We start from the raw sequence: 65,133 nt of genomic DNA, 5'->3' as shown, positions 1-65,133 counted from the left end.
AAAACCCGATTATTTGCTATTTTCTAATTAGGAGAGACATCTACAGAAGGAGTAAACAGGCGCGTATTGATATTTATTTTACTGAAGTTCAAAACGCTCATAGGTAAAGCATGCGTTATGCGATACTGATCTTATTTGTTCTGGGTCATTACGCAGTGGCCGCGATTGGCTACTGAAACCGGTCCGTCTGTCCCTGGTCCTTCGCGGTTCCCCGTTTTAGTGAGCACCTGCGCAATTATCTAAGAGTGGTCGCCGACATGCACGGTCTTTATGAGCGGTTCTGAAATGCATCATGGTGTATCCTTCTATGTTTACACGCCACCGAGTCAACACAATACACTGTCCAATACAATACAGACATCAGGTTATGGCGCCTATCGCGATCGGAATTCAGTATTAATACGTTCAGTAGAAACAAATAAAATAATCAACATTTGAATTGGAATGTTAAAATCCCTCACCGTGATGTCCATAACGACATTATTAGTCAGAATTTCGCATACACAAAACCAGATTATCACACCTTGTACCGTATAGTAGTAGACTTACCATTTTTGAGTCTTGGCCTTCATTTCTGTACGGAAGTGAAGGCCTGTCCTGTACGTTCTCGTAGAATCCACGCTGGTTGTAAAACGAGGGATTGTGAACCATGCTTTTGTATGATGAATTTGTAACACGTTCAATGTTAGGCTAGTGCCGTCGTGTGAATTGCTTGTTGTGGTAGAGGTGCACTAGGTGTGGTGTCTCGGGTCACTGGTGTATAAAAGTAAGTATGTTCCCAATTGTTATGTAAAGAAATGTACTCGAGCGCAGTTCAACAATATGTCTTAGTCCTTTCTCGTACAATTTTAATAAATACGTAATTTATTCTGCATGTTACAGTAAATTGGAATCTGCTAATGGGCCGGGAACGACCGACGGGTGTTGGTAATTGGAATTAACTAACTGCATCCACTTTGCTCACTGAATGTTAAAGCTGCAATAGCTTCGATTTCAAGCATTTAAAAAAAATATATAATCAAATAAAGATGACCTAATCTCACCGAAATATTGTTTTAGACACAATCGGTATGGGAAAAGAACCCTGCACATGGCTAATATCACGTGAAATGCGATGTGAAAACTAAGGGTTGAGTAAATAAGCTTATTTTTACTGCACGACACTCACAATTATGGGAAATAACACATAAAATCGTCTGTGGGAGGCCCTCAGAGAGAGAGAGACTTAGCTACTCAAGGTCGCGAAGTATTTGACATTTTGCCTAGGCCCCCCGGTAAAGTTGACATCTTGTACAGTAAAATTGGATTTCAATAGATCGCGCCCTCTGGAGACCCGGACACAACCTCGCGGCGGCCATGACCCAAATTTTTAAATCATCGACATTCTATCCGGATGCGCCCGAAGTTGAAGTCAAAGTTCAGCGTTCTTATGATGTAGTTGTTACCTTGACGGCTTTACAACAGTATCCGGCAATACGCGAAACAATAGTCAACCGGTGTTATGACGTTTTGAGAGGGCGATACCATTTCGAGTTCAAAAATGAAATCGCTTGAACATTGTAGCAGACTTTCGGCTTTTCACACGTCACTCGAGATCCCGCAGTGTGCGGAAAATCACCTATTCCACGTCTTCCGAGTGTAATCGGTCGCATAGTCACAACTGTTGGTCGATATTTTGTCGCCGTGAATTAAACATGTCTCATTGTTCGCGTTCAGCCGACCGACTCTTTAAAACTGCTGATCAACAAAGAACCGGCCGACTACAGACGGTCGTGTACTTTCACTTTAAAACTAGATTAAACACATACAATAACGAAACATATCTCACGGTACATCAGATAAGGTTGCCAAGGCGGTCTCGTGAACCCAAAAGTGAGCACCGATTGGACGTTGACCATCATGTCAAGACAATCGCTGACGAACCGCGAAAACATAATTTTCCGAAAATCGGCATTTCGCATATGCACACATGGCGTGCAACGTAAAACGAGGGGTTGTGAACCGTACTTCGGCATGAATTCATAACACGTTCGATGGTGGGCTGGTTCTGTGGTGTGAATTGCTTGTTGTTATAGAGGTCGACTTGAAAGTGCGCTTGGTGTGGTGTTTCGGCTCACTTGTTATGTAAAGAAATGTATTTTTCTAGCGCAGTTGAACAGCATAAGATGTTGTTCTTTGTCGTACTATTTCAATAAATACGTGATTTATTATACGTGCTACAGTAATTTAAAATGGAACCTACTAATGGGCTGGGGAACGACCGACGGGTGTTGGTAATTACAATTAACTAACGGAATCCATGTCACATTAGTGATTGTTAAAATAATTAACCTACAGCCACAGCTGTCACGAGTTATTGAAACAACAACCATGATAGACATTGTATACTAAAACTTTCTCGATTACAATTAAATCTTGACACAACGCATACACGAACGAAACACATCTTAAATCTGGTAAGGTTGCCAAGGCGACTACGTCACCCAACAGGGACCACTGTTCGAAAGTTGGGAATTACGTCAAGACAATAGTTTCCTGGGATAAGTTTTCAGAACTCGAAAATATGGCATTTCTCATACGTGTGCATATCTGGATATGGGGTGCAACGTAAACATGCACACCTGGTGGTCGCTTTGAGAAATAAAGACTGTTGAGAAATGTTGGAATTTGTATAATCGATAAATTGAGTGATTCACACTGCTGAAACACGGTTACTAAAAAAAGTATCCGTGGCGGAAAACAGCATTCACTGTTTGTAGTTTGCAGTTTTTTTTCAGCAAACAATGTTTGTATGCTATTGGGTGATGTGAAACTTGTTATAATAGATAAAATAAAATATTGCATACTTCAAATATAAGAGTTGTTATTTTGTAAGAGAGCGGGTGTGAGTGGTGTATGGTAGATGTATTTGTGCATGGTGGATGTCTGTTCGATGTGATAAAATAAATAACACATGGTTATTCGGGCAATATCACGATTTGTTGTCTGCCCTCGGCTGTTGGCCATGACCATATCACGGTCATAACCACCATCCCTTGGACAGGCAATAACTCGCCATATTACCCCCATAAACATGTGTTATTATTTAATTAATGGTAATGTTACTCGCATTTACAAACTACCCACCATAAATATTCTACAGAAATCGGCCGTACTATATTTTCACACACTCGTGCTAAAAAACAAACGTACTTGTATCATATATTTCTAATAAGTAAATGAAAATCCCATTCTTTCATTGATAAAATGCGAAATAAATCATGGGAAAAGACAATTTGGTCACGTGTTTGCCAGTTCTAATCGCATACGCATCAATGTATATACATGTAGGATTTACATTCTTATTATTTCCTTGATCTTCTTTTTGAGCTTCGCAACGCAACGCAACGCAACGGAACGCAACGCTTCAGTTGCAATTTTCTATGTGATCGAATTACTAAAATACTAATAATAATATATCTTATCAAAAAAGCGCAATGCCACGAAATTGGGTGTAAAATGTTGCCGACTGACTCATGGCTACGCAATTGCGCCACCAACGGCAAACTTAGCCTAAATTCGGTAAATCGTACAGCCATCAATTCGTGCAATAGAATGTGTCACTATTTAAGTTTACGCCCTGCTTGGTGATGGCCATCTTTGTGTATATACTACAAGCATATTACTCTTACGCAACTTCGAAAAACCGATCGTTACAAGCGACGGCATTGGCGTTTTGTTCACAAAGTGCCAACCAACTTAACGGACTCGGTGATATCTGGAAACTGCAGTTGCTGTAGAATGATTCATAAAATCTAATAAATGGCAGTGAATATATTATTAACTTTAATATATGTTGCAGACTCATGTACCAATAACATTAAGTGATACATAAACATTAATGACACGTGGCCGATAATACATTACAATGAATAATAATTACAATATATTAGAATAAATTAAAGTTCATGTTTGTCGATGGTCTAAATATGTAAAACAACATTGCATAATTGATAGTTGATCATGTAGTCCAAGTATACATTCTCTAGGTCGGCCACTATTTTAAAACTCAATCTGCCACCTTTCGCGAGTCTGTATTCCATTCAGATGAGCTGAATAATCATATAACTAATCAACTACAGTGGGAAATCTTAGGGAGAGTTCTGGTTTTCAGAAAAAGAAATAATTATATTAAAAATACATTTTTGTGGACAGCGTTGTAATAAATTGGCTACACACAATTAAATAAGATTGTCATAGGTATACTTAATGCTTTTTTATTGCCATGTGAAGTTCATCTGAATTACAGTTAAGCTTTCTTTCTACTTTAGAACACTTTACGAATGACAATATGATTTGATAATAATGGCAACAAATCATTAATACATTTGAACTTTTATTATGTTAGTATGTGTACTCGCATGTACACATCCATCATCGAATAGTATGTAATATATTATCCGATTGGAAAACACATATATGTGTGTTCTCTTGGCATGAGATATTTTTTTAAAACTACTAGTGACAACACGTCACAGACGGAAATCCGATAAATTAAGATTTAAAATCTAACATGATAATCTAGAGACAAAAATTTATCTTTGGGTCCGTGATAAAAAATAAGCAACGTTGCCAAAACGTAAATAACCACATTGTATTTGGTATAATTATGATAGTTCAAACACATATTATATTGTAGGATAACAAGTAAGGTCATTTTTCTTCAACAGCAATGTACTGAAGTGAAACACGTACACATAAGCATTATCCAAATAATCCAACAATCAAAACACATTCTCGATTAAGGCCTTTAAATTTGCAAAGGGAAACAAAACAAAACGTGGATTAATAATGCTATAACCGCCGTATGATTACATAATGGAATGACGCAGCTACCAATCCAAGGTGGTTTCTTTTGAAATGGAGGCCACACTTCTGTCGGACAATTGAAACCAAATCAAAAAAGCTGACATATTATGAAAGACGATCACTATACTGTGATCATTGTCAAATTGATTACTGTGTAGATTACTGCGTAAATTACTGTGGATATTAAATGCCTGTCTTTCAAGAAGGTTATTACCAAGGACCACAGACTTTTGATATGTAAATTTTAGGTCAGTTTTTGTAAGTATCCCAACTACCCGGTTTTAATTTATTCAAGTTAGGTGCATGTCTTTGCACTTCTGACAGAAAAGTGTTGACGAATGACAATCGCATAGTGGGGTCAAAATATAACGTCACCATGGTACGTTTACCCCAAGGGGGCATCAACGTTCCGATGGTAACATGTCTGTTGTTATGGCCCGATATCTCGTACGGTGTTGCATCCCAACTCTTCATACAGGAAAGAATCTAAGAATCAATAAATAAACAAAATATAATATAAAGAAACTGAAATGTTTAAGGAAAGGCAAGTTGCAGACTTGCTATAGTAAATGGCGTTGTCACGTTTGTACGACATAATGTGCCTATCACAGCAAAACATATCCACTAGTTCACATTATGAGGGTATTAACGAATACAATATTGCAGTTAACTATGTATGAATGACTGCTAACTACCAACCTCACAGCAACACAAGCAATGTAGGCAGGGACACAGTGTATCACAACATTCACTGCAATCACCTTTACTGCCTTCGATAGTGGTCTTGGAAGTAACTCCCATCGACGAATGCAGTTCGACACTTTGGAAACCATCAATTGGGAGAGTGGTATAGTTCAGAACGTCACTGCAAAATGTCTCCAGAAAATACCTTTTAGGTTTTTTCTTAAGTTCTTCAGGCTTCGTGAGTATAGTACCTGTAACAAAGAGTAAGAGTGTTTTGCTATTAAATATTGATGTCTGTTAAATTATCAAACCAATTTGTGGAATGAGCATATATATTGAGTCGTTCTAAGCAAGTGCTAATTTAACACTAGCTTGGCGATTTCAATATCAACGAACGATTAATGAAGAAATGTTAAATTGAAAAAGATAGGTACATTATTCATATTATATCCACATGGCTTTTTGGATGAATGTTAATACATGTTATTATACATCTGTCGCCGTAACGCCATAAGTTACAGCGTGACGTAATTTTGCGGTATTGCACCGCGTATTTTCATCCTACCATATTAGGAAACGTGAATTCCAAATATGAAACGATTATGCGCGTAAGTGCCCTGCAATAATAAAAAGGAAACATGGCTGCACCCAGGGTTTAACCGGAACGTTTTGGATTTGGGCCTTGCTATGATGTATTCCTGGGAGGAAAAGATCTTTAATAATAAGGTTAATACGAGGATACTGCAATATATGCACGAAGACAGTACAGCGGGAGTATCGAACGATCCACAGCAGAGGGCGATGCGACGACGTACTGTCTGAATAATAACCTCATAGTATCACCTGCAGTGTCTTCAGCCGACAACAATAGCAGTCTTCGCGTAGTAAGAAATGCTCTTCCTTTAGTCATATCATTTTTTCCTGGGATCTCATTCCCGTCCTCATCGTGAAATGTAACATGCGTGTAATAAATGTATTCATTATTCACTAAAACTCTCTCGTTTTCGATAAGCAGACCTGTGAGTAATAGAATACAAATACAATTAACGACGACAAACTGTAATGAGTGCTTTACCATCACGTTCACACACTCCTTCTAATTACAATATTTATGTGAAGAGAACCCTGAACAAAAACGTAATCGATAGTTTATTAATAAAAGTTTAAAATACTTGTATGTCATATACCGCTCATAAATACTTCTGTGAATACAATGTTAAGGAGTGTAGTAGAGGTTACCAGGAAGTAAAATTTACACAAAATATTTCGTAAATTTTCTTTTAACCTTATCAAAATATATATTTCATTAACGCTCATAATTTACACTAATTAAAAATCGATGCATATGTTACGTTGGATGAAACTTGGTTATGTGACTGAATCAAATCCTTCATTGAAGATTCCAATGGTTACTGTGTATTTTGCTTAAATTTTTTGTATATTTTTTGTGTTTTCACCAAAATATGTACTACATTCTAAGAGCACTTTGTTGTTTTACTTTTATTATTTGCTTATCTTTGATTTTAACTTATATTGATCTTTTGGTTTATTAGGTACTGTTTACAATATTACTTTCTATGCGAAACTGGTCTGTAAGTTGGTAAGTTGCCAGAAGTACGTTGGTCGCTGGACTCGTTCACTGTGATGTTGGCTGGTTTGATGCGTAGTAAGGTGTATTTCTAAAATGTCAGAAGACATTTGTTGGTTTGTTGTGATGGTTCGATGCTTAGTAAGATGTACTGTGATTACAAACCAATATTCTGTCTATATCTCGTGACAATCGCATTCATACTCACTGTCGATTAGATCTTCGTAACTCAAGTTGTCATGCTGAGTTTGGTAATTGCGGAAAGCTCCTTTATACATCTCTTGTGCATTCTCTTTAACACACTCTTGTAACACCTTGTAACTTTTATGCTGCCTCATCACTGCTTGGATAACATTTTGTGACTTTGGATCAAGCATGCTGTCATCAAACTGGGATGGTATGGTAGCTAGAGCTCCTTTGGGTTGACTTGTAACAGCCGCCGCTGACGATTTCACTTTCTGATTCAAAGAACAATGGTGATGAAAATAAATCGATGTAAGAAACTCAAATTGTTGATGCTGATGTGATAGGGTCATCTCACCACACTAGTACACTAACCGAGGACGTATGCTAATGTGGATAATATGGAGTAGGAGGTCATTATTGAGAGGATAGAATGTAACTCGTTTTTTGTTTGTTGTACTTGTATATGAAGGTGGCACAGACACATAATGTGACATTTAGACATGAATATTGTAGACCTTGGTATGTTCTTCTTTCTTTACATCTCTGTCATAATATTCTAGAAGATCTTTAGGTTCTTCAACTATTATATCTTCTTTTGACGTCAACATCGACGTGTGCACCTAAGACAGAAACATGAATAATTGAATTATAACGCTCAATAATATGTGCTATTATGAACCATATACTTCTCCTTAAGACATTGCTTAGATTGCAGATATTTACATAGACCAGATATTTACCGGTGGCATTATCTAGTTACTCAATCACTGCAATGAATAAAACGAGTTGATTTCATCAATCACTAAACTTACTGGGGGCTCCGTTTTCATGTGTGTATAGCTGGTTTGCTGAGCAGACATCATTCTAGGAGTTACTCCATCATAACCATGTAACATATCTGTGTCTGCGTAGTGGATCTCTCCCTGAATAATACAAGCAAAAATCATGCCAGTCAACATCGCTCCTTTTGCCGTTGTTCGGATTTACTTCATTAGATATCCAATCTTATTGTTTTCTTTTCCGCCATTATTTTTGTGATCTTGTATGAGAAAACCGATGAATGTAAATGAATGTAATTGTTCTGTGATGTCAAGGAATAATATAGTGCCCGTGATTTTCAAATTGTTATTGGCACATGATTCGACGACCATATTACTGTAAAGCAAACCCGGAAGTAGTATATTCAACATACTTGGGGGGGGGGGGCATTATTGTCGTAGCATCATTGGTAATTGTAGTACATTTAGTATTAAAACAAATAACATAGCATATTTTAAAATATTAGTTTTTGAAATATCGCTTTGAAATTTTATTGCACCACTGATACATTTTACCAATAATATGAATAAAAAATAAAGTTTTGAAAAACGTTCAACACCTTATTAATTTCATAAAAACAATCCAGAAATGCTTAACTTAAATCATGGGTTAGAACAATCGAGACGAGTTAAAGAATGAGGTGACACGTCTAGCTTGAAAAAGTAGCTATTTTACTGCCATAGTAGTATGCCAACAAATCCAACATCAATAAATACATCTCTGGTCAATCACATTACTGTAATTTTATTTGAATGAAATAACTGCGAAACAATGTTCAAATTAGTAAAGTAAATATTATAATTACACGAGTTATTAGACTGCATTGTTTGAGACAATATTTTGCATTTCTCATTCACTTGAAATAAACCTAATTTTGATATATAAATACCAAGTTCAGAAATTTGTAATGGTATATACAAAGATGAGAAAAAAGTTGTCAAATACCTTTGTTTCGATTGCCCATTTCATAAATAAGAATGCACACCTGTTTTTCTTTAATCCCCCAACGCGTTGTCGGGCCTGGTTGACATTTTGCTCTTGTAATTCAAAGTTATGAAATTCTCACTCACATTTTGACAGTTGTTTGAACGCAAATTTTTGCCGTTTGGTGGGTTTTTAAATAGAGTGCAGATCAAGAAAATCGATGGTTACCTATTGTTTGTTAAGTAGTTCATGATTCAATATTTACATATGAACTGTCAATTGTGACTTCAACGGTGACCATGGGTGAAAAATATGTATTTGTATATAAAAGTGTTTGCATAGAAGGATCAGCCGGCAAATAGTTAATACCAGAGAATGGAACCAGCAGAGGTTGGGTTCGAACTAACACGCAACGTCACTGATATACACAGGGCGCCCTTAAGCTGCATCGCCTTGGTGACAGCTTTTAAAAATATACAAGTCAAACAATTTGTTGATTACTATGCAAACATGCCGACCAGCCACAAGTATCAGTCTCTGTTATAAACGTCAGCGTCTAGACAATTTATGCTATAAATTTATAACGTAGGATAGGCACTGTTATACAAAGAAACGCACATAAGCCGAGGTTATGAATTTATAGCGTAGGTCAAGCATTGTTATAAATTGCGACGCATAGATGGCTAAGGATGCACATATACAAAGTAATCCAAATTTTCTACAGAACCAGGGTAGCTGAAAATGTTTACTGTTTGATTTCATATAAGTCTCATTCATATAATTCTATATGAAAAGAAATAGGGTTGTGTTGTACAACAAATATCGACCATAAAATTAGTCCCTCAGATTAATTTATCGAAAAATGGCATAACATGATTTTTAAAAATCTTTAAAAACACTAACCACACTGATTTGAAATTTGATTTGTGCACATAAAAGAGCTTTAATTTTTGTGAATTGATTCAGGATTGGTCATGCTTTCATCATTGATTTAAGAACACTTGGAAGTAGTCTCTTTTACACTATTTCGATATTCTCAGCATTGAAATGCTTATTAAGATTATCACATACGCATGTATACATTTAAAACACCACATTGCTTTTGGTACAGTAATAATGTACTGAAAACATGAAATACAACGTTTTCTATAATTGAATTTAATTGTTTTTCTAGTTTCCCACAAACACGCATATAATCACTTCTGTGGGGTGGGCTATCGTACATCGGTAGCATCGTCGTGATCAACTTTGGATTATGCGAACTATCAATTTTGTGAAATTTAGTCAAGCTTTTGTGAAAAGTAACTGAGCTCGTTTTTAACACAACCATTACACCACATTTTGTCTGTGCAAACAAAAATATAGTTAATAAGTAATATGCACTTTGCACTCTACTAAATATATTAGTTGTTAAGCTAACTTTGCGAGTTTAGGATTATTGTGAGTAGACATAAAATTCGTAGAAGAATAAAAACGACCATTTTTGAAAACACCCTTCTTGTGTATTACCTATTCGTTCTTATGTTGACTGACTGTTTTCAACAGACAGTTTTTAAAGACAGTGTCCCAAACATGATATATTCATGAATTTCCTCAACTTTATTTACAACTTGTTCGTAAAACTATAATATTTGTGTAACCCAGTACGTCTTACTAACCCACTATTAGTGTCCCCATTTTATTGGTTTTATTATACCGAGGAAAGATTATATTTTTCACGTACTGTGTGAAACTGAACATCGCTAGCGAAAAACGCGATTGAGTGAAACCAAATACTTACCGATACGTCTCTCATTTCAAGATAGCTTGAATCCAAGATGGGGGGTAGGTTTGCCTTATTTACGTCCCTTTTCAAGCCAGTATAATAGTTCGAGACTCCAACATTTTCACCGACATCCAGATCGAATGATGAATTCTGCATTTTGTATAGATATATTGTGTCTTAGTTAGCTTCTGTTTGTGACCGACTCAGCAACGTTACAAGCAAATATATATTACTGCACACGGAAGTTATAAACTACGGATAAGGTGGCGTGTTAACGCGCTGCAATTGGTCAAATTTTGAAGTTAAAGCTTTCATTAATGTTCGCGTGACCACATATATACTTGAACTTTGACACGTTGATAGTGGTCGTTCGCAAAGATAAAGCTACACTTTCTGGTCGCCATTGTTAGTTCTGGTAGTTTATCACTTTATCGCCATTTTACAGTTTCGTGGATATGTATCACTCATAATGACTCAGAGGTAGGAATTGATGTTTATATTCCGTAAATTTGTCTCTGTTTCTTGTTGGTAAAGAATTTTCGGATATTTACCGAAACAGAGACAGCTGCTAGGTCGAAGTCATATATTTAAGAGATTGCGTTGCGCAGTAGCGAAATAAAGGCATTGTTTTACGGCCTTCGTGTCATCCATCTGGTTATAATAGTGTGTTGTCGCTAGAGGGCGCTATTTACAGGAAAGGGGTATTTCAAGTTATTTTTTAGAATTTTTGGGAATACACATTCATACCGTGAACATTCAAAAAACCAAACGTGGTGTAATCGTAATCAGATTAAAAGCATTGTGTGCAAGTTGAAATGACAAATATAACAATAAGACAATAAGTATTTCGCAATTCGCAGATGCACAAATAAAGATGAGTAAAACATCAGTCAGCACCGGTGCAACTACACGTTTTACGTAATACGTACTTACACCCGTGCTGTTAACCCGTCTTCCTTCAACAGGATTTCACATTTTAAACCCCTTCAACGTCGGCGTAACTTGTTCACATTTGTTCCTCTCAAAGAGACACAAAAACAGATATGAACGCACGCCCACCTATTCATAGGAATTAGTAAACGAATTAAAACTTGTCAAGTTCGTTTTTTTGTTCTCATCTTTATCTTTATTTTATGTGATTGGAAACAATCGTTATGAATAGTAAACGTATACTTGGGACTTTGTACTCTTGCTCAACCAATTTCTACGTCTCGGGACGACTGTTACAAATCTTGGCCACATTTGCTTAGTTTTAGAATTAAGGACTTGTTTTTTACAAAGCTAACGGGTATGTTTCAGTTCTGAAGGAAAACGAGGCTTATTTTCATTTAAACAATAAGTAATTCCCCATGGAACAGTGCTAAAAAGACGGCCATATTTAAAAACAAAATTGGGTTCAAATTTTATAATTTTGTTGAAATCTTTGAGCCAGCTTCGTCTCATTGTCTCCTTAATGGCGGACGTGAATATAATATTTACTTTAATATATGTTGTGGACCCATTATCCAATAAAATTAAGTGATAAATAAATGTTGATGACACGTGGCAGATATTACATTACAAGGAATAATAATTAGTGTACAATAGAATAAATTAAAGTTAAAGTTGGTCGATGATCGAAATATGGCAAACAATGATGCTAATGACATGTTAACTTGCTTGACCTGTGAACTCCCTGTTGTTGATCATGTAGTCAGGCACGGGCATAACTAGCTACATTACCAGAATGAAGTATGCATTCTCCAGCACGGCCACTATTTTAAAACTAAATCTGTTGCCTTTAGCGAGTGTGTATTCCATTCAGATGCGTGAGGGCGCTCAGTTGAATAATTACACAACCAATCAACTACAGCGGCGAATGTAAGGGGAGAGTTCTGGTGGTCAGGAAAAGGAAGTAATTAATTAAAAGTGCATTTTCGTGGACAGTGTTGTAATAAATTGGCTACACACAATTAAAAAAGCTTGTCATTGGTATACTTAATGTTTTTTAATGCCATGTGAAAAACATCAGAATTACAGTTAAGAATGTAGTAGAGGTTTTTTTCTTTGAAAATATCATTTTTTTTTTCAAATTCTCTTATAAGAATATACAACCCATGCACTCAACTAAAAAAACAAAACAATTGTATCCATGGTTTAAGAGTGTAATACATTTTGAGTAAATCTGAAATACAGTGTGTTTTATGTTTTTTGTGATTTTTCACGCTTAAGTAAACATCGGTATTTGTGGTTAGTCTGGAGAGTTGATCTCGACTCCCAGCTGCTCCACGACAGTGATTTTTGGCATAGGTATTCTCTAATAGCTAATGAAATCTGGCAAAGATAGTTTGTCAACCACTTTTACTTCAAAAAATACGACACAACTCTTCCCTTTGTTAACTCTGACAAGGGTTATCATATTTCAAAACAACGTTGACGATTATTTTAAAAATTGTTATGAGGTTAAAATCTAGGTCACGCAACAGTAGATGAACTGGCAAATTGAATTCAAACCTTTTATAGTATCTCTAAGTACCGTGAAATCCATTTCTGTTGCCTTATTTCGGCTTCTTCGAAGATAACACCTCTCTATTTGCACAGTGAACACGTGATTCATTTCATAATATTTGAGAAATAAGTTTTCTAAAAATACATAACTTGATGGGATTCAAAGAATATGATACTTCAGAAATGTGCTATGTAATTGCAATAACCTTTACTACATCCTTAAGTTTCTAGTTTAGGACAAATGCCCGTATGATTTGATAATAATGACAACAATTCCTTAATACATTTGAACTTTTATTATGTTAGTATGTGTACTCGCATGTACATACCCATCATCGAATAGTATGTAATATATTATCCGATTGGAAAACACATATATGTGTGTTCTCTTGGCATGAAACATTTGTTAAAAACTACTAGTCACTACACGTTACATTCGGAAATCCGATAAACTGAGATTTGAAATCGGACATGATCATTCAGAGACAACTATTTATCTTTGGGTCCGTGAGAAAAAATAAGCAACGTTGTCAAAACGTAAATAACCACATTGTACCATACAGATATTATTTTGTAGGTAACAAGGGAAGTAATTTTTCTTCAACAGAAAGTCGGACACATATGCATTACCCAAATTATTATCCAACAATCAAACCACATTTACGATTAAGGCCTTTAAAGTTGCAAAAGGAGACAAAACAAAACATGGATTAATAATGCTATAACTGTCAAATGGTTACATAATTGAATGATGCAGCTACCACCAGTTTTTTTTTTTAAATGGAGACCACACTGAATTGAAATCAAATTAAAATGCTGATATAATATGAAAGTTTTTTGTTAAAGTTCGTGTCTAGACGATCCCTATACTGTGATCACCGTACAATTTATTGCTGTGTACATTACTGCGTGTACATTAAATGCACGTTTCTCCAGTAGGTTATTACCAAAGGTCAACACGACTAACTAATTTTTGCGAATGTTTAAGTTAGTTTTTGTAAGTTTCCCAGCTACCCGGTTTTAATTTATTCAAGTTGGGTGCATGTCTTTGCACTTCTGACAAGAAAGTGTTGACGAATGACAATCGCATAGTGGGGTCGAAATATAACGTCACCATGGTACGTTTACCCCAAGGGGGCATCAACGTTCCAATGATAACATGTCTTTTGTTATGGCCAGATATCTCGTACGGTGTTGCATCCCAACTCTTCATACAGGAAAGAATCTAAGAATCAAAGAATAACAAAAATATAATTTATATAAACTGAAATGTTTAAGGAAAGGAAAATTGCAGACTAGCTATAGTAAATAGCGTTGTCACGTTTAAACGACATAACGTGCCTATCACAGCAAAAATATATCCACAAATCTATAATATGAGGGTATTAACGAATACAATATTGAGGTTAACTATGTATGAGTGACTGCTAACTACCAACCTCACAGCAACACAAGCAATGTAGGCAGGGACACAGTGTATCACAACATTCACTGCAATCACCTTTACTGCCTTCGATAATGGTCTTGGAAGTAACTCCCATCGACGAATGCAGTTCGACACTTTGGAAACCAACAATTGGGAGAGAGGTATAATTCAGTACGTCACTGCAAAATGTCTCCAGAAAATACCTATTAGGTTTCTTTTTCAGTTCTTCAGGCTTTGTGAGTATAGTACCTGTAAGAAAAAGCAAGAATCTTTTGCTATTGAATTTTGATCTATGTTAAATTATCGAACCAGTTTGTGCAATGTGCATATAATATATTGAGTTGTTCCCGGCACGACCAAATTGTACACAGACGACTGTATAATTTTGTTAATATCACGCATAGTACATCACAGACATATAACACAGACTTTTTACAGGATAACACTAATCAAATAAAATGATTTCCCAACGTAGTATCCTTTTCCATCGACATCATCAAAAACAACATCAGAGTTTGTGGTACATAAGATGTAGTGATTGACACTAGAAAGATTGATGAAGAAATGTTGAATTGAAAAAAATAGGTACATATTCTGATTATATCAACATGATTGTTGGATGTATGTTAATACATAGTATCACCTGCAGTGTCTTCAGCCGACAACAATAGCAGTCTTTGCGTAGTAAGGAATGCTCTTCCTTTAGTCATATCATTTTTTCCTGGGATCTCATTCCAGTCCTCATCGTGAAATGTAACATGCGTGTAATAAATATATTCGTTATTCACTAAAACTCTTTCGTTTTCGATAAGCAGACCTGTGAGTAATAGAAAACACACTTAACTACGACTAACTGTAACATGTATGTGCAATCCAATTGTGCTTTACCCCCACGTTTACATACGCCTTTCAATTTGTGATATTTTCCAGACCGTAAGCCGATGTATAACCAATTACAATGTTTATGTAAAGAAAAACAGATAAAACACGTGAACACGTGAAAGAAATCGATAGTTTACTAATATAAGAATGAAATACTAGTATATCATTTACAGCTCATAGATATACTATGAATACAATGTTAATGATTGTAGTAGAGGTTACCAGGAAGTAAAATTTACACAAACTATTTCATAGATTTTTTGAAACCTTATCAGTATATATTTTATGAAGCTTATAATTTATACTAATTAAAAATCGATGTTACGTAGGATGCAAACTTCGTCATGTGACTGCTTGTCAGCATCCTTTACTCGATGTTTTTGCCATATAACCTCAAACCCTGCAAATAGAAGTGTACATGGAATCATGGGACGAAACGGTGTGCATTGACGTGTGATAACTGTCATACAAGTGATTGACAGGTCATACTTGTTTAGAACTCTGGATGGACAATTGGAATCTACCAGGTGTGCTTGTGATTTACATAACAAAGGATGTTTACGATCTACTGACTTGCCTACTTGATACAGCTGTTAGCAAAAACACATTCTGATTGGCCAATGTGGAATTCCAGGTGGTGTCCCTGAATCCGGGCCATTTAGGCCTATTCATAGAGGAGAATAAGGGTCCATCATTCGTTACTGCTTACAAAATGTACTTTTTATGTGCAACCAGTCTGAAAGTTGGTATAATTTGGTTATGTTTAAAATGTCAGAATTAGGTTGGTCGCTTGGCTGGCTTGATGTGATGGTGGCTGGTTTGATGCTTAGTAAGATGTATTTTTGCTAAGTTGGTATAATTTGGTGTTGATTGAAATGTCAGAAATTAGTTGATCTCTGGACTAGTTTGTTGTGATGGTGGCTAGTATGTTGCTCAGTAAGATCTGTCTATATCTCGTGACAATCGCATTCATACTCACTGTCGATAAGATCTTCGTAAGTCAAGTTGTCATGCTGAGTTTGGTAATTGCGGAAGGCTCCTTTATACATCTCTCGTGCATTCTCCTTAACACACTCTTGTAACACATTGTAACTTTTATGCTGCCTCATCACTGCCTGGATAACATTTTGCGACTTTGGATCTAGCATGCTGTCATCAAACTTGGATGGTATGGTAGCTAGAGCTCCTTTGGGTTGACTTGTAACTGCTGCCGCTGACGATTTCACTTTCTGATTCAAAGACAATTATGACGAAAAATGTAAGAAACTGTAAATAGTAATATAGTTAATGATGATATGATGGGATCATCTCACCACACTATTATACTCACTGGGGATTTGTACAAATTGGTTGGTAATATGGAGTAGGATGTAATTATTGAAAGGATTGAATGCAATTTTTGAATTGTCTGTTGTACTTGTATATCAAGGTGGTAAAGACACATTTTGACATTAAATATTGTAGACCTTGGTATGTTCTTCTTTCTTTTCATCTCTGTCATAATATTCTAGAAGATCTTTAGGTTCTTCAACTATTAAATCTTCTTTTGACGTCAACATCAACGTGTGCACCTAAGACAGAAACATGAATAATTGAATTATAACGCTCAATAATATGTGCTATTATGAACCATATACTTCTTCTTAAGACATTGCTTAGATTGCAGATATTTACATAGACCAGATATTTACCGGTGACATTATCTAGTTATGCAACATTATGACCACTGCAATGAATAACAGGAGTTGATTTCATCAATTAATAAACTTACTGGTGGCTCCGTTTTCATGTGTGTATAGCTAGTTTGTTGAGCAGACTTCTTTCTAGGAGTTGCTCCATCATGACCATGTAACATATCTGTGCCTGGGATCTCTCCCTGAATAATACAAGCAACAATCATGTAAGAAGCAAGCCAACGGAACTAGGGTTCTTTTTGTCTTTGTTTTGATTTACTTCATTCGATATCCATGCCTATGTTTTCCTATTTTTTTTCTTTTCCTGCCGTTACTATCGCGATCTTGTAGTGAGAAACCGAGGAATGTAATTGTTTTCTGATGTAAAGGAATAATATAGAGCACCTGATTTTCAAAACTGTGATTGACACATGATTTGACGACCATATTGCTTTAAAGTAAACCCGGAAGTAGTCTATTCAACATACTTATTGTTGTAGCATCATTTGCAATTGTAGTGAATTTAATATTCAAAATGCCATAACATATTTTCAAATATTTATTTTTGAAATAACAGATCACAACACTTTGAAATGTAGTGTTTACAGGGTTTATGGATGTTTTAAAATTTGATCGCCTTTAGTCATATGATTCAGTGGCCATGCTGGATTTAAAAACAATGGCGTCTCAGCAATGTGAGATTTTTTATTGCAGCACTGATACGTTTTACCTATACCATGAATAAAAAATAAAGCATTGACAAACGTACACCACGTTATTATTTCACTTCATATGGAGACTTTGGAACCGAAAATAAAAACCATTTCAGCTACCCTGGTTCTAAAAGCATGCCATCATTATGTGTGTTTTGTTAATTATATTTTAAATATATTTAAATGTGTCTTTAAAATTAAATATATAATGTATAAAACCACTTAGCTTTCATTGTAAATTTGCAATCTTAGCCATCTCTATGTATTGTATAACAATGCTTGTCCTACGCTATAGTTATACAAAGGCAGGTGGACGACGCATGTTTGTACAGTGAATATTTCTGACCTAGTTCTATTCAAGTCCTCTGTAGCTTCATATGCATCGTGTCTGTACCACTGCTGGTTGTGCCAATCACTCGTGGCATTCTCGAATATTGCCTATTTGCGGACTGGTCCATCTGTACACAATTGTTCATGCTATCAGTTTTCAACAAACAATCAACAACAATGGTATACACATGGCTGCATTGAACACTGACTTGATGACAGCTTTTGGAAATACACATGTCATACAATTCATTTTTTGATTACTGTGCAAACATGCCGACCCGCCACAAGCTCCAGTCTCTGTTATACACGCCAGCACCTAAATGGCTTAGGCTATAAATTTATAACGTGGGCTAGACACTGTTATACAAAGAAACGCACATAAGCCGAGGTTATGAATTTATAGCGTAGGTCAAGAATTGCGACGCATAGATGGCTAAGGTTGCAAGCCATGTTCTCTTCAGAACCAGGGTAGCTGAACATGTTTACTGTTTTATTTCAAAGTCCATATAGTTCTATCTTAAATGAATTAATGATGCGTTGTACAAAAAATATTGCCAATAAAAAACTAGTCCACATGATGAAAGACATAACATGATTTTTCAAAAATCTTTAGAAACATTGACCACACTGATCTTGATTTGTGCACACAAATGTGTTTTAATATTTATGAATTGATTCAGGATTGGTCATGTTTTCATCGTTGATTTAGGAAAACTCGGAAGCACTCTCTTTCACACTATTTCGATTTTCTCAGCATTGAAATGCAGCCTATTAACAATATCACTCATATATACATTGAAAACATCACATTATTTTGAAACAGTAATTTACAGAAACAATGGAATACAACGTAATGTTGTCTATAGGTGCTCTGTTGAATTAAATTGAATTGTCTTTATACATTCCCATAGCCACTCATTAGTTATTGAAGACATTAATATAATCACTTCTGTAGGGTGGGCTACAGTGCATCGGTAGCATCGTTTGTGATCAACTTTGGATTTTGCGAACTATCAATTTTGTGAAATTTAGTCAAGCTTTTGTGAAAAGTAACTGAGCTCGTTTTTAACACAACCATTACACCACATTTTGCCTGTGCAAACAAAAATATAGTTAATAAGTAATACGCACTTTGCACTGAGATAAATATATCAGTTGTTAAGCTAACTTTGTGAGTTTAGGCTTATTGTGGGTAGACATAGAATAATGGGTTTTTCGTAGAGGAAATAAAACGATTATTTCCCGATTAACGCCCGTTTTATGATATTACCTATTCGTTCTTATGTCGGCTGACACTTTGCAACAGATTGTTTTTAAAGACAGTTTTCCAAACACGGTATATTCAGAAATGTGCTCACATTTATTTACAACTTGTTTGTTATAAGTAAAACTGCAATATTTGTGTCACCTTGTACGTCTCGCTAACCTAGTGTCCGTTGTTTTTGGTTTTTACTTCCGGGAGAACAGAATATATTTTTCACAATCTGCGTGTTTAACTGTACATCGCTATAATTGGTTTTAGAAGTTGCGATATAGTCTGTGGCAAAACTTATTTGAGTGAAACCAAATACTCACCGATACGTCTCTCATTTCAAGATAGCTTGAATCCAGAATGGGCGGTTGATTTGTCTTAACTATGTCTTTTCTGAATCCAGTATATAAATAGTTCGATTCTCCAACACCGAGATCGAATGATGAATTATACATTTTGTATAGATATAGTGTGTCCCAGGTGGCTTCTGGCTCCTCTGAACTTCTCGTAACCAGCAAGTATATAATACTGTACACGGAAGTTATAAGGTGGTGTTATCGCGCTGCAATTGGTCAAAAGATAAGACTTTTGTTGATATTCACGTGACCATAATGTTTGGCACATTGATAAAGATAAATGTTTATCATCCAGCAAGCGGGCATAGTCTCTGCTCTAGTTACGCGATATACTGAAACTAGGATTTAAAAATTTGGGGAGTGTGTGCTGCAACGGTAACGGACACTATTTTTATTATTTACCTACATGCCACCCGGTGGGAGTGGGGGTATGCGTTGCCCATATCAATAATAAGTAACATAAAGGGAATGAACGAGTTTGTTCACACCTTCGATGATATTTAATTGCTATAAATCTTCGCCAAAAAATCCTGGCCATAATATTTAAAAAAATCGAATTGTGGGAAAGTTTTGTTGGTTTAATTATTTTTATTATGGAAGGCGTTGTGAAGTAGCATTGTTTAACGGGCTTCGAGTCATCCATCTGGTTATAATAGCGCTTTATCGCTTGAGGGCGCGATTTACAGGAAAGTTGTATTTCAGGTATTTTTTTTTAATTTTGGGAATTCACACTAATATTTTCGTACTGTGATCATTAAAAACACAAATGTGATGTAGTTGTAATCAGGCGAAAAGTCCGGTGTTCAAGTTGAAATGCATCGTCCGAATCGCACAATTTCGCTAAAGCCGGCCATTCATAACCGGCCCACGAACCCGTGAGTGATCGTGTTAGGAAAAGCTGTATTTCACTGAAGCTAAATTGAGTCATTTGATTGAGCGCGCCAAGGAGCTGGCGCCACCAACCAGAGTTACTGTATGTGAAGATCGGCAGCTCATCCCAGATTAAAACAATTGCGGCGTGTAGGCTGTGTGCTGTTTCGCCCGGAGCCAAGAACAGAAGGTCTATATTCGTTGACACGTTTCCAAAATTTCTTATTCTAGAGTTGAAATTGTTTGTGGGCAAGTGAATGAGTACAGTGGAATGTCTAAATATTTGGGAAAACTCCATGGTTGTAGTAAACTGACAAAACTGTCGAAACTGATGACATATTGTTCGGTCTTCGTTGCAACACAGTCGAGGGACTGTGTTTGTAACAAACATGTCATTTCCTCAGATACAGCACTAAGCGCTTTCTTTTGATGATCAGTAAGCTCGTTCAGAGAAACACCTAGCAACACGTTTATTTTATTCCGCCATTTTAATTTTACCAAGTAATGTGTAGTTTTTTTCGTGAGTTCTGATTGGGTGATGCAAATGAGCCGAAGTCAATCATATAATCGTTTGAGGGCGTGCGACATACAGTAAATCGTGGTGAAATCTGCCAAGGGTTAATGTTGAGGCTTCGGCCGAATAAATGGTCCTTGGCTGGCGAAGATGGTTGAAATGAAAGAATATAACAATAAAGATGTGTAAATTATCAGTCAAATATGTATTATTACGTAATACATGTACTTACACCCGTGCTGTTAACCCATTCTCTATAATCCCCTTGACGTCGGCAAAACTTTCCCATGTTTAAAAGGTGGGCATATTATAGAAACAAAATTTGGTACAAATTAGAACTTTGAGGAGACTAAGGTTTGTTTTACATAACTTTGTTGAGATAACGTGTAACATATTTCTGAAAATCAAAGTCTGCTTTGTCTTATGCTTTCCTTAATGGGGGGGGGGGCGTGGCTGAGTAGTTAGTATTTAGTAGTTTGATTGGCTAAGAATACATGACGTCATTGTGATGTCAGGTAACTCGTAGCATTGCAGTAAGTTTCCGATCTTAAAGTTTTAGTCAGCGTACTCGGTTACATGTAAGTTTACAAATGAATTCCATGGCATCCTCTCATACTACAACCGAACGTTTTGATTCGACCAAAGTAGCTTAAAAGACTACAGACCCCGCTGCAGAAATCAGGTGTTTCAATTCCGTACAAAAATAGTTTCTACAACCTAATTATTATCGGTACTTTTCATTATTAAAAAAAACACTATTTGCTGCGTTATTTTGCGTATGCACGCGATAATTGGAATAGACTTATGATTCCGCCAAAGTCCTGATATATTATTTCCCTAACCAGAGAAAAAGAAACTTAACTTTGAGAATCAATATCGAAATCAATTAAATGGCCTAAAATAATTGTTTGCAATTACTTTTCCAATATTAATTAATGCGACATGTGTCCACTTTCATTTGCAGTGTTCTCTTCTGTGTGTAGACGTAGACATTAAATATTTCCGACATTGTTAACAAAATAATTTAAAATGGGCTACCTCAAAAAGTTGAGTGGTGCGACTTTCTTGTATCTTTCTCGTAATTTGCCGACCCACGTGGCAATGGGCGTTCGCGTTCAAATCAGGAGCAATATAAATTCTTTTATCTACATTTGTTTATACCATAAGTAATGCCACTGGTAATACTTGTACAAGTGCACACAACTTTTACCTTGAATAACTAGATGAAAAAATCGATTTCACGATAAGATGGTCAAAGGTCGCAAATTAATTTGAACCCGAACCAACGACCCAATAGCGTTCAAACGATCAGAGCCGAATCGGAGCCGTGTTTCAACCCCCATGATTTATCGGGTCGCACATTGTGAAATCGAATGCGTTCAGACGTGGAAATTTATTGGTGAAGGCTCGTCTGAAAACAGTAAATGTATATTTTACGCGGTGTATATACATCACATGTGTTCCACATTGGACACGACGCACTGACTGTGTCTACTTCGTGACAGTACCGAGTCGTTTCCTAGGAGTGCCGTTTATTCTTGACACGTTTCTTTTCTTTTTCAAAAACAAAAATGACTGTAATGGTGCGTCAATGCAATAGACTACTTTATATAAAAAAAAAACGTACAATGTGGTACACGGCAAGGAATTCTATTTCCAACTTATGTAACTAACGTAGGCCTTTTTATATTGTTTCTCCCACTGACGTACCCTGACATTTGCACTTACTGTAGGGTATTATTTGAAGGTAATCACTAATTACTAATTTTTTGAACCGCGGACTGCTGAGAGTCGGAACTTTGCCACCGCTTTTTGACGTTGACATGGCCTTTTTCATTTGAGGTGCGGTATGGTTCACCACCAGACTAAACGACATTCCAACAATTCCCGATTTCCGAATTGATAGCGTTCGGGCGTTTATCGTGTGTGCGCTTGGGTCTAAAGCGGGGGTGTCGTCACCTGCGCATGCGTCAGATGGCCATAGCGTGTCATTGTTTACAAACAAGCGTCTACCCATGAGCCTTTGCTTTTTTAGCGTGTGTTGTTATCATCGCTTGGGACTTAATTCCCGCGAGCGCAGGTGACGACCCTCCCGCTTTAATGGGCGACATGGCATGGAACAGATACATCGCTCGCCTGTGTTTTCAGCAGCGCATCGTAACAAATCAAATAAAAAGGCCACCATCTTTGCTACTAACCCGATTCAGCCTCTGAAAATTTGCACACTGGATATTTTGCGGGGGATATTTTTGGAGTTAAAAAATATCATATTTACTCAGCGAGACACACCATCTTTTTTTCCTTTCATTTTCTTTGAAAAAATAATCTTTTCAACTGGTAATCCACTTTCTCTGCAGTATTATATAGTTTTTCTAGCTGCCAATTTTATAACCAGCCTTGCTTACTACACTATCTTTTAAAACTGTTTTGAAGACGCCACTGACTTCTTCCGGAGTTGCATGTCTATTGTTCTTTTCTGCCCTACTCTCGCCCTTTGCGTGGTAGGTGACACATTTTGCAAATAGAATTACATCGCGTTTGTAGGTAATTCGGGAATTGGAAATTGCTGTAACTGTTTGACACTACCATAAGTCAACCTTGTTTGAAGGGTTTGTTACCATAATGAAATGGCGTACGTACATTTGTTTCACATGAGGTAGTGGAGTATTATTTAGGATCAAATAGACATATGATTATAAACATAAATGAAAGGAATTTTATAAATACAGTGTTTATTAATTGTATTTAGTAATCACGTGATTGTGCCAACAGCTGCAGCGACATGTTTACTTCGCTGGTTCCCGGCGTCCCTTGCGAATGACAAGTAGGACACAGGTAACCAGTAATCGCCATATTGTTCCACTGGGCCGCAATTCCGGCCGAAAGTCACGTGTCTGTGTGACGTATTTAAAAACTTTCTAATTTTCGTTTTCTGGAAATAAGTCTTCATTACGCCATGCCCATACATTCTGCCTGCTTAGACCTACATATTTGAGATGTTTCTGGCGTTTACCTCTGTTTCTGAGCAAAAAGAAACAGTTTTATATTCGCCCAAAAGGAAACACCTGCGTAGGGCCACGAGCGTAAGTGCTGACGTCAGGTAACCAAGGGAAATAGAGTAAGCAACGAGAAAGTGACGGACCAATCAGAATGCTGGAACCGTTACTTGTTACCGGCCTCTTGTGGCTTGATACGTCATGACATTTGAGGCGGAAACCAGCCAACATGTTTATCGAGACGCATGGAGCAGGGCGCAACAGCCACTGGTGGCGCTGTATACAATTAAAACCAATTTAGGTTTGCTTACGCTCACGCCGGCGTTTCATAATAAATGTATTCTATTAACAATTGCACTTTTAAATAATATTCATGAGATATGTCTACGTCATAACTTTACTACAGTTATTAGCATATTGTATAAGAAGTGCGCATGCTTCGGTCCCTTTTTCCGTATTCCACAACACAATCTAACAAGCCACTGCAGCCCGGCAACTGTTCAGATAGCAAAAGATTTGGACATACTCCCACCATGTCATACACTGTAATGTTCAATTACAATTATGGTTCCTTCATAATTCTGGATCTGCCACGTATTGCAGAGTTTGTAAGTTTTTGTAAGAGTAGCAGTGAAGGGTACAACGAAGGGGTCAACTCGCCACGCTGACTGTTTGGATGAATAAAGCTCGTACCTCCAAAGAGTCATCAGCCACGCTCGCTGAAGCTCTCTAACACACTACGCTAGTTCGTAACTGAATTCGCACACACTCAAATTGTGTTTCAGTTCCCAGTGGTTGAATCGTATCAACAATTCCTTGCAGTGGTCATGTCCATTCTAGTAGCCGCCACTGTCGACCGGGAATTTCTGCTTTTCATTTTGTGGCACATTGTTTCCAAACACAGTGAAGCTCTGAACCATAGCGTTTACGTGCCATAGAATGAAAATGCATGCTTTTATGACAAGTACTGTGTCAAATCCAGGGTTCCCGAGTACCGAAAAGGTCACCATTCACCACAGTCAACGTACTTGCTCCAGTGTACTCAGTAAGTCGATGCACGTTTACACTTATTGCATCGGTGATCAGTTTTCTTGTTGTCCCTTTGGTACACTGACCCGGCTCTGATCAGCCTTGAACCATACATCATTTAATGAAAGCATTGCCTTATTTGGTAGGATGCACCCTACTTATGGTGAAGGCTCACATTCATGCCTTAGATTTAGATTTTGGTGACTCCTTCAAATATTAGTTCCAATTTAGTCAAACGATCAGTTCTCGTTGCTTATCAACAGCCCCACGCACGTCACCCCGCCGTCAATATGGCTAGCAATGCCAGATAAGGATACGCTCTTTAGCATTTTTAGCGTGTTTTGTTTTTGTTCAGCCGCGATACTTTAGAGCCGGCTTCACGGTGTGTCGCAGCGTTCGTTTGTATCGACAACTAATTTACTGCATTATGTATTTTTTTCGACTGTAAAGGCCCGAGTATGTAAACAAACGTAGTTCGACACGGCATGAGCTCTTTGGTACGTGGAAATGTCCTACTAACACTAGACTCGATTCCATCCTACATTGCGACATTATCTACCTAGCTGTCTACTAATTATTGAACCGTAGGTCAATGATATCTTTGTATCCAGGTATATATCCATGTCAGACGGATAACCTGATTATTTTCTACTCGTACTGTACTGGACATCAAGTCAGATTTTCACAGCAACATCAACATGTCTTTAGCCACTACCGCTGCTGCCATTAATTCAAGATTTGTTGAGCTATACAAGGCTGGTGATATGAAAACCTTAGCGACGGAGCTGTACCATGAGGACTGTAAACTCCTGCTGAGCGGTGTTGAACCATTATTCGGTCGGAAAGGTGCGTACCGTTATCAGTAACAAACACATGACAAACTATGCACTTGTGGGCGAGTCAAACTTCAAATTCCAGCAGACAATATGCAACGGATTCATGCATATAGCATTTCGTTCCATTTTTATAGTAGGTCAATTAATGTACATGATGTAAAAAGTTGGTCGAGTTTTTGTCGTCCTCGTCGTTAAATGTGTGTTGTCGATGGGAGTTGCTAAAACAAGTGACAGCTTTACAGCGTATGTGCATATGTACGTGGTCAATAACAGGTAACACGTTCTATCACATGCAAATTCAATAATACACAACTTCAGCCTTATATTGGTTTATGACTGTTTTTACTAGCAAAATGGCAATCATTACTGACGGAATGACAGCATTTACTAACTGACGACTGTCCTTGCTAACAGAATTACATCCTTTACAACCGAACGAACGTTAATATGCTAGGTACAAATACAATTTGAATTTGGAAGAAACGAACAACAGCAAACAAACATCAATTTTAGCAGCAATCGTCATTTCGTTTTCCACAGCATTCACCGACTAGCTGAGATTGTTCCATATTTCCTTGCTGACGTGGTCTGGTAAATTCGGAATGCAGTCAAGACAAAACCAATCAAAAAATGTAAATGAAATCGTTATTTTTTGCGCGTGAAAATGAACGGACGGACGAAATCAAAACCACATTTTTCTATTTCGGTCACGTCCGATCAGGACAAACAGGGGCGTGGTTGTGTTTATATTGGCAAGAGCTAGAACACTTAAAAAGTATATATGTGTTATACGTTACGTAATATGTCTTATTTTCGATTCTTATATAATAACCGTTATTTCTTTTATGTAAAACTGCTCAATTACATAGTCAGGTGAACTATATGCACGATTTTTCAGCCAAATTGTTGGTGCAAAATTTGCATATATTGATGTACTTGGTGATAATATTGGAAAAAACACCGACTCAAGTTCCTAATCAAAATGTCGGGAAAATATACAATGCCAGTGATTAGTGTTTTCTGTTACGATTGTTGATATATGTATTTTATTGTGTGAATAATGAATGAGAATATCCGATGTGCAATATTAAACACCAATTATTGAAATTTGTATAATTTATTTGAAATCAAATTTGAAATTTAGAAACGAGAGCAGAAACTGATGGTTAAGTATGAGACGTGTTTTTTTTTAGCGTTTTTTCGATCTGGAATTCAAATATTACATATAATAACAAAATATACTGAAATATAATAACAAAACATCGTGAAAATTGAAATCCACTATAGTTTCTGTCCAGTTAATATAATTAAACTGAAATTCTAGTTTAAGCCTTATTTTTTATATTATTTTCTATGTGAGATTTCATTTTTGATGGTAGTTTTGTAGAGTTTTAGGAATCGCAAACACAAAATAACCAATATTTATGTAATAAAAAAATAACACACAATTTAAAAATAATACAACTAAATATTAAAGATGAAACACTAGTGTACAATACATATTTGATTGGTCTCAAGTGTTATCTTATGTGTATTTTAGTGTATAAATGGATCAAATATAAAAACAATGTTGCTATATGCCTCAAAAAAGGACACTAAATTGCAGAAGAACATCGCCAATAAACACTAAAATCAAAATAGATGATAGCAATGGTAGGCAGAGAAATCCATACTTCATGTGGCGTTGATGGCGGTGTTCCCTTCTTCTATATAAAACACCAGCGTTTATGACGGTAGTCGATCATTAACATGAATAGCTCCACCTCCAACTTTGTCTCGTCTGTATGTGATTTGTTACTTCTTTTTTATGGCTTTATTTGACTAATTGTGATAATTATTCTATTAATTTCAATTTTAATGTATTTGTTAAGCTTAAAAATACATTTATTCCGAAAATCACAATTGATGTTACTTCATTTACATTTGTAGGTGTGGAAGAAGGACTGAACGCACTGAAGAAATCGGGTGTAGCGGAAATAAAGATCGCTTCAGAAGAAATTGATGGGTTCGAGACTGACACAGCTTACGATCGTGGAAATTGCATTTTTTTTAACGATGATGGTATCCAGTTGGAAGTTGGCAAATATCTAGCGATCTATAAGAAAGTGCATGGGAAATATCTTATGTGTATCGATATCGCCAACAGCAACATTTGAGTGTTAATTGGAAATCAAGTCAAAGAGAGTGGCGTCTACTGAATTCACAGTAAAATAAACCTCCTTTAATTAAACTGCTTTGTGTTAATTTCAGTCCTTGATTCCAATGTACACGTAGGCAGTTTTCGTGGTTGCCTTCGTGTATTTGCATTCTTCCAGGATCAAAACTAGATTGGTCCTTATTCTTACCTGGTGGTTCAAGAGCAAATGAGATCGGCTCTTATTTCCTGCTGTCAGAAAAGAATTTTTATCATAATTTGGCTTGATGCATTAATCAATATTTTAATTACATGCAACACACAAGTGTATTAATGTAAGATTAGAAAAATATGAGGAGCACTTAGGGTTAAGGTTATTCCTGATGGGAGATATGTATAAGTTTGAAACATCGCAAAAAAAATAATTGTAAAAACTATTTAAAAAAAAAATCAACGCAGTATTGGTGACCCACATTTCAAACTGAATTATTTGAATCGTGATTTGTAATTCGTGATCTAACCCGTCGATAAACGAGCGATTATTCAAAGTCTAATTGCGATATAGGAGATTCAGGAAGGAAGAAGGACTGATACACATAACTAGCGGACAATTCGTATCGGCGGCCGGGGGGGGGATACATAGAATTTGCCTAACAGAGACGTGCCAATGAAATGGGTCTCGTTTTTAGGATTTTAGGTATAAGTATCAGTCTTATTTCTGGTCAAGATAGTTATAAATATCTATACTATTTTCCCGATCCCCAGTTTCTGATAGCGGACCCCAAGGAGATCAAAGAGAAAGCAAACTGTTCTTTCTCATTTAACAACCTACATAACCTGAACATGGTGTTAGTAATATGCTCTTATGTAAGTGACAGAAGTGCTTCTATGGTCAAAATACATATTTTAATAAATCAATATACAATGCAACTGTTGGCTTACATGTACTTCTATTAGAGATGCTCTTCTAATAGAGCAAATACAGTAACTTTTTAAACAGTAATGACAGAAATGATAATTTGGTATAAATATGGGTATATATTTTGCCACTATCCAGGTATAAAAATTGTCACACTTTTGAGCACTCTGGGGCACCTCCTTACAAAGCTATGTATCAACTGCCCCCGGGATCAGCGGTAGCAAGTGATTCAGCAAGACTGAACATTGCACAGATAAACGGAATGTATTCAGACAATCTGCATTTATGATGGGAACTGCAAACATTTTCTGTAAATATTTATTATTCCGAATTGTTGTGCTGGTTATTTAGCAATAGCAAATTTATCACAAGTTAAGATTTCTGCATTGTTTCCCTCTGTTTAAGATTACTGCGTAGATGTAAATACCCTTAAACAGTTGCTTCAAAATCAATACTCAACTTACCCATGTTTTTTTTATTTGGTTGTCTAACAACAATCAAATAACCACAGTAATTACTGGCTCACAAACTATCTCCTCTAAATATACCCTCAGTATAACTCTTCCCAAACGGTAGCATAATGTCGATAGATACATGCAACACAATTTCACGATTTTGAATTTTGTTTTACTTCTGAAATGACAAGTATTATATTTCTCAGATAACTTTAATTACACCCACCGGTTTCAACCAATACAATTAAAAGATAACAGTGGGTCATTTTACTAATCATCCTACCTCTGATCGTGTATGCATTTTATTTTCAACACACTCACCCATCTATATATGGTAGACGTGGTTTGCCGGTCGAAGCCAGGATAAAGCACATTACACATTCAAAAAAAATAATAAGAAAATGGTTTTAATATTACATATCCATATGACAATCCATATGCTAGCCCATAAAAAGAAAGACTTATCTGATCAGTTTAGAGAAAAGTGGTAATAAATAGTCAGTGTCAGTGATGATAACATGATGAAAGTCAAACCCATGGTGTATACACCATATTTCTCCCACACAATGGAGATGCTGAGAAGGCTAGCTGCGCACAGTTGAGTAAAGTTAATGTAGTAAATTCAAGTCTGGAGTTCAATGCGGTAGCAGACTACAAATAATCGAGCAGAGACACAAAGGTACTGGCATAGATAGGAATAGGTTGCCTACATAGAGTACGCTCCATCATTGGATACAGAGTAATTTGTAACACATATAATTTGTAGTCTTTCCAGCTATTGTTGACTGTATGTAGCAGTACATTGTACAGTGTCATCTTGCAGGAGCATTATACTTAAACTGTTGAAGGTTTTTCCGAAGACTGACTAAATATTATATTTAAAGCTGTTGGTCAATGTCTTTGGTAAAGATGGGCAGTATTTTTACTGTATAGGGGATTGCCCTTGAGAGCTCGTCATCAAGTTGTGATATAGACTTACAGTTGTTACCTAGATAGTTGACAGTTTCCACGGCTAAAGTTGGACCAAATCCTCAATAACAAGTTGTCTACAAGATCCATTGCGTGTTTCACATATCCATCTGGTGAAATATGTCCAAAACGAAATCATACTGTGCACAGGTACTTCTGTTGAACAGCACTGAACAGAGACAGAATTGATGGGAGAACGAGGGTGGGGGATATGCTATGAAATAATTGAATACCAAGCTCCGATATTGAGAATTTGGTAGCAGCCGATATTTCGTCACTGTGAATTTGTTGTAGATTAGAAGGGACGCTGTGTCACAGTCCAGTGGAATTTAAAAGGTTGTTCATTATCGGTCTGTGTCGACCATGAGCAGTGTTGGCACTTTGTGGCCCGACTCCATTGAATTAACATTGTTCCTTTGACTATGATGCATAATTATTATTATTAATCCTTTCAGGCCAAAAGAGTCCCGTATTAAATACATTACAAACACCAACACTAATAAATACAACGTCTAAAATAAGTCCAAAATTTGGATAAGAAAAACTGTTAGAATTGACACAAGAACGAATTAAAGCATTATCACTCTTAAGTAGGCGTTGGATGAAGTTATATAATTCCATGCGCTGAAGAGATTCAAAACATTTCTATTCGTCCGTTTAAGGCAGTAGATCAATCTTATAGCGTTATTATAAGCCACTCGCACAGTATTCACAATTTGTGTAGGATAATCACACCAAACATTCAAACAATATATACTGTATAAATACGTTCTAAATAACTTACACTTAACGTAATTTGAACTTTTTATAAATTGTTGTAAAATAAAAATTTGCCCTAGCATAAATAGACCAAAATTGTCGCTTAATATCAGCTTCATTCTTGCCATCTGATGACACCATATAGCCCAGGTACTTTTACACTGAGACGGATATGAGAGGTTTACCATACAAGTACACGCTTGGGACCCTTGTCTGTCCCCACGTTTTTGGAAAGAATGACAAGCATAATGTTTGTCTCGGCTAGAGCTCTAAGTAAGCACTCTAATAATTAAACTATTGGTCATATGACGTGAATTTATCTACGCGACCTCTGTGACCGGGTGACACGGTCTGAGCTCTTTAGTGTGTGGAAATACGATCCCATCATACATTGCGACATTATCTACCCCGCCGTCTACCAATTAATGAACCGTAGGTCAATGATCTCTTTGTATCAAGCTATATATTCCTGTCAGACGGATAATCTCACTACCCTCAACGTGTACAGTCCTGGACGGCAAATCGGATTATTACAGTGTGACGCATTTTGTGTAATTTGATATTTATAGACGTGTGTATTTTTTGTATGCCAATAGATAATGATCGAATTTACTGGAGCTTAAGGAGTCTTTGTCCACTATAAATGTAGGTCACAGGTCAATTTCAATTAGTCGTCTATTATCAGAGTCTGGACACATGGCTAATCACCAACACCTTGCCACGTGGAGGCATGCAGTTGCTTCGTTACGAGTTTTCAAAGACAGATTGTTTCACGTCAAGCCGAATTGAAGACAATGTACAGTTTCACTATGTCATTCCATGGACGTTTGTAAGAACTGCATCCTCTCTCTCTCAGCAAGATTTACAAGAACTCACTGCCGTCCAGCAATCACGTCACAATTGTTCAAGCCGAAGCCAGCCAAAGATTAGGCCACGTGTTGTTTGCGTCGAAAAGATTGACTTTTGAAACTAAGTATTTTAGTGTCCATATCGTTCTATGACTCCAGGCGACTGTAAATGTATTTTCCTTGCGTTGTCTAATTTTGTGTGTCTTACCACACTGTTATTGTATTATGCTGAATTTGTGAATTTATTGTTCATTTGAATTAATGTCTTTTGATACCTCGTGAGCGCACTATATTTATTTACACGAATACAATAATAGAATTTGACAATATCCTGTGTTCGTGTCGTTTCTTGTTGCGAACCCCTTGTTTGGGTTAGGGTCAACGGAAAGATTCCAGTCTGTCCGTCATCCGACTTTAGACCCAAACTCGGTCGTAACATGCAGCAACAACTGCAACGATGTCCATATCCGAATTAAAATCGGCCGTTGCTGCCGCTCATGCAAGATTTACTGAACTATACATGGCGGGTGACATGAAAACCCTAGTGACGGAACTGTACCATGAGGGCTGTAAAATAATGATGAGCGGTCAGAAAAGTGTGTGCTGTTATCAGTAACAAACGCATGGCAAACAAATGCAATTGTTGGAGAGTCGAACTTCAAATTCTTCAGACATTATGCAACATAAGTATGTAGATTAGTTTTATTGTATTGTATTGTATTATTATACATTGTCACACGTAACGTAATAATACCGTAATTGGTATAGTACATGTGTGATGGTTCAAATACCAAAATGGCAACAGTAACAGAAAGACTTCCCTGGCGGCGATGATAAAATACGAACACGGAGCCAACAGACGAAGTTTCAACTGGTACTGGTATTATTATACTCTGCAAACATCAAGTACAATAACTCCACTACTCCAATAACTAGATACTTAAACTCCAATACAATTCAACGAGATCTCCGATCTGATCTCAGTGCTGAACAACTCCCCTATATATACCCACACTGTCTATAAATAAGCAGCATTTATTTATAAACGGTCTATAAATAGACCATTACATCAGCATACATAATGAGTCTGGAACTTACTACAAATTTCTAGAATGTTCCATTACCTTCTATTGCCTATTCAACCCGTTTCTAAAAATTCCACCCAGTACGGTTCTAGAACATTCCCAGTCACACGGAAGTGGTAAACAAGTCATATGTGACATGCCACCCCTCTCAAGAATATTATAACATATAATATTACATGACTAGCAACGACGTCAATAATACGAATACGATAACAATTTCAAATAAAACAATACAATATATCAAATCGAACTGAGTACATAAATTCGAAAATCACATACAGTAGAATATAATAAAATATGAAATACAGTCATAAACGAATAAAATTCTACTATACTGTTCAAAGTTCCTCAGTCCATAAATCTACTCAGGTAGTCCGCTACCACATTGTCCCGTCCAGGCATATCTTCAACACGATAATTATATCCTTGCAGAGTCATCGCCCATATCATCACTCGGTCATTTGCAAACTTGGCTTTATCCAGGTAAGACAATGGTTTATGATCCGTCTGAAAATGAACTCCACACTGGCTAAATATAGGCGAAATTTATTCACGCCCCATACAATGGCTAAACATTCCCTTTCTACAGTTGAATATTTCTTTTCTGCATCGGATAACTTCTTACTTGCATACGCAACTGGATGAATCTTCTCACCATGATTCTGCATAAGTACTGCTCCAATTCCTACAACAAATTGTTTCTGTGGGTCTGGCAACTTCAGAATTGGTTTGCCCAATATGTATTCCCGCAAAGTGTTAGATGCTTTCTCCTGGGCCTCCCCCCATACAACTTTGTTGGGTTGTCCTTTCCTTAGTAGGTCACTCAGGGGTGCTGCAACAGTTGCGAATATGGGGATGTGGTCTCTGTAGTAATTGACCAGCCCAAACACCTTTCTTGGTCGCTGGTCTTTGCGCTTCTCGAATTGTCTCCATGTTGTCGTGACTTGGACTCACCCAGTTGTGTCCAATTTCATGACCCAGGAATTCTACTGATGTTGCACCCAGAACACACTTGGATGGTCTAGCTGTTATGTCCGCTGCCCTCAGTCTTCGTAACAACTCAGATAATACTTGAACATGCTCATCCCAGCAGCTTGAATAAACTATCAGGTCATCTATATAGCTTCCAACCCCCTCCATACCTGACAATAATTTCCTGATTCCCCGCACCAGAGTAGCTCCCGAATTCTTCATTCCAAATGGCATCTTTAAAAATTCATAAGTTCCATCAGGAGTAACAAATGTATATCTTCTTCTGCTACTGGTATCTGCCAATAACCCTTACTTAAATCAATTTTTACTACTATGTAGCCTCTGAAATATGTCTCCTGTTGTTACCATTGGCTCAGGGTCTGTTACAGTGACCTTATTTAACTTCCTATGGTCTACACATATGCGATTCGATCCATCGTTCTTCTTTACAATTACCACCGGTGACGCATAGGGTGATGTAGACTTCCTGATTACTCCCATTCTTAACATATCTTGCCTAAGGTTCTCTCTTATTGCATACGATAGTGAGTATGGCTTAGAATGTATTGGTGTATCATTTGTCAGGTCAATCCTATGACTGATTATCTTGGTCTTTCCTGGCAAGTCAGTAAACACCTTATCATAAGTATTGACTAAACCCACCAGTTCTTTTCTCTGGTGTTATGTGAGGTCTGTACCAATTTGAACATCTTTACCCGACTCCTTGGGTTTACAAGTTCCTAACTCTAGAAGATCATGTTCGTCTACAGCATTCTCTTCATCTGACTCATTGCACCCGCTGTAGCTGCGCGCACAGCATTCATCAGGTCTATGGCCGTATTTGGTGAGTAACTTGTCTCACTTCCATCTGGTTGAGGTGACGTCTCCCGCTCAACATACAACTTTAACAAATTTACATGATACGTCTTCACTTTGTCACCTACCCTCACTCGATAATCGTTTTCGCCTAATACCTGCTCCACCAGATATGGACCCTTCCACTGCATCAACAGCTTGTTGTTGTCAGTTGGCAGCAAAATTAACACCTTATCTCCTTCCTTAAGCACTCGCTTCTTCGTTTTACGATCATAGTAACACTTGTATCGGTTCTGTGCCTTCTGTAATTTCTCTCGAGCAATCTCTAAAGTCTGTTCTAACCGATCTCTCAACTCAAACACATACTGGTAACTATTAACTATCTCAGGAGTATCGCTTTCTTTGGTCCATAACTCTTTAAGGATCTTCATTGGGCCTCTAACCGTTCGACCATATAACAGCTCAAATGGGGAAAAACCAGTTGACTCCTGTGGTACCTCCCTATATGCGAAGAGTAAAGCACTAATATACCGATGCCATTGCCTTGGTTGTTCATGGCACAACCGCTTTAACATCCTCTTCAAAGTACCATTAAACTTTTCCACCAGTCCATTGCAGATGGGGTGATAGTGCGTAGACATCAGTCTCTTAATGCTGAGCAATCTTGATACTTCTTGCATACATTCTGACACAAACTGAGTCCCCATGTCACTTAGTACTTCTTCTGGAACCCCCAATCGGCTATAAAAGTCAATCAACGCCTCGGCTACAGTCTCCGTATCTATATTTTTAAATGGAACCGCCTCTGGATACCGTGTAGCATAGTCCACCATAGTTAAGATGTATCGATGACCCCCGTCACTGGCTGGCGTAATTGGTCCAACCAAATCTATAGCCACACACTTGAATGGCATATCAATTAAAGGCATCTTAACTAATGGGACCTTCACAACTGATCACTTTGAAACAGTCTTCTGGCACACATCACACGACCTACAAAAAACTGGTAACATCTTGATGTAGCCCAGGCCAATAAAAGCTAATCACAATCCGGCCTTCTGTCTTCTTTATCCCCATGTGTCCACCAAATATTAAATCATGGGCAATCTCCATAACACAAGTCCTCAACAGTTTCGGCACAACCACTTGACGTACCGTCTTGCCTCCTGGAACTGAACGATCCCGATACACACGATACAGCAAGCCTCCATATACCTGGAAATCGGTTGTACGGTGCCCTCTCACTTCTGGTTCTCTCTTATTATAATATCTCTTCAATGATGTGTCTGCTTGCTGCATCTCGATTAATTTGTTTTTTGTTACATGTGCTCCAGTCTTTACATCACACACTTTGAGCGGCTTCAGCTTACCAGATTTCTGCGCTTGTACTCTGGTTGTTACTGCACCACTCACATTCCACACTGGATCCAGGTCATCTGGTGGTCTTGCTCCGGGCACATTCCCAACAATTAACTCATAGATTGGGTCCTGCACACATAATGCTTCAACCGTGCCTCTCAAATATGGCGTATTAATTTCCACCATGGCGACTGCAACCCTTCTTACAGTACGATCACCATCAATATATGACCCATCCTTTTTGTATACTGGTCATCTGGTACCAAGCTCTTCTTGACTATAATGCCATTACACCCAGTGTCTCTCAACATGGTCACAACTGTGTCACCAACCTTCCCTTGACCCACAGGCAAAGTCCTGTCCTCCACAACGACACTCCGTTCCATACATGCACCATTCACAACCTTTAACTGCTCCCCCGATGCTAACAACAAATAGTCCTTCTCAATCATTTTAGGCACATCACTGGTAATTTGAACAGCACAGCTAGCACTGATATTAGACTCCTCTTTAACCACTGCAGCTGCACCAGTAGTAGTGCTGGGTTTGACACTCTTTCTTGACTCTTGTGTTGTCCACTACGGCAGAACTTAGCCACATGTCCTACGGCACCACACTGAAGGCACTGTTCACCTTGTCATGGTTGACATCAGTAATGCGGGATGGACATTGTGCTGCTCAATGACCAACACCCTGACATACATAACACCGGATACTACTACCCTGCCCCACATCAGTATTTCTAATGGCAGTCTTATTATCGTTACGCCTCACCTGGTCCTTTGTGGATAACTGTCGACCATGTGCCACTAGGTACTGCTTTGCTATTACTGCCAACTCATCTAAATCTTTGGGTGCTCTTTCTTTAAGATAAACTGCAAGATCTTTTGTGCAGGCACCAATAAACTGCTCCTTTACCATCAAGTCGGTAACACCATCATATGTTACTGCAGTGCCTGATAACTCAACCCATTTAACAAAATAATTCTTAAGCCGCACAATTAACTGGTCAGGACTCTCGGAACTTTCAGGTTTAATTTCACGGAATCGCTTCCTGTACCCATCCTCTGTGAAATCGTATCTTGTCAACAGTGCCACCTTCACACGATCATAGTCAACTGCATCAGTGTCGGACATCCTGGAATATACTTCCAGTGCTCTACCAGTCAACAGCGCACTCAATTTTGTGGCCCATCCATTTCTATGCCAACTCGCATTCGTTGCAAACCTCTCAAACCGCAATAAATAACTATCAAGTTCGTCCTTACCATCAACAAATGCAGGCAACTTTGGTGACTGTGCATCACTGACCACATTTTGTTGACCGCCAAAATCAGCCTGTTGAAGCCCCGGCATTGCTGCTTGCAGCTCTAATTTCCTCAACTCAAATTCTCTTTCCTTTTCTCGCTGTTCTGCTTCCATTCGCAATTTCTCTCTTTCGCCTGCTTCCGCTTCCAGCCATAACTTTTCCTTTCTTTCCTCAATCTCCTTTTACGCTTCCAGCCGTAACTTTTCCTTTCTTTCCTCAATCTCCATTTTCCTCACCTCTGCTTCTATTTCCATTTTTGCCCTTCTCTCTTCCTTCGCGGCTTGTCTGTCAGCCCGCTGAGAACTCAGTTGCTCCAAAATAAATTTCCTTTTGTCTTCTCCAGTCATTCCCAGTTCATCCGCCCATTCCATCAACTCTTGTTTCGACATATCTTTTATCTCGCTGGCCATGTTGTCTTCTATATGTCCTCACTGTTCCCGGACGAGCCCCCAGATGTCACACACAACGTAATATTACCGTAATTGGTATAGTACAGGTGTGATGGTTCAAATACCAAAATGGCAACAGTAACAGAACGACTTCCCTGGCGGCGATGATAAAATACGAACACGGAGCCAACAGATGAGGTTTCAACTGGTACTGGTATTATTATACTCTGCAAACATCAAGTACAATAACGCGGTAAAACTCCACTACTCCAATAACTAGATACTTAAACTCCAATACAATTCAACGAGATATCCGATCTGATCTCAGTGCTGAACAACTCCCCTATATATACCCACACTGTCTATAAATAGACCATTACATCAGCATACATAATGAGTCTGGAACTTACTACAAATTTCTAGAATGTTCCATTACCTTCTATTGCCTATTCAACCAGTTTCTAGAACATTCCCAGTCACACAGAAGTGGTAAACAAGTCGTATGCGACATACATGTGTCACCGTAACGCCATAATTTACAGCGTGTCGTAATTGTGCGTATTGTACGGGGGTATTTTCATCCTATCATATAAAGAAATGCGAATTCCTAATATGGAATGAATACGCGCGTAAGCGCCCTCTAATATTAAAAACAAACATGGCTGCCGTCAGGATTTGACCGGACTCCACACAAAGAAGTTTGCTGATTCTGTTCTTTTTGGATTTCGCCATTCCCATGATGTATCCTTGAAAGGAAACGATGTATAATAATAAGGTTATTATGAGTATATCTCGTAATAGTATACCTCGCCGCTGTACTGCCTTCGTGCATACTTTGAGGTATACTCCTAATAACCTTATATTATGAACAGATTTATGTCTATAGCATACCCGTGAATGTGTTACCCGTGTTACTAAAATAAATGACAGCCGAAAGACGAGTGAGTGACGTGGAATAACAGCATTGCAGCGTGTGCACGTTGGTGTTCATTGGAAGTTGAAACTCAAATACAATAATTAAATATAATAACAAAATAATGTCCAGTCACTGTCATTAAAATGAGATTCTAGCTTTAATTTTTATCTTATTTTCTATATGTGTTTTATTTCTATTTTCAAGTTTTTTTTTTATTTGCTAGTCCTTTTGCAGGGTTTTGGTAATCGCAAATGTATATAAGATAGCTAATATATATTTAATAAAACAATAACACACCATTCCAAAATGAAAAATAGTAAAAATATAGTAAAAATAAAAATAATACAAGCTGTACAATACACTACATATTAGTGTTACCTTATGTGTGTTTATATATGACTCAAGAACATGCAACCAAAACAACAGATATTAAATTGAAAAAAATGCACCACTAATACACACTAAAATTCCAATAAATAATATTAATGGTAGGAAAAGAAATTCCATGCTACAAATTTTGACTCTCCTGATTTTGATTTGTTATCATGTTACTCCTTGTTTGAATGGTTTTATTTGACTAATTTTTTCATTGTAACACATTTTTAAAAGCTAACAAATACATAGTATTCCAACAGTCACAATTGAGGTTAATTGATTTACATTCGTAGGTGCGGTAGAACATCTGGAATCACTGAAGAAATCTGGTGCAGCAGAAATAAAGATATCTTCAGAAGAAATTGATGGGATCGAGACAGACACAGCTTACGATCGTGGACATTTTTGCTTTATAAAGATGATGGTTCCGACATTGGCCTTGGCAAATATTTAGTAATTCTGAAGAAGGTGGATGGAAAATATCGTGCCTATCTCGATATTGATAACAGTAACAATTGAATACAATAATAAAACTGCTCTGTGTTAGTTTCAGTTTTTGATTGCCACACAGTCCTTTGTTTGAATCGGCTAACATATTATGTCATCTACGAAGACTATAACACTAAAACACAGAATAATTCGTATCGGCGCTACCATGTCACCAAGCAAGACCAAACATTGCCCAGATAAAAAAACGGTCACTGGTAGCATAGTGGTAGTTGGATCATAATCATGTTCGGTAGCCCCAAGGTAAAATCCTACCTCAGACTGAACACCGAAAAGGGTCGATCCCCTACCCTGGGTGGGTGTGCCACAGACTCAATGGAAAGGCCAATTCAACTGACCGAGATTCATTCACTAACGAATGCGACTTTGGGGGAACCTTGGTTAAGGTCCGTAGGTTCTTGTGTTCGACCGAGCCTGTCGTGTAGTCCTAAAAATGAACATAACTTCTGTGGCAAAAATGCACTATGTGTCAGCTCAAGTACTTGCAATTTGCAAATACAAAAACAAAGTCAGGAGAGACAACAGTTATATACAATGTCCTGAACAAAAACATGAAAATAATAAACGGACGGTATTCAGTTCAATACAATCAGCATTTTTGGTGGAACTGCAAACATTTTATGTAAATATTTATTGTTCTAAATTGCTGTGTTGGTTCTTTAGTATCCGTGATTTTTTCACAAGAAGCATTGCTTCCCACGGTTTATGATTATCTCGTCGTTGTAAATACCCTTTTGAGTGATACTTGACCAGTTGCTTCAAGATCAAAGCTGGACTTACCCTTGTTTTTTTAATTGTATGTCTGTGGTTGCCTTGCAACAGTCGAATTATCGGTATAATTGTTCCCAAATAATAGCACAATGTTGATAGATACATGCTACAAAATTTCACAATTAATTTAAAAATGACGAGCATTAGACTTTAATTTATATTTTCATTTATCGGTTTCAATCATTGCGATTAAAAGAATACAGGAATATAATACTCAATGCCGACTAAAATATGTTTGAACAATTGAATTTTGTGGGTCAAGATAAAAGTCAAATACACAATTTTGCAAGAATTTCCTATTTTTTTTGTTTTGCACCAACACTATTTTCAAATTTATATTCCACATTATCGTTCTAAAACTACAGGATAACACTATAATATTCATAAAAAATACATTTGCTCCTTTTGCGATTTGGTTTTTGGTCCATCTTCGACTAAAAATGTATGTGTTTGGTTTCTATCTTTCAGCATTTATCAATTTCACAGAAACTTACAATGACAATATAGCGAGGTATTGAGATGGCTGCTGCTTAATTAGAAACGACTGATAAAAACGCACACATTGGTACTATATAACTCTTTCCACAGTTTCCACAGCATCGCATTCAAACTATAGCATAACTTTTTCAAATACATGATCGACGAAAAATAGTTGGTCGATTTATTGATTTTAAATTCATTTCTAAAATGGAAACCCTTTGGAATTTCTTCAAATGAAAATCTAATAACTCGACATAACTGCTTTCAGTATATATCACCATTACTCTCATTCCAATATTCGACAGGAATGATATTTACAGATATACAGTACTATACATGAGAACCATGACTTTCAATGGATAAATTGGTCCTTAAAAATTAATGTGAAGATCAACATTTAAATAAGAGATTTTGATAGAATGTTCACATTGTTCGTGTCAAAAAAGCCTCCTGCAATTTCCACGGTATCACGTTTAATCTATAGCATATTCTTGTTAGATAACCCTCCACAGAATATTATTGACCAACTTTGGTTTATTTTCAAAATGGCTATCCTTTGAATGCTGGAATCTCCATATTGGCGTTTAGACCATTGTGTGCGTGATCCACTGATATCTCAGGAAAGTAGTTTACTCGTCCATAGCCTTTTGCGTTTTAGCGTGAATTGTTACCGTCGCTTGCTTTAATTTCACTTGATACATATATGCTATGGAATTATTTTCAGTAATGAATAATTTAGAGTTGAATCTATGCACATTATTTACCGAATATTTACATGTTGGCCGATTTTTGGATTTCTCAATAACGACATGCAATTAAACTTGGTATTGGTATGTATGTGCATTGAAAAACAACTAGAGAATGCTAACCACAAATGTACTCTATTTGTTTTAATATCTCTAGATTTTTTTCTGTTAGTATCACAATACTGTTGGTCAGATTGCATTCACATGTTTTCATCCCAGAGAGCAGAGCTATGTGAATCCTACATTTTTAATCAACACACAGGAGTCATTTCTGAACTTACTTTGAATGTAATATGTTTTTAAAATAATCTTGTACAATACGTGTATGTAAGCTGGGTAGTTTTTCTCACTCACCAAACAACCTACGCTTGTGTATGTATTTGATTTCAGTGCACTCCCGCACCTATTGCATGTATCTAGTGGAGAATCTCAGACGAAACCATACTGAGCATATACACGTCTGTTGAACAGCACTGTACAGGGACAGATTTGATGGGAGAACGAGGATGGAAATATGTGCTCGGAGAACATTCTGACGTCAAATTTGTCAAGACATTTGCGATTCGGCAGAACTTATAACTTGTACCCATGGGGGTGCAGTCGCAGCTAAATTTCTGCGATATACCATTTTCCAGACAGTGAATCACATCTAGTGTTGAAATTAATATAAAATATTAAGAATAATATTACAAGCAGTGAACATCAAGTGATGCTTTAATTATTGAAGCAATACAGTGCACTGACCTTGAGCCGCAGCCCAATTTCTGTGATATGCCATTTCCCAGGCAGTTAATCACATCTAGTGTTGAAATTAAAATAAAATATTAAGAATGATATTACAAGCAGTGAAAATCAAATGATGCTTTCATTAATGAAGCAATACAGTGCATTCACCTCAAAACATATTGTGGCAGGACTTATAACTTGTACCCAGGGCGTGCAGTCTAGCAGTAGCTCAATTTCTGCAATATATCATTTCCCAGGCAGTGAATCACATCTAGTGTTGATATTAAAATAAAATATTAAGATTAATTCATAAATATTACAAGCAGTGAACATCAATTGATGCTTTTATCAATGAAGCAATACAGTGCACTGCCCACAAAACATATTGCGGCAGGCAGGACTTATTGGCTATTTTTGTCCCATACTTTTGTAGGAAAGTACAGACTATAAATGGGACTGTTTAGTCCCCGTACGGACGAAATTTGGATTCCGTCCATGCGTCAGTGTGTCCGTCCAGAGCCATTTCTCGGACACCCTTTGACTGACCTCGTTCAAACTTGGCATACAGACATTGTATCATGACCTACACTTGCACGCTAATTTTCGTTATGATTCGATTGAATATGGCTGATTGGCAGCCATTTTGCCTTCAAATTTGCTAAATTCTGATATTTAAACGTGTCCATGAAATTTTTTCAAATTTATCGAAATGGTGGCTATCTTTATTAATATCTAAAAATTGCAGGCTGTAACGTGTCAGGAACTGTTTCTCGAAGCTGGACAGAGTGATTTCAATCAAATTTTGTATGGTGATCATGCATATTGAGTTATGGGTGCATGTCCTTTGTTTTCGAGATTCAAGTGATGCTTTCCTTAATGAAGCAATACAGTGCACTGACCTCAAAACGTATTGCGGCAGGAATTATAACTTCTACCCAGGGGGCGTGCAGTCAAGCCGCAGCTAAATATTTCTTTGATATACCTTTTCCCAGGCAGTGAATCACATCTAGTGTTGAAATTTCTAAATATTGAGCTATAGGTGCACGTCATTTTTTTTCGAGATTCGGTCCGAGATGGCCGACTGGCAGCCATTTAGTTTTTTTTTTCGTTTTTGTCCTGATCCCTCCAAAAGATATGGCCTGCTTCAGTTCAAAGTTTGTACATAGGTACTATACTTCAAGATAACACAACACCATGTTTTGTTAGATCTGATCAAATTTGTCGAAATGGCGGCCATTTTGTTTAATATCTTAAAATCGTGTCTGGAACTGTTTCTCAGGGCTGAATAAGGCGATTTCAATCACACTTTGTATGATGATCATGTATATTGGGTTACACGAGCACGTCATATTTTTTTCAAAATTTGACCTAAATGGCCGACTGGTGGCCATTTTTTCCCCCTTTTTTGTGCCGATTCTTCTGAAAGATATGGCCTGATTCAGTTAAAAGTTGAATAGGACACCTTACATATTAGGTTACAGTGCAAGCCATGTTTCTTTTGGAGATACGTGAACAACAATACACGACTGGCTGCATTTTCTGTTTATGCTATTTCCTTTGTAAGATATAGTCCAATTCAGTTTCCACATAGGTAGTATACTGACAGTAACACATTCTATAATCTGTTTTAAGTGGCATTTCTACATGTCGCTTGTACTGAACATTTACATCGACTACAGCTAATACTGTATGGGGACTATGCATTATCAATGCTTGTTTGTATTTTGTGATGAAAAGAGGGAACTGGTGGTACAAAGGTTAACCATTATTCCTCACTCTTCATGATGTTTATTATAAAACATATTTCATACCAAGGATTTATATGAGTATGGTTTGCGAGGGTGTGTTGTGTGATGAAGACCTCGCTCACACGGGAGAAGTCGTACGAATTGCGAGATGGTCACAAAATCGCAAGAGTTACCTTCATATCTAGAAATCCTCATGGAAATTATTGAGTCTGTGAAAGAACTGATGCATGTCCATGCCAAATCATTTTTCTAGTGTCCTTGTCTATTTACAAAGCGTAAAAAATTGTGCGTTTTTATATCACGGGGTGGATTTCTAGTGAAGCCAGAAGTTGTTGTTGGCAAGGTCGGAGTACCAGAGCTCATGACAGAATCCAGTTTCGGAAACAAAAAGATGGAGAAGTTATCAATGAAAAGATGGCACACACAGGAGATGATGGACGGGTATATATAAAAGCCTAACGCCATTATCTATGTCTTATGCATTATGTGTAACTAGATGTATCCTGTTGGACGTAAGGTTCATCTAGTGATAACAGGACGTAAATATGAAATGCAGTATTGAGAACATGTTGAGCTTGTGCTCTGAGAACATTCGTAAAGCTTTATTGGTGTCTTGGGAGCATTATGTGACATATTTATTGGCATGGGAAATATATGACATTCACCCTTGTTTCAAATAACTGTGAAAAGAAGCAAATCTGAATAAAATTCAGATGTATAATGAGATGTTAAGCCAAAAAGATTGTCAACATGCTGACACGTTGCAAACATTGCACTTTCAACATTTAATAAATATTTCAATAAATTGTACATAATCCTGACAAATATTTCATATAATAGTCTAAAGATCTCAATGAATCTATACAAATTATCTCAGAGTGCAACTTCAATGAAATGTACACTATGTACAATGAACACATTGCCATATGTACTCTGTTAGAAGCACATGGCCTTATATAAATGTTAAAAGGAAAATATAAATGTATCAATACGAGTTTGGAATTACGTTCTTATAATCCCACCAAAATACAAATGTGTTTGTCTCGCATAAACCTCTATTGGAGATGTACTTCTAAAGGAACAAATATAGAAGTAACATGAGCAAAAAACCGAGAATATATTCTAGCATAAAATACGTAATTGTGACCCTATCGTTATGAGGTTATTCATATCGCCAATCTCAAAAAAATAGGAAACCAGAAGAATACTGCAATATGATTATTATTGTAGGCATAAATTACATATTTGTTGCAAAATAAAAATAAAATAGTTGCCCAGTCTCGGTGGCTGTGATATTCGAGTTACACTTTCTAAATGTTTGTCAACATCGTGGAATGGACCTTCGTCGTGTCCATGTGTACCGTACATAAACACTGAACAGCTGGACACGAATGTAACCAGGTAATTGCTAGCAAACATCGCAACATGCCAGGGTACGCCAATTGTTTTGAGTTGTTGGAGTTGCAATAAACACGTGTCTTTGGATGGTTGCACATAAAAACGTCTGAAGAGACAACAGTGTCATTCAATGTCTAGAACTGTCGCCAGGCACAAAATCATAATTAAAAAAAACTTGTATCATACTGTCATTAGTAAAGCTATTTGAGTAAACAATCGTAATGGTAATGACGTCTGTAAATGTAATAACAATACCCTAGATGGTGAGACTCTCTATTATCTGTGGATCCTATGTCAGTGACTTGTCGGTTACGATGCTTTCTATGACTCAAAAACTAAAAAGCCACAAGCCAAATCCTTGTACTGTGAATATAACCGTTGTGTTTATTTTTAAAATGTGTTCAGCATATTCCAGAAATGGGATATCAACGGCGGTACTTACATTGTTTTGGTACCGAATTGAACCATTCAGTAGTCTATTTTTACTGAAATTTTAGGTCATATAGCGACCCAAAAAAGGGAATCACTAACAGTCATCTGATTGGATACATATTTAGAGATGTGACGTGCGTATCGTCGTTGTTTGTTTTTTTAAATAAAGACCAACCCCCTGGCTGGGGCCAGGACCTGTACTCACGTGTGAGGGCTGGCCATGAGGCCACTGACAGAGATATAATGCAAAACTGAATGCCTGTCATTCTGATTGGGCGATAGAGTGTTTATGAATATGCAATATACTACTGGTTTTCAACACACAGTATTTTCAAATACTGTTGTCAACTGTAATCGGTAAAATATTATTTTGCTCCGGGTATTTGGGATTCAATGGAAAAGCATGAGAAAATATAATTACGCTTGCCCGTGAACCTGAAAGTTTTGTCGATCCTTAAAACGGAAGCAGACTTACAACGCTAATCCGAGTTTGGATATTTTTTTAAATCAACGACCGGATGAATGAAAAATACAATGTTCTCCCAGCGGAGATAGATAAAAAGCTGCGAAGTCTCACCAATTCTTTGGCTAAGCTTTTTACAAGGGATATCTACATGATGGTCCCATGTTCATCTACAGTATTACAATATTTTCTTCATTAAAAATCTTCACCACCTGTCCATTATTTAGCCTTTGACGGGATGCAACAAGCATAGATTTTGTTTTAGATGTGTTGATTGACATGTATTAACCCAACGCAAAATTGGCCAAACAACATCATTATACGCATTGTCACTACACTGATACTTGATCGAGACGATAACAGCGTTTGATCTCAGTCTACACATGGAACTGTCCCCAGGGAATGATGGTAGATAATTTAATAATAATGGTCCTAAAATTTAACCATGTGTTACACCATGTCAAATATTGACAGCATAGGACAGTTCACTCATCAATTACACAACATGCTTTCATGGCAGATAAATACGAATTAAACCATTTTATGGAAACTAGAAAAAAACACACTGAATAATCCCATCGTCCATATTGCTAAGTAATACATCACATAGTTTATGGCAAGAATGGAATTTCCGAAAACCTGACTGAAACAACGAAATTGGATGAAAATTGCATAGGTCATGAGATCCAATCTTTGTGTAATGGAAATACTTTAGCATGCTTAAATATGTCCGGAAAAATACCTGAGGAAATACTGGATTTGAATAAATAAGCAATACTTTCACAAATGAAAACGACAGAAGTCTAGGTGATGTGTTGTCAAGACCAACTGACTTAGAACTGGAGAGTGGAAACAGTTGATCCTAACGAACTGATATGTGACTGGTGGTATAACAAATGGTATTTGTCAATTTGGGTTCAATAATTTTCCGCAAATTCGTAAAATATGTAGCCCCTCCCCCTGAAACACAGGGTTGTCACATGTCAGCAACATATGCAAAATGTATATTAAAATTAATAACAATTTCTTTGAGGTTATTGCTAACTGAAACATGAACGTTGAAAGAGTTAGGTTTACCACCACTGATCAATTCGTTAAGGTATTTCACATGGCGACACTGTTGGATTTATTGATTTTTCTTCACGGCCTTGATTACTAGTAAATTAACTACCAAATTAAGTTGCCTCCATGTTGGTTTAAAACAGTAACATCTCCTAAAATGCGTAAGTCTTCGAAGATTGTCTCTTTCTCTAATTTCAAGTAGAAAGCTCGTATTCAGCCAACTAGGTTGTCGTAATTTTTTACACGTCCACAAACAACGTGGGCATGCGAATCACAAATATATTGTTAAAAATAGAATGCAATGTCTCAGAGGCCAAATTAGTATAGAAATATTGTGTACTGAAAATAGAGGAGTGTTCAGAAAGTCAACCAAAAATAAAGACTCAACGAACACTTCAAAATTTCTATAGCTAATAGAAACATGTTTGTTGGACTGAGGAAAAGAGCGGTGTTCATTACGAACCACGACAATAGGGTTATGGTCAGACATTTCCAAATAATGAATGACAGCCAAATTAACATTATCATTATAATTTACATAAACATGATCCAGACATTTACCGGAGGAAGGCCTCGTAACACCATTTATAATTTTAAAAAAGCCTAAATCAACTAAGAAATTAAACAAGTTGTGTGAACAATTAGATAGAACATCATACTCAAAATCTACAAAAAAATAATGTCTTTGCCTTCTAGGTAAGTTCTTTCAATGTCATGAGCTAACAGCACATTTCCGTTATGAGCAGTACTTGGTGGTCTATAAACGCCACCAAGTAAAATAGACGTACAACTGGATGGAGTTAATTCAATCCACATAATTTCAAGAAAATGGTCCTCCAGGTCAAATCTAGGACTGAAAACAGTCAGAGTTGACGGAGGCCACAACATTTGACGAGTTGATGAAGGCCACATATTGCACAATTCACTCCATACCACCTGCGGCTCATGCATAGATACCCTGAACCAGACTACGACAGTGATTTATTACTTAATTAACATAATTTAATATATAACCTCATTATCAGATGACACGTACACGAAATCATCACTATATATAGCTCTAGCAGATCTTGAACTTGTGATTTGGCGACATTCTTCTATTGATGTCCCACTTTCTTTGGACATGCGCTAGAAAATAACATCATCAGTACCCACAATGCATTTCTGGCATCAAGTGATTGTATGATTGGATAACATATTGAATTATTCACACCTATACTAAATATTCATAATTGGAGTCATATAGGGCATATATCTATCGGAGTTGTTCATTTGAGGATAATATTTTCAACCCTTTATTTTCGCGAAATATTTTTGTCATTTTCGGCGAAAAATAATTATTCTATTGATTAATTATTATATCAATTATATTGACTTTTTTCTTGATAACCACTAACAATAGATAAATATGTATGTATCTTAGGTGGAATTACATTAGCTGTAAATTGTATTATAGGGTAAGTATCAACACTTGGCCTCATGGCTGTGCTACCATTAGGAAGTAAACAGTGTTGGCATAATTAAAATATTAAATGGAAATATATCTTTAACAACCTTGATCAAAATTCTTTCTCGATTACCACAATATTCTTATAGGACAGCGGACTTCTTTCAACAATCAAAACGTATTTATATTTATTTGATTCAAGCTTAAATTGTGAGTTTCAAATTTCAAACATCTAGGCGTGTTCAAAATAAGCCAATAGAAAGATGATAGTAAATCCTGTTAGTATTCCAATATTTTGCCATAAAAACACCAACCAGTTATCCCTCCGAGTTGAACTCCGACATTGCGTCAATTGTGGTGTCTGAAGAGAAAGAAAAGATTGGTGTCATCTACTGTAAGAACAGAACAGATGGAAATCATCATGAGCATATTGATATAATAACTTACAGATATACAGAGAACATGCTATGTAAATTAGCAAGTTATTGTGCATATATATAATATAATATAATAATTAATTAATAATATAATGTTATGATTATTCTGAACAAACATTCACCATGTACAAAATTTTTATACGTTCAGGTAAACCGTTGTAAACTGAACTCACAAATTAGCTAATTAAGGTACACAAGCAAATATCAAATTCTCACAACACACAATAGATTCGCCACATTTAAGGTTAATAATAAAATTTGTTGTCACAATGATTACTTACCATATCAGCCAATGATATGTACAGAAACATACCAGCAGTGATTGCAAGTATCCACTCACTGACGCCGTCTATACTACCAATACCTAGACCAAGGTATAAACCAAGAAACGCAAAGCTTGCAGAAATTGCATTCCAAAATAAAGCTCGCTTATAACCCATACCAGTTGACACTAAAATGGCATAATCACCTAGTAAAATAAATGAATAACAATGGCATTGTGAAAGGCATTTACAATGTTGTTTTCTTGTAAATGAAAATGTCATACTAATGTTAAGTTTTAACACATCCAGTCTAATATATACACGGAAATGTGAAATTATATAATATTGTTTAGTTTTTACATTTATAATCTAATATGTGTAAAGATTGCTTGCGTCAATGTGTGACTAATCTATTCTGTGTCACAGCGTTCTAAGCCACAAACAGAATATTTTCTGTGTTAATCCAGTGAAAAAATGACTACAAACAGGTCATACATCACACATTATGGTGTATTTTATGTGTACAGGAAGTGCTAGGATCTATAGTTTCACTGGATTAAGGTAGCGACACTATTATTTGTGTTGAAAATTACGATTTTCACATTTATTTATTAATTAATGAAATGCACTATAAACTTTCATCTGATAAAGTCAACGTAACCTAGAATGTCATGTAAGTTGGTTAAAATGTAGATTTTCTGAAGGGAATCAAGGCAGCTTCAGTAGTGTTTTCCAAAATCAACAACACAGGTTTAATCTGTGTGCCTATAAGTTTCAAATATTAAGACAAAGCAATGTTAGGATGTGTTATCAGTAGCTATCTGAAACACAATGAGTGTTTCCAAACATTTGAGTGGTTTGTCTCCGTCCCTGTTTATTTCACAGATTAGTCATTTACATATGAATGTGTCAGACACAAGGTCACACAGCCATTGAAAAAAAAAATCATTGATTTTGGTGTTTGCATCTTCCGATTTTATCGAATTATAGCTATCCCATTCCTTTATTTTTTGGGGTTTCCAATAGTCTTACACATTTGGATGTCCCTGCACATGTTAAAACAGACCTTGATGGGAAAATAAATTTATTGTGCAGATAAACAAGCTTGAAAATCTTTGCTGTTACTTCATGGACGTTTTCTATGAGTTTATGTTTTTCAAAATACTAGGTCTTTAACAAAAAATAACGTATACTTATTGTCGTCGGATTAACACCAAATTTGCACAGCTTTAAGGTGACAACGAGAGGAACTTGAATGTGTCCAGACAAACTATTTCATCGATTATTTACAAGTGTATTGTGGTTTGAGTTGGGGGCAATGCGACTAAAACAGAAATAGAAAATGTTGACACTACTTTTCAAAACGCTTTGCTTGAATAAAACTGACCAGACACATTTAATTTACCAGTCTATTGAACAACTAGGAAAAGTGAGAAAACAACTTCTTATCACCAGCATAAATGCGTAATTATTTTTTTTACAAAAACAGTAATTTTTCACTCTTGATCAAGTAACGCACCGTAGAATGCAGATACGGGCATGGCAAACACACCTTTGAAAAGCTTGAAGTCTGGCGATTCCAAAAAATATATACTTTCCTGGGTCTATTTGTAGTCATTTGGTCACAATTAGAAGATGAAAACAAGTATGCAAATAATAGTCTCGCTACCTTAAGTGAATGTGTGTTGATTATTTATAGCATCAAGTCAGTATACTGCATCTCCTACATACTCTTGCATGTACTTTGTCAAAGTATAACATACGCCATACGATGATGGCATGATAAGATTGGTTATATTCCAGGTGTAAATTCCATTATAGTGGTATCTGGCTTCTCTTATTTGGGTTTGTTTCACACACAATAATCAGTGAGTGGTGAATCAGTTCAAACGTGAACAGCGGGTACATGAATAGTTCACAGAGCTCGCACTGCACCAGGATCAGATCATTTCTCAAAACATCACTTCCAGAGATCACCAATTTCCATCTTTTAATGCCATTTGATTTTTCATTTCGAGTCATTTGTATTTATTTTCGAGTCCCCTGCGTTTTTTGCTTTTTTATTTCTTTGTTTTTATTATGAATTAATTTGTTTTTATCGACGATTTCTTGGTTGGTATTTAATTTTTTACTTGTTTTACCACAATTCGACAGAACATGAACGATGGCATTGTTTCCCATGAATAAAATGTTCATCTTACCAAATTCGTGCGGCAGTTCATGACATAACACAGCTATACTGGTAGACACCCCCGTTGAAACATCAATACAAAATGCTGCACCAATTGCCAGACCATCGGCGAAGTTATGCAAACCATCGCCTATTATCACCATGACAGCCAAACTGTTCAAATCTATGAATGAGATACACAGTCTTAGACCTTAGACGTAAATGAGATCTCGTTGAGAGTGAAATCCATTCTCTCCCTTCGTATCGTTAACTATTAGGCTATAGTAAACCCATGACAGTCGGAACAGTAGACGCAATTAAGGTCGCGAATGGAACACTATTTGAGGGACAAAAACAAGTCTCGCGGATCTCTCGCTCACAACGCGATCTCGGTGGCCATTTTTGTCTAAAGGCCCGGTCACACCGACCGAACTTTGTTGGAGCATTCCTGGAGCGGTGAACAAATTTTATCACCGCTCGTTACCGTTCACCGCCGTTTAACAGAAGTTGGCCACCGTTAAGGCAACGCCGTATACGCTCGGTCACCGCTGATGGTCCCTCCTACAGCTCCGAAAGTTTTGAGCTGCACAAAATATTGCGAGCAGTGAGGAGCGGGCAATTTTCCGCTCCGGCAAAGTTCACCACCGCTCTAACAACGCCCAGTCAAGTTTGGCTCCGCTAGACGCAAGTTCGTGGACGATTGGGTCCGCTAGGCCAACGCAGAAATCGTGAACGCTTTTCCTGGGCGGTATGCCGTTAAACCATGCGCCGCTCTATCAACGATCGCGTCACCGCTAAACCAACGCTCGCTATCGTTAAACCTAAAGCAACGCCGGCTTCAGCGGTGCACCTCTAGGGCAACGCCCGTGTTTTCGATTTTTTCCCATTTTGTGAGTGGTGACGAGCGTCGTCTAAATTCCGCCCCCTCTCCCTACCGTTGAAGAAACGCTCCAACAAAGTTTGGTCGGTGTGACCGGGCCTTAAGGTCTACCAATGGGAACGATGTAAATATAGTATTAGCGTATATTTTATATTTAAATAAAACACTCCAAAAAAATTAACCGTTTTTGACACTGTGAAATTCATTCGTTTTCATGTACATACAGTATTTTTACAAAGTAAAATTATATTTATTAAAGTTATTCTTCATGAACGAGCTACATATTTTGCTTTTTTCATTTAGCGAATAAAATGCACAAATATCTACAATATATCAAATTCTATAAATATTTTTTAATATTCACGATAAATATGAATGTTAACATTGGTATATACATTTTCAAAAGAATTTCACAATGTCGAAAACGGAAAGCTTTTATCGTATAATCAGGTTTATTCAGTCTTAAATCGAATATAATCAAAAATTCAAACGCTGTTTGTCACTGGACGCCACTGTTCTTAAAGGGCGGCTGTCGTCATACAGCGTCTTGTTTGACAAAGCGAAATACACAACGCGTGTAAAATACATTGTGTGCGTGAAATTCGGGCTCACGCTGCGCTGCGACCACCGCCTTTTAACTATTTATTAAAAGGCTATGTCCTCAAAAGCTGGTTTCCACAACGACTCAGGAAGATGCTTCCATTTTACTATTCATTATAATAATTGTTTGTTCCCAACGTGCCTGACACAAGTTAGTTAAACTTATTTTAAAACAAATAACAGAGAAAACTTTAGGAGACGAGGAGGGGCATTATTTTTTTCTATCTTTCAGAGAAATAAATGAGAGACAAAAAACAACCTATGCAACGAAAGCCGCGTGTGTCATAACCATATACAATTAAAATGGCACTCCAACCATCGAATATAAAACGATCTGTCACAAATTTAATGCTCCATTAAAAACAAATTACTTACACTGCCACCATTTTTTCTTTGTTTTTGAATCCTCGCAATGTTCTTCAATAATTTCCAGTGTTTTCTCATCAGAAAGTCCAGACTAAAAGTGCAATATGTAGTGTAATATGTAGTTAATATGTCATCTGGAGATTGCACCTTCAAATATGCGGCTGATCTGCACTGGCTCGGAAGATGAATTCTGATTGGCTAAAAAAACAAAAAAACTGAATGCACGTTCATTGTCAGTATTGTTATGCAAATTCAAACTAGCTAATCATTTACAACCTTCCGAGCCAGTGCAGATTAGCCCCAAATATGGCATTTGTTGATTGAATGAACACAGCAATCATAAGAAACACTAACGTTCATGCAACTCGTTCCTATTACAATGAAAGGTGGATATAAATAAACGTGAGTACCACAAGTTCAGCGTTAGATTCAGATTTCGTCACAAGATTCTTCACTTGAATGGAGGTATCTTCCTTATTTCCCTGCTCGAGGCTAGGTACATGCTGGTGACTGTGCCCATGCCCATCACCACTCTAGAATACAAACATAACAATTATTACAATTGCTAATTAGCTCAATTCATCGTAATTACTTAAAATATAATCATAACGTCACAAAGTCGTCGCGCAGCTCGCATTGAAATTGCGCGTGAATATTAAGTATTTTCATATAGGTTGACCAGGCCAATGTCTTGGTGTTTTATTTAAGTCAAATTTGTCTTTTAATGATTGTATTAATAATATTGTAAATGAGTTTATTAGAGCACTTGGTTATCCTAAATGTTATATCACAATATATCCGTTGTGTATATGTAAGAATTGAATGTTTTAAATGACCCCGTAAAGCGGCTTTGCCATTTGAAATAAATAAATAAATAAATAAATAAATAAATAAATAAATAAATAAATAAATAAATAAATAAATAAATAAATAAATAAATAAATAAATAAATAAATAAATGCTTCGTGACGGTGGTGACAAAAATATACACTTACCGCGCCAATGTGTATAGCTATGAGGCCCATGAATCGCTCTAATAGAAAAAAACAATAAATAGATCCCCAGACAACCGTCATCTTCCAAAGATAGTCGAGATCGTGGCTGTGACCGTCATCCCCATGTCCCATTCCCGTCGCCTACAATGTACGATAAAACAAAGAATTGTATGTCGGTCCAAATTGCCAAGCAATGTTAGGATGTGTTATCAAATAATACAAATAATATACCACGAAATTCTCACTTGACGCCTCCCTTTCTCCCCCGACAGGAATTGATTATGTATGACCTATCCATATATTGTAACATCCTGAATACGGTATAATGTACTATGAGGTTATTACGAGGATACCGATAAATATGCACGAGGCCGATGCGACGGCGTACTGTCTGAGTGCATACTATGCGGTATCCTCGTAATAACCTTATTATTATACATCTTTTCCTCCAAATGATACTACCAGGGAATGCCGAAATCCGAAAAGTTTGCAACAAAATTAGCGAACTTCTTTGTTTGGAGTCTGATCAAACCCTGGTGGCAGCCACGTCTGTTTGTATTATTAGATTACGCACGTGATCATTCATTACAACACGCTGTAACTTATGGCGTTACGGTGACAGATGTATAATGATAGAAATTACTGAAGTACTTACGTGTGGAATCAGATGCAATAACGCATCAGCAGTCATGGTACTCACGGATAGTGCTATCAAAGTTTGCATTAACTTATTATAAAATGTCTTGCCTACAACTGGTATTGTTAATATTCCTAACAAGGAACACAAACAAATGACGAGGACTGCTATCGTGCCATAAAGAAACACTGTAAAGTAAAGTGAAATTCGTATGTTATAAATGTATCCACTGTCATCGTATGTTGCGCCCTCTATCAACAACTTTATTACTTCGCCCGGGACATCATCAACAGAAAATTGGAGTAATTAAAATAAATTATTTACATTGTGACAACTATCGTTGTTCTAATTGAAACCGACAAAAAAGAATCGTCGAGATAGCCATGTTTCGTGAACTTGATGTAAACGCATAACCGATAATGTGTAATTTAAGTAATGTCCCCAGAATCTTGTAGATTGGCTATTAAGGTAGCGTAGTTTCGTCCACGAATTCCCCCCGTTCTCGTGGCTTCCGAGTGCTAAGCGATGTAAACTGGACATGGTGTTAAGATTTTTTATTGTAATCTGTCATAGCAGCTCTGAATAATTTCCACACTTCCACTGAACTGCTACTATTATGATGTCTCGCTGTCTTATTTTAAGGCAATGTTTAATAAATTGTGCCTGGATTGTGTGGGTTGATTTAATTTGAAACCTGATTTATATATTGTATCTAGTATACCAGTACTCCAAGATATGCTACGCATCAACAGTGTTAAATAAGTATGGCATATCAATTTCAAATATTTCGTTGCACATTTAATCTTCCGCTGATGCTTTATTATTATTATCCAGGGATTTTATTGCATTTTTGATTTCACTTTTTGTTATTGGTCTGTCCAACTCCTCATCCTTTTATTTATTTGTTTTCTTGAACTCTTTCCTTATATGAAGAAATTACTACGAATTTACGGATCGTTTAGGTATTGTTTTTTTTTTCTTGTATTTGAATTTGAGTCCAGCAGTCTTGGTCAAACCAGATTTTCTTCCTGTTTACTTTAGTGTTCATTTTTACTTTAAGAATAATTTCAAGTTGTTACTTGCCAGTGATATTATCACGAATGACGAAACATCGTCGACAGCTTTTTCTGAATCCATCTCATTGTATTTACCCAAAATAAACTTATTGATATTTGTGCTTTCAGTCATTTTCAACGTAAATTTAATTTCTACCATCCCAAATATATTTTGGTGCAGAGGAGCCAAGGTGTTGTATTTGTCTTCACCTACTTGTCTATTTATATATATGTTCAGTGACACACATAGAAAGAGATAACTGTATGTAGTTGTTTTCGGTCTAACAATCAGGCCATGTACGAATAAACGTACATGGCTGAAGAAAATGATGAAAACGTATACTCCTTTATATTTGTTGCATGTCAGTGTGTATTCATCATCGAGGCACAGTGTCCACAGTACGGAACATATTTAAGTTATCGAAGTTCTAGTTCTACTCCTCGACTAGTCCCGTTCAATTTCGCGGTGTGTGCAGACTATAATTTCAGATACTTCTCCATTATTAAATTACCGTTATTCTCACTACTATTAAATACCATCACGTTGCATATACGTTACATATCTTATAGCATGGAAACATAAATAATCGTTTAGTGTACTTACTCTCAGCCGAGGCGGAGTCGATTGGTTCAGATTCTGGATGGCATACACCACTGAGTATTTGCTGTAGCAATGAAGGACTCATCTCAAAAAACTCGTCTTCGTTTGCACCAATCGTGTGATTAACACTGAACATACCGAATAGTTCACTCGCACTGTAACACTGTGAAATTATTCTGTGATTTAGATGTGTGCAACTCTCATATTTGAATAGTTTTGACGATAATTATATATCTATAAACACACATTTTGTCACGTTGAAAAAAAACTATAATAGAATAAAAGGATAAAAACTGACCCCGTGAGATGTTTTGTATGCCACGCCGCCTTCTTCCTCCATGGTATTGTACGAATCTTGGAGTTTCAAGTCACGTCTCTGTCTGTAAATCGATACGCTGTGGCTGTGCAATTCCTCTTCTTCTCCGATACCAAGATCCACCATCATATGTTCCAACGCTGAAAGCGAACATCATGAATATGTATGATCTGGACCACTTGTGAATCGAGTCGGAATAATGTTAGAAGAATATCAATGTACCCACGGATAGCGACATAGACATACAAGTATAAAACTCAAATAGTAAAATTAAACGACGAGACACTATTATATAATAATGAAATGTTGCAGTTGGTAAATTACAGAGAGAATTGCTGCAACACCTATAAAAACGAAAGCAAATTGAGTGCGTTCCAGGCCATAATTGGCGGTGTGTCACAATTCGAATCTGGGTCAAGAAGTCATTTGGCGAAGGGGGGGGGGGGGGGCTCAAGTATCACTTACAATGCAGGGATATGTAACCATCTTCTCCATAGAATTTAAATATTTCCCACAAAAAGGAATCAGTATCTATCTTTGATGGTTCGCCAATGCAGTAACCAAACACTAGATACGACACGGTGATTGTCGACAGTTCTGCTAATTCGTAGGCATCCGCCCCGATGCTGTGATTGGCCATTGTGGATTCACTGTAGGCGCTCTTTGCTGTAAAACACTGTACATAAAACAAACTTAGCATACTGCCCTGGCTACGTGTGAATCAAAGACAGGAAGTATCCCCATATTGTGATGTATGAATCAGTTGTTAGTCCTTAGACTAAGCAGATTAAGCCCGCTACACACAATCCGACTCCACACACCCGAGCATCCATTTGAATATACACAACGTCTGCGCCCGGTTGCGTTCAGACGACTTTAGCGAATGTGTCAACCACAGTCAGCTAGCGCACACGTGATAATAAAATAAATGTGATAATTACTATATGGGGGCCGCCATCTTGAATACGGCATAAAACTAAATAAGAGAAAAGTTGTGAAACGCGTTTTTCAGATTCCTACAAATCAGAACAAAAATACCACTCTTTCACAGAAATACGATTAGTTGGGGTAATATTAAGCCAACCGATAACAACATTCGGTTGAAATCTTCTTTTTTTAATGGAAAATGGAAACACCTAATTATACGAAGAACATAGAACACTTTCCGGGGTATTTGAAACCGAAATTGTCATCTAACTCTAAGACCGTCGCTGATTGGCTGCTGAGCTCGAATGACAATTTTTTGTTTCACAACATGTCTCTTATTTAGTTTTATGCAGCAATTCAAGATGGCGGCCCCCATATAGTAAATATCGCATTTATTTTATTATCACGTGTGCGCCAGCTAACTGTGGTGTCAACATACACTGCTACGACTAAACACAACTGATTTGGATTGAAACTGTTCGCTCTCTATACTTTCTCCCAGCATGCAATATGCAAAATGGGGTTTGCTTGAGACCACTTAATGTTTTCTGAATATCATTGCAAATGAGGCGAGAAGTATGATTTAATTTTTAAATAACCTGTGAGGTTTGTAATAATCGCCTGATACAATATACATGTATACTGTTCGCTGTTATTATAATTCGTAATTGATACCTTCAATAAAAGTTTAATCAATTAAAAATGGTAAAAATATCTATATAATTTTGTAAATAATTCTTTCTTTCCGCATCGGGGTTGTGGTGGACCACGAACTCCGTCTACACAGCACGATATCATGTAATCTGAGTATATGTAGTACTCAGGTATCAATCTTATCTAGCCATATAGCAACCATGTTTGGTTTTCTAATACAATGAATGGTATTAAGTCAATAACAGTTACTTTGTGTGTTTTATAGCATGTTCATGTAGATGAACTGAACAAATCACGTATCGCTTTAGGTTACAATATAATTGCCCGATTGTCTCCGATACTTTGATTTCCTATGACCATGAACATAAATAATATTTTTATTGCTTAGACATTAGTTTTGTCTGGGATAAGATGCATATACATTGTAGATAAACTATTGTAGTTGAAAGACGCAGAACTGCGATGGTAAATTACATAAAAAGAAACAGTTTAAAAATCTTTTTTTTTTTGTCCGTTCTGACTTCCACTATATTGATTAAGTCACTTGTTAACTATGGCATACATGAAATACTCAGTAAACATCATCACATCCATGACTCAATATTATTCAACACGTTAATCTTTAAATCAAAACAAATCTGAGTCCATCTCGACTAAAAACAGTGCATTTATAGTTGTAGACCAACGTACGCGTGTCAGGTCGGGCAGTGTACGACAGATTTTATACCTGCATTTAGGTTTAATATGTAACTGTAGCTGATACACACGGTACCAGTGCGTGATTTTTTATCTGAGGTGACACGTATGTACGGCTCAAAGTTCATGCAAAATGGCTTGAGTGTAATTTTATATATTAAAGTTACCTTAGCATAGTTCGTCGCTACATACGTAGCGTTAATGTCTTCAATCACATGCTGAAATTCGTTATACGTGTGTCTGTTGGGGTCGCTGTCGCTGTCGTATCGCAGCAGTGACTGTGAGAAATAATCGTAGTCTTTTGCACTCGGATCTAATATGGTTTTGCACACGGTTCCTAAATCTGTGACATAGTACAATAGTACTACGCTTGCCTGGTGGAATTGCGGTACGTTTAAACCATATTTCATATCAGCATTAACGATGGTGAATAAACCCTCAACAGGAAGGCACTGATATGAAAGAAAATAATAACAACGATAACTAAAACATCATCGTATCTTGTGAACAAAATGGCCGCCGCATTTTAGGCTTGCAGTAATGAAAAATTTCGAAGCTGTTAACGGTCTCAAATTACATCTTATATTGAGCACTATTGTTTTAAGACGTTCCACTAAATATCACTCATCTGCAATTTAAAGTATTTTTTTCTATGTACAAACTTTTACAGTTATTGAATGTGTTACCTCTTGACATGACGTATTCGTGTTGGTAAAATCAATGGTATCACATTGCATTCTGTTCCATAATATTCGTATAATATGCTCAGTCTCGGTGGCTGTGATATTCGCCTTGCCTTCGGGTTTTACACTTTCTAAATATTCGTCAACATCGTGGAATGGGTCTTCGTCGTGTCCATGTGTACCGTACATAAACACTAAATAGCATGAAACGAATGCAACTAAATGGCTGCTGGCAAACATCACGAACGACTCCGATGGAAACAGAACAGGACAACTTGCTAGAATTGTTGCAGCCTCACAAAACACGTGTCCTTTGAAGGTAGCCTATTATAGGACAGTGGATATTGCGATTCGTTCCCTGGCAACCAACAGTATCGCATGATGGTGCCATAAACGAAATTACTTCATTATTCGTATTGATCTCAGATCAATCACAAAATAACTCGGGGGAAATCCTTACCATAATACAGAGTGACATAAACGGAGAAGCATATCTTCACGCATGCTTGACCAGTGAGCCAGAATCAACAAGGTACAAGTAACCTGTAGAATGCTGTGTAGGTAATATTTTATATTGATTTTTGTTGCATCTGCAGCAATTAGTTTCCAAACAATGAGAAATCTATAGGATTGGATATACTTCTCAGCTGGCTTAACATGCATAGTTCAAGCCTGCCTAACCAGTGATTATACCAGGATTTAGTTACAGCACCTAGACGGTCTGTGGTTACAGCTCCATGTTCCGAGTAATCGCAAAAAATTGACATTACAATAGAAAATAAAAGACTGGCACTCCCGTGTAATTAACAGCAAGTAAAAATTCCTGGGATTGAAACATAGATTGTGAAGTCACTGATGTAGGCAATGAATAACTCCAAGTTGGCATAAAAGACGAGGTAGTTTATTTAATCAGTACTGAACTAGAGGCTGAAATCCGCTCCGCTAGGATTGCCCTTATAATCACTTTTGTTGGCGATTCGCTCCGCTAGAATTGCCCTTATAATCACTCGTGTCGTTGTGTGTGATTTCCAGTGTTTTCACGTATTATTTCTTCTGTGATTTTTTTGGCTTGGCCGATTTCGCTCAAACATGACAGGTAGGTCACACCTTCACCCTAGTTATTAGGAACAATCCGAAAAAAATTTTTGTCCCACCGTTGCCATAGTAACAGCCAAAAAACTGATTTGTGGATAGCTTCGCGCCAAATGTATCTCCTCCTACAAATTTAGGAGTAAACACTTCAGACATAGCTCATTCTACTCAGCTTGAGTGTGGGTACAGATTTACTATTTGAATTTTTGATATTTTTTTTCATTACCGAGAAATCTGACCCCAAAGTTGGGGTAACTTTTCACAAACAACGGCTTTTAACTCCTCTGTGATTTTTTCGGCTTACCGAGAAAATTTACGCCCAACGTTGGGGTAACTTTTAACCAGCAATGGCTTTTAATTGCTCTGAGATTTTGGTTTGGCTAATTTTGTTCATATTTGACAGGCAGGTCGTACCGTCACTAATTGGAAAAAACAGTCTCGGTCCACTGCTATCATGGCAACAGCCAAAAACTTTCGTCATAAACCAACGCTAGCTTCAATGTTCATGTCTTACCATAGCAATAGCGGGAAACATATTGCTTGTTTTTTGAGCGGAGCGGATCTCCAACCAACCTACCGGCTTGTTTTCATTGGCAACCGAACTATTTTTATTTTGTTAACAAATTTTCGTCTGCTATTTTTATCCAGTTCAAATCGTTCAGCAACATTTTTGGCATATTAGGTGTACATCACATGGAATACTATGATTGAGAGAACTTGATGTATGTTGACTGAGTTTTATAAACCCTGAAGGATCAACCCGCAGTAAAATAAGCGATTGCCATGAAGAGCAACTATCAACATCAAAGTACCAGGAGGTTTCTGCTGGCGACGTTTCGGCGTTACCCAGTTCCAAATAAAGATTACCATCGCCAAATGAGCAACATTTAAACCGGTAATTAGGATTAATTCAATCCACGGCTAACAAGCTACATCACAAGCGACGTTGTAGCGTGCAGCTCAGTGACGACCGCTGCGATGAAAGTCATCCCTTCAGTGGAGTACCACAGTTGCACGGCATGTTTGCCAATGCAAAATTCTGTGGAGTACTTATAACTTCAACATAGAAATTTAAACTACGTATGACTGATTTGAAACGTTCCATCGAGATCGGACGGCGGCCCAACTGCACCCTTGAACATTGCATTCAAACGAATCTTGTGGTGTGTCGTTCCCCTTCAAACCCGGGATTCAATCAATAGGGGAGTTTCAGTAAAAAAACACATCGCTAATCATGCAAATTCACCATTTTCAAACCAGTATACTAAAACAGAAATGCTCAGCGATGCAAAAGAAGTATAGATATTACGTTTCAGTATACACATCTCTGTTAATACTGTCCTTCACATATTCTACTCCCAATTATTACTGCGTAAAATGGAATAGCCTCTTTCCATGTTGACATTTTGAGTAAAATCACGTGATAGGCTGTTAAAATTGGTTGTTACATAGTCTTTCGCCGGTCTGGAAAATGTGTTTAATTAGCTCTCATTCGAGCATCAATGCAGATTTCCCTGTGGGAGTGAAACTAGGTCGACTCTGCCATTAAAAAACAGGCGTGTTTTCAGCACAAAACGAATAACCCTGGAGTGCACACAGCACACTGAATTTCAGAACAAATCTTGCATTAGTTACAGCCGCAGAAAATCAGACAAAACATGAAAACACTATATATTGTATTTCGGCCTGAACCCTCTCTATTGTAATTCAGGAAATTACCCCCGTATGTGCATCCATTTTCCTCCTTGGTATCACCCACCCCTGAAAACAAACTCTTAATACCACGCTGAAGCATTTGGTAATTCCTCAGCTCCCTAGAGCGAGGTAATTTGTATTTATGTTGGTGATCGTCGCTGTGTTTGCGGAAGTACTATGGGTGATTGCATGATAGGAGTCTTTTGATCAGTAACATAATTTTAGAAAAGTGAAAACTAGAATGACGCAAAATAAAGGTTGGTTTTAAATAATAAATATCATGAAATCTGGATGAAATAATGAAAGGAAATCGAACTGGTATGAAAAGGCAGTAAATGTAGCCAGAATTCAAGGTCAGGATCCGGGGTCAAATACGCCACAATACATCCATCATAGCGGCTGCAAAGTGTCGACAACTATGGATGCGGTATTAGCCTTGATTTGCAGTTTTCGTGATTGGCCGGGGGAAAATACATGCAAAATCTGTGCTTCAGTAACAGTATTTGCTGTTTTTTTGTGCAATGGAAATTAATATAAGAAATGCTGAAAGACATTTCCTTAAAGTAAAAAAACAACTTTTGGAGTTTATGTGAAAAATTGAGAAGACGAACATCCCTTGGGACAGTCGTTCTTGTGAAACAATGGACATACTTCTCCAGGGTATCAAATGTATTATTTGAAGTGAGAAACCGCTGCTTTATCGAGGAGCAAAGTTCAATATCATTGGAGAGAGTAATTACCCCGCACATTAATGATTGGCCTCGGCTGGTTGAAGACGTTTTTAGATGGAATGACTCCTAGAAGGATTCACCGTGACATGGACTTCTCATTCGGGTTTATACAACACTTGTCGAGACATTGTTTTTGAAATTGTCAAACAGTGAAGATACGTCATGGAGCATGATCTGATAAATAGAATCAGAGGTGGTGGCACAAAATTGTACATGCGAGATCTGCTAACAATCCCTCGCGACGAAATTTTGAATCTAGACCCTCTGAAACGCTATTTCCTGCATTTGAGGGGCAAATTTGGCTGACATACATCGCTGAGTTTAATGTCATCTCCAGGGAAAACTTACTGACCCAGGTTTGATTTTTGATTGGGGGAAGACCCCGGTGCCGCCGCCACTGAGAATAGACAGAATTTTAGGTTTAGTTTCTGTGTTTCATTGTTTCCAAGTTTTATTATTTATTGTTGTTAGTTTCTAAATTTCAGTTCTTATTGTTCATAATTATTTACAGTAATAAAACAGTTTTTCATTCTGAAATCATTCCAGTTATTATGGTTGTGTAGATGACAGCGTTCCCCCACAAATGATGATATTATCAGGGGGAAATTCTTCTCTTCGGGGTTCTCCACATGTGCCAGGGGGGAATAGCGTCTCGTCTCTCTATCGCGTTCCCTTGAGGTACGGGGTCGGGAAAGTCACTAAATTTTACAGTCAAATAAGACACACACAACGAAATACGTTTCAACTCTCGTTTTAGTCGGCCAGTCAAGTACCCTATCAGTCACAGCGCCCTGGGGAAAAAATCCCCAAGACTATCGCAAGGCTGAACCAAGACTCGCCCAAGACTGGACTGCCTCAAGGCTCGCCCCAGGACTCGACTCTCGACTGCGTCTATCGTGGTGTATTCGTCAAGACCAACTCAAACTCTCTTTATTCATTTTCAAAATTCTAACCAATTACAAAGCAGTAAAAAGACTCTAGGGCGTAACCTTCAATCATAAAGCCAATCACACTAAGTACGTTCACTACATTAATAACTATGGATACCAACTGTCAGAAGGTGTAGTCAGAA

The 65,133-nt window shown here is 37.1% G+C and overlaps 3 protein-coding genes across 3 annotated transcripts; 1 reads left to right on the top strand and 2 right to left on the bottom strand.

The window, feature by feature from the left end:
• Nucleotides 1–5,097: 5,097 nt before the first annotated feature.
• LOC144356775 (uncharacterized) lies at nucleotides 5,098–11,011 on the bottom strand. The gene is made up of 7 exons (XM_078011472.2): nucleotides 10,830–11,011; nucleotides 8,119–8,229; nucleotides 7,822–7,926; nucleotides 7,329–7,578; nucleotides 6,376–6,549; nucleotides 5,548–5,783; nucleotides 5,098–5,334 (listed from the first exon to the last, which is right to left on the bottom strand). The coding sequence occupies exons 1-7, from the start codon at nucleotides 10,968–10,970 to the stop codon at nucleotides 5,098–5,100; spliced, it is 1,254 nt and encodes a 417-aa protein (XP_077867598.2). The 5' UTR covers nucleotides 10,971–11,011.
• A 14,947-nt stretch (nucleotides 11,012–25,958) lies between these two features.
• On the top strand, nucleotides 25,959–28,408 carry LOC100367582 (uncharacterized). Its single transcript, XM_006819726.3, has 2 exons — nucleotides 25,959–26,188; nucleotides 28,108–28,408. The coding sequence occupies exons 1-2, from the start codon at nucleotides 26,041–26,043 to the stop codon at nucleotides 28,332–28,334; spliced, it is 375 nt and encodes a 124-aa protein (XP_006819789.1). The 5' UTR covers nucleotides 25,959–26,040; the 3' UTR covers nucleotides 28,335–28,408.
• Nucleotides 28,409–49,422: 21,014 nt separating this feature from the next.
• LOC100367733 (metal cation symporter ZIP14-like) lies at nucleotides 49,423–60,783 on the bottom strand. Its single transcript, XM_078011473.2, has 12 exons — nucleotides 60,547–60,783; nucleotides 60,028–60,312; nucleotides 58,049–58,259; nucleotides 57,566–57,723; nucleotides 57,271–57,430; nucleotides 55,630–55,799; nucleotides 54,975–55,115; nucleotides 54,390–54,512; nucleotides 53,989–54,070; nucleotides 52,165–52,317; nucleotides 49,982–50,169; nucleotides 49,423–49,624 (listed from the first exon to the last, which is right to left on the bottom strand). The coding sequence occupies exons 1-12, from the start codon at nucleotides 60,781–60,783 to the stop codon at nucleotides 49,496–49,498; spliced, it is 2,037 nt and encodes a 678-aa protein (XP_077867599.2). The 3' UTR covers nucleotides 49,423–49,495.
• Nucleotides 60,784–65,133: the final 4,350 nt, after the last annotated feature.

Source organism: Saccoglossus kowalevskii, chromosome 6, assembly GCF_978046115.1.
Source record: "Saccoglossus kowalevskii chromosome 6, keSacKowa6.1, whole genome shotgun sequence".
Classification (NCBI taxonomy): Eukaryota; Metazoa; Hemichordata; class Enteropneusta; family Harrimaniidae; genus Saccoglossus; species Saccoglossus kowalevskii.
This window is presented reverse-complemented; position numbering and strand designations above follow the sequence as displayed.

Coding starts and splice junctions, on each gene's coding strand:
- LOC144356775 (XM_078011472.2), bottom strand. CDS start 10,970: ATGCAGAATTCATCATTCGATCTGGATGTCGGTGAAAATGTTGGAGTC. Junction 7,927..8,118: donor ACATGAAAACGGAGCCCCCA/GTAAGTTTAGTG, acceptor TTTCTGTCTTAG/GTGCACACGTCGATGTTGAC. Junction 7,579..7,821: donor AGAAAGAAGAACATACCAAG/GTCTACAATATT, acceptor TCTTTGAATCAG/AAAGTGAAATCGTCAGCGGC.
- LOC100367582 (XM_006819726.3), top strand. CDS start 26,041: ATGTCTTTAGCCACTACCGCTGCTGCCATTAATTCAAGATTTGTTGAG. Junction 26,189..28,107: donor ACCATTATTCGGTCGGAAAG/GTGCGTACCGTT, acceptor TTACATTTGTAG/GTGTGGAAGAAGGACTGAAC.
- LOC100367733 (XM_078011473.2), bottom strand. CDS start 60,783: ATGTTTGCCAGCAGCCATTTAGTTGCATTCGTTTCATGCTATTTAGTG. Junction 52,318..53,988: donor AAAGAAAAAATGGTGGCAGT/GTAAGTAATTTG, acceptor TCTCATTCATAG/ATTTGAACAGTTTGGCTGTC. Junction 50,170..52,164: donor TGAACTGCCGCACGAATTTG/GTAAGATGAACA, acceptor TTATTTTACTAG/GTGATTATGCCATTTTAGTG.